Source organism: Paramacrobiotus metropolitanus, unplaced genomic scaffold (assembly GCF_019649055.1).
Source record: "Paramacrobiotus metropolitanus isolate TYO unplaced genomic scaffold, Prichtersi_v1.0 Parri_scaffold0000031, whole genome shotgun sequence".
NCBI classification, from domain to species: domain Eukaryota; kingdom Metazoa; phylum Tardigrada; class Eutardigrada; order Parachela; family Macrobiotidae; genus Paramacrobiotus; species Paramacrobiotus metropolitanus.
This window is the reverse complement of record NW_026570251.1, coordinates 803496-874373: the sequence shown is the minus strand read 5'-3', so window position 1 is coordinate 874373 and position 70878 is coordinate 803496. Positions and strand designations below refer to the sequence as shown.

The 70878-nt window shown below is 46.7% G+C and overlaps 5 protein-coding genes and 1 long non-coding RNA gene across 7 annotated transcripts; 4 read left to right on the top strand and 2 right to left on the bottom strand.

Moving 5' to 3' along the window:
- The first annotated feature begins 39580 nt into the window (after positions 1-39580).
- On the top strand, positions 39581-42241 carry LOC129588839 (uncharacterized). The gene is made up of 8 exons (XR_008690526.1): positions 39581-39661; positions 39731-39797; positions 39865-39964; positions 40039-40118; positions 40183-40249; positions 40307-41008; positions 41071-41355; positions 41573-42241. It is a non-coding gene; the product is annotated as an uncharacterized LOC129588839 (long non-coding RNA).
- Positions 42242-44794: 2553 nt separating this feature from the next.
- LOC129588756 (death-associated inhibitor of apoptosis 2-like) lies at positions 44795-46308 on the top strand. The gene is made up of 2 exons (XM_055483120.1): positions 44795-45371; positions 46148-46308. The coding sequence occupies exons 1-2, from the start codon at positions 44795-44797 to the stop codon at positions 46306-46308; spliced, it is 738 nt and encodes a 245-aa protein (XP_055339095.1).
- Positions 46309-49676: 3368 nt separating this feature from the next.
- On the top strand, positions 49677-50624 carry LOC129588755 (uncharacterized protein F54H12.2-like). The gene has a single exon (XM_055483119.1). It carries the CDS (start codon positions 49677-49679, stop codon positions 50622-50624), a length of 948 nt encoding a protein of 315 aa, XP_055339094.1.
- A 7254-nt stretch (positions 50625-57878) lies between these two features.
- Positions 57879-58728, bottom strand: LOC129588754 (acidic leucine-rich nuclear phosphoprotein 32 family member B-like). The gene is made up of 3 exons (XM_055483118.1): positions 58260-58728; positions 58113-58172; positions 57879-58051 (listed from the first exon to the last, which is right to left on the bottom strand). Exons 1-3 carry the CDS (start codon positions 58726-58728, stop codon positions 57879-57881), a joined length of 702 nt encoding a protein of 233 aa, XP_055339093.1.
- Positions 58729-63929: 5201 nt separating this feature from the next.
- LOC129588850 (uncharacterized) lies at positions 63930-65187 on the top strand. Of its 2 annotated transcripts, none has more exons than XM_055483249.1 (3): positions 63930-64123; positions 64211-64291; positions 64915-65187. In XM_055483249.1, the coding sequence occupies exons 1-3, from the start codon at positions 64057-64059 to the stop codon at positions 65160-65162; spliced, it is 396 nt and encodes a 131-aa protein (XP_055339224.1). In that variant the 5' UTR covers positions 63930-64056; the 3' UTR covers positions 65163-65187. The 2 variants fall into 2 exon arrangements, 1 of the variants encoding a protein (XP_055339224.1); XR_008690528.1 differs by having other exon boundaries at positions 63931-64123; positions 64211-64433.
- Positions 65188-66474: 1287 nt separating this feature from the next.
- On the bottom strand, positions 66475-70481 carry LOC129588753 (uncharacterized). The gene is made up of 2 exons (XM_055483117.1): positions 69957-70481; positions 66475-67544 (listed from the first exon to the last, which is right to left on the bottom strand). Exons 1-2 carry the CDS (start codon positions 70357-70359, stop codon positions 66475-66477), a joined length of 1473 nt encoding a protein of 490 aa, XP_055339092.1. The 5' UTR covers positions 70360-70481.
- Between the last annotated feature and the right edge of the window lie 397 nt (positions 70482-70878).

Below are 70878 nucleotides of genomic sequence, written 5' to 3'. Positions count from 1 at the left end.
CGCGCCTCTGACCCATTTTGACTCGGCGTCCCTTTGGATTCGTTTTCGGAACAAATACCGGCCGTCCTGGGGTTTCCGCGTTGGCTATATCATAAGCGCCGTAATGCATAATGGATTCCAGATCGTACTCGATTCCATAATTAGACATTCGGGGAAATTTACGGAAAACGCTGTCATTGCGCGGGAGGTCGGTGTGGTTATAATAAATTAGCAGGTACTCATCGCAGTCCATTCTGTGGTGCTCGTGAAAAAATCCCAAAGCGTGAAGTGTCAAGTGCTGTATCGCTCCGCGGAAAATGCAGGCCGGGGACAACGTGATGTTTTGTCGACCTCCCTGTCTGCCAATGTTTGATGAACACCTAGTACAATACAAAAGAAGAGCATTGGTTCTATTGGTATCTTGGCTTCCGTTCATTCTTCTCTGCTAGCAACTACGTATTTTATTTCGTTTATTTTGTCGTTTGCAGCAGTAAACAGATCACTGATAGCTACTGATAGTTAATAATGAGATGGCAAGTGCTGATTGGCTTCATGGGGAGTGGAAGGTCGATTGTCGTTCACGTTCAGCGAAAGAAAGGAGTCCACAAAAGAGGCTGCATTACTGAAAAAAAATCTAAATTTAAACACACGTTTTAGCGGCACTTAATAATTACAGTAAATTGTTTACGCGACCCTCGCGACCCATTTTATAACGTACTTATCTGTGATCGCAGAAGCGCATTCCGATGGTGCAGCAACAGTTACTGGATGAGAAATCACTGGCCTTCGTCTGGAATTAAGCTGCGTAATTCATCGAAACCTCAGCACAATCTAAAAATGATTTTACGTTACCTCCTAGTTGGAAGTCTGTTGGTTTCTTGGCACTGTGTAGAAGTTTGATTGACAGTCTGTCGATTCCGCAACTTTCGCCGTCCAGTCAAACTTTTCTTTGGTCGTGGCATTATCACGGAGTTAACAGCAGGTTACAAAACGCAAACGGAGTACACATGGGAAGTAGAAAAAAAAATACCTCAAAAGAGCACATAAAAAAGCAGCATCTAGTTGCTCCAACGGTTCGCAATACTGGATAATGTGATTGTGAAGTGTAATGTTGGGAAACATAATTTCAGGAGCCAGTACTTAACAGAGCGCATGCGCCCACGGTGGGACAGCTACTTAGCTTTATTCAGCAGTCACTTCGAACATGTGGTTGAGCACTTCCCGTAAACTTTGCTTGTTAGGTTTTTGTGAGTTCCTTGAAAGCTGGTATTCTTTTTTTAAGATTTGACTTTTGATGGCTTTACTACAGAGTGTGAGCTATCGAACGATTGACATCGAAGTTTGGTCCAGTGTATCGTTCGGGCGGATTCCCCGCAGTCTGATTTTAAGCACGTTCTAATTTTTTAGTACAAAGTACGTACAAGAGCTCCATGTACAATAATTATCCGCTTGTTCAGTGCAGCGCTGTCGGCTAAACTAGTCTGATCGCAATGGCGTTTTGCAGGAACCGGCGCCCATGCCCACCGGGCAGAACTTTTTCGAGACGCTGTTCTATCTGGAATCCGACACGCACACCGCTTATCAAAACTGGCGGAAAACGGAGGACGAGATAAAAGAGTACTTCACGAAGAACGTTCCTGTAGAGAACGAGTATCTGCTCGCCACCCACGTGATTCAAGGACAGCAACTGCACGCCAAGAGCCTGGCCCAGCGCACCGGCATTGCGATGAGGTTGTTTTCTGAGGAGGTGGACAAGTTGACCGTGGTGGACGGGAAGATCATCGAGGAAGTTATAGCCGTTAGTACCCGCCTGGGCCAAGTGAAAGGGATGGTGGAGAGCATCAACAATGGCTGCCACGCTATGCAGGCTCAGCTGAATCGCATGGAGGAAGCTATTAATGCGATGAGGGCCGATGTGGAAGGCTTGAAAGCCAGCATGGTCACGATGGGCGCCGGCATCAGCAGCATTCATGGAGAAATCACCGCGATCCGACAGCTGCTGACTTTTGCGGTGCAGGGCATCACCCTGGCTTTGTTCCAGGAGCGCACCCGCAATCAGCGCGATGTCTGCATGTTGGGCGTGGAGATGGGACGAGATCTGGGAATGCCGGATCAGCAGATTGCCGCGGCGTTGACTGCTGGACTGCCGCTTCCCCAGGTTCCCCCGCAGTAAGCCCATTCTTCGTCGCACTGGCCATCCAGGTTTTTACGTGTTAGTTCTTTTATTTTGTTATGTTGCGTTAAATTCTTTGCCAGTTGCGGTATGGTTCTTCTTACGATGGCTGTGCGGTTAATGATTCATTGTTGCTGTCAGTACGTATATTTCTTTGGTTTTACAAGATTTTGTGAAAGGTTGTTCGCCGGAGCGCAGCATGTACTGCGCCTTGTGCAAATTGCCCATGCTTTTCAGTACGCTCGCTGCCTTTTCGATTTTTTTGCTCCGTTTTTTGTCGGTTGAATGTCTTAGCTGGTCCTTGGAAATAGTCTGCGCTGGTTGCTTCTGCAGTAAAAATTAGTTTGCCGTGCTGATGACTTGTTTATCGGACGATCGCTAATCGCATTCGTTTGTATCTCAGTTTTGATATTCGTTTGTATCTCCCGGACGCTTGAAAGGCAGAGCAATCACCTATTTTCGGTTCTTCATCAGTGTGCATGCACAAGTCGACTAGAAGCGCGCGATGCCGATTTAAGTAGTTTAAGTGAACACAATGATTCAGTCGGTGTTAATCATATTAAAAAAATTATCAAAATTGTTTCATACAAGTAACTGCTTAAACACTTACCTACAATTCAGTAAGAACTATGAAGTAACATCGTAACAGTGCACGGAAATCTGACAGCGTACGCTACCAGTCATTATTAATTTGGTGCCTGCGGCACCTTCGAACCTGGCGCCGACGCAGCATGCGCACACGACAGCATCCCGTGTTTTGGAGACCGATGCGTGCTTCTCATCGGCTTACACCGCTTGTCTTTGACCTGCATTAGCCGGTAAATGTCGATTCGTCACAGCAAGATCAACAACACATTCTATGTTGTATATGTGTCTTTCAAATACGGGCGTTGACCATTACATGATATCGCTACAGGTGTCACCTTTACGTCGACGAAAAACAATTTATCTGCATAGTGTGCTAAGTGTACACGAAAGCCGGCATGGACCCCGAGGACGTTTAGCACATATACAGCCTCATCACCAAACGGAAATCGGCGGGGTACGTCTGCAGTGTTCGGGCAAGGATGCGCGAGATGCTCAAGCTGGAAGTATTCCGCAAACCAAAAAGGGCAGCACCCAAGTCTTACTACCTGGATCTGACTGAGCGGTTGACCCATACTATCACTCGACAACGACGGATCGACCACCTTTTCTGTTAGGACTACCGGCAGACAGACAGCGTTGATTCAGCTCTGGACCGCCATGAAGATCGACGCCCAGGCCGATTTTTCGACCACAGCGCCGGTGAGGACGGATGCGTCAGCGTCTGCTTGGCTGGCATTAGCAGCTAAAACGCTGCTACACCCACTTTCGCATGGTCGCGCTTTTATGAATGCCACTATGCCAGGTTAGTCGCAGTTACGCCATCACCGCCGTTCACCGGGGCTACGGAATTCCAAAATAATCAAAGCACGTTTTTGTAAAAATTAAAGTAAAATTTTTCGTTGGCTTTATTGCATATGTAGGCCGTTCAAACTTCAACCTTTGCTACATAATACATATACTTCTACCTACCTCGGCTATATAGTACGTAGTTATTAATAAGTGCCAAACGAATATTTTCGGCACGGCAGATCGGCACTGACCAAATCGGCACACGATTATTTTCACATAGTCCTTCAAAAAACTTCGTATAGTTAGACCCAATGGGAACAGGTAAAAAACTGATGCTCATCGAAAATCCGAGAATCGTAAAGAGTGTAACGGTGTGGCAGGACGTTGCGAGGTACAGACTCACGTTTAAAACCGCAGGGGGCATTTATTACGGGGGGGGTGTCTAATTTTTCAAAGGATAACACGCTCATGATGTGTCGGTTTAAACGACGTTATTATGTATGAACATTAAAGGAATAATTCAGAAACCCAGACATTAGTTAGAAAATCATGGTTTAAGAGTGTGCATTAGTTAAATTAGCAAGATGTACCACAAAGACCGTACCGACAACACGCTAAAAAAGGGCGGCGCCGCAAATTATTAGACGCCCCGGGGTGGTAATTTCGGAGGGGCGTCAATATCGGATTTTACGGTATTGCTGGCCGCCCGTTGCTGACCACATCTCCGTTAATGACCCTCCGTCACTGACCTGTGGCAGAGCGGCCAGCCGGATTCGACTGGCCGCTTATAACCAGCCGAACCGGTTCACCTCTTTCAGTTCCTTGCAGCAAAGTGCAGATCACGATTGAGGATTTCTCTTCGATTGCAAGGAGCTACAGCAACAAGTGAGCCAAATAAAGTTCCTTTTAATTACTCGTATTAACACATTAAGGCAGCAGGTAAAACACCAAATCAGAAGCTCTCCTGGAATTCCTGCCCGCAAAACAAATCAGTTATGTACCGGAATATTATGAGTAGTATAGCCAAATTTAAATAGTAAAGAAAGATGATTGGAGGGATCGAATTTTGTCACACTTCGAACAGGATGCCTAGCATTATTTTACGATTGACTAAAACTAGAAACCATCGTAAAAATTACTAAGAAGGCTCGAGGCGGAAATGAAAAGCTAGGACCACAGTAATGAACGGTTTTATGGAACAATATTACGTCACGCAAAGCTGACACACAATTTCTTTAACACACTGGCGAAAGTCTGTTAAACGTAACAAAATCGGTAACTATAAAATTTTTATATTAAAGGGAAGTGGCCTGGTACATGGTACCAAAGCCGTGTACATGCACGAAATCTTTCACTTTCGCGCACTCCCAAACCTTTTTTTTCCTCTTTAATGACATTCTGTAACCAGATGATTTGTATCCATGGGAGTGAAAACCGTTTGTGAGCGCAACATCCGGTCCGGGAGATATGACAGTTAAAAAAATTCAAGCAAGTTTAAATGCATTCAGGTGTTTTTACACTGATCCAGGTTTCCATGATGTTTTTCAAAATTTAAAATATATTTTAAAATTTCCAAAATTCGTTTTAAAATTTGAAAAACATGTTAGAACAGTGGATGGGTAAAACCGCTCTTCAAGGTTATGTGCATTTACGTGCACAATCTGAAGGATATCAGTCCATAATGAGACTTTTGGTACACCTGAATGCATTGAAACTTTTTGGAATTTTCTAAAAGCCATAATTTCCGAACCGGATGTTGCGCCCCCAAGCGGTTTTCGCGCCAGTGTATAGAAGCCGTCTGGCTATAGAATGTCATAAACCAAAACAAAAATGTGTTTGGGAGTGCGCGACAGTGAAAGTTTTCGTGCAAGTACAGTAAAATCTGTGAGATTGAACATCTGCGAACATTGAACACGGCTTTACAATGAACGCCCGCCTAGAAACCGGCGCGTCTCTTAGACTGTAACATAGGTGGCCCACCGCGAATATTGAACATCTGTGTGAAGGGAACATTAAACGCTACTTGGAACCGTACCAATGAAATGACTCTGTTCCTTTGTGAACAAAGACATGCATAAATTCCGGGCATTGCGGAGTTTGTAGAAATCCAGTCCGGGTTTCATGACCTTTTCCAAGTCAGATTCCTCCTTCATGTGCCGAAAGTCTGCCGGCCGGTGACTGGAAGCCGTTTGCCCGGAGTGCTTCTGAGCCGGCTTGGGAGATTTCGAGCTCTGCCATAAATACCGTAAACTGATCGGTGACACTCTTCTGCCCACTGGTAGCTTCGTTGCTCTTCTCAAACTCCTGCCGTTCTGGAGTGTCTGCAAACTCCTGCCGTTCTGGAGTGACTGCATGGAGTCTGTCTGCAAGCGCATCCTTTTCCCCGTTAAGGTCAAGTATGCCCAGTTCCTTCAAACGTGATTTTGGTCCCTCCACCGTATAATTCTTAAAAAGGGTATCGCGTGACTCCATAATGCTAGACTGCTGAGTAGGGGTGCAATCTGAGAACTGCCAATTATACGGATAAAGGTCAAGTATGCTAACTGATCAAAAGTCTGCTGATTCGAAATCAAAATTTATGAATAAAAAAAATAAAAAATGCGTTGAAGTGAAGGCTCCGCCGATTGCCGCTGTTGCTTATATGGTGACCCGTATCCGGAATACTGAAACTGTTAGGTCACGATCCGGTTGTCAATAATAAGCAGATTTCTCCCTGCCAGAGAAATCCTTCACATAAACTGCTGAATTAAGACTAAAAAAAACAATCAAATTCACCATTAACAAATTTATTCTGCACTGGCAAGGTGCCCAAAACTGCTGCGGCTTTTCCCTTAAATTTACCAAACTAATTCGATGTGTAAGGAAAGCCGTGGTTATGCTTTCGCCTGTTTTTTTTCCCTTATGAGACGTCCAAAGAAGCTAACCACTTCCTTAACAGCTTCTCCTAAGACTACTACTATTTTGCTGCTATACTCACAGGGTCACCGGCCGGTAGACACCATGTAGTTCCACTCTTGTAACGCCCTTTTGCCTGTACCGGCATTGGAATGGTTTTTTAGGTTATTTCAAAGGTTCTAACCAGGGCATAGTGCGTCTGCAGCGTATTTACCGCGCTGGAACTGTGCTCGAACTCTGACCGCACTTACTTAGAGGATTAAAACACCATACTCAGTCGCAAGTAATATTTCCACTGGTGCGCTTTTAGACAGCGCGGCGATTGTATTTTTAACACGCCCTATCATTCTTTTATATTTCGGCACTTTGCGCAGACGGCAAAACATAACTAATGATTGTGGCAGTTTTATACCGACGGCGGCTAGCGCACTTCTTGCGTGGCCAGTGCTGTTAACATTGTGCACGAGAAGCTGACTGTTCGTTGGCAACATTTTCAAGACTTATAGACTTTACCAAACACTCCGAATCTGCTTCTTATACGTTTTTGCCGCGTTTTATGCGACATCTGCCAGGTTTTATCGTTCGCCAGTTGCCAGACTCTCCAGGTTTTATCGCTTGCCATGCCATTGGCAGTGCCACTGGCAGGTGCCACTGTCACGTTTTACCCCCTGCCCTTTTACTTAGATAAATAGCAGAAACACACGACTCAGGTAAATTCAAAGTTAAAATTGCTGACCGCACTACTTGTAACTTGTAAATTATAAGATCATTAAGCTGTAACTAGCTTGCCTTTTAATTAATCTGTACAACAGCTTTTGGTTACTGTTTTAATAATAAAATACACGGTGGGCATTAAGAATAAGCGTCTACTGGTCATGCAAGAAAAAATATTTTTGCTTGATTTGATTTGATTTGATTTAATTTCGAGTAGCCAAGCCCGTAAACGGGCACTCTCACATATCCTTATCCGTTGAAGAACATCAAATATGCTAAGGCTAGTCAAGTCACCACAACTCGTTAAACACCAGTAATACGAACGCTAGAGAAGCAACACGTCACAGAATTGCTGTAGGCTAATACGGGCACAAAGCTACGTCATGCACAAGGCACAAAGCCACAGAACAACAAGATCAGTATCACTCTATATCGCATCCGTATCAAAGTTGAGTCGGAGTTGAGGCCCCTTCGTACGTCCACGTACTGCATCGAAGTGGTGAGTTGATCCACGTAGAATCCGTATTGACCACAGGCGCCGAGGAAACGTACACGCCACTCCGTACGGTCAGCGCTGATGCTTAATGTATTTTATTTTTCATGTAATCTCAAACCAATAGGAGCTACTTACCCGGCGCTTTCTTCAGTTTACGCGTTCTCTCCTTAACGATTTCAGTACAAATTTTTCTGGAAGCTGCGACAACGTTACTCCCTTCGTCCGTTGTGAGGGATAAGACCTTTTCTAGGATACCGAATTCACGCAGCAGCTTGATAACTTCATTCGCGATAATTCTCCTGTATGCTTCTCCGTCACATGAATGAAGCCCAGCAGTGCTTTTCGCAGAGTCCAGTTTTCCACCCAGTGGCACGTAACTGCCAAGAAGGACAAGCCGGAGTCGCTCCACATATCGAACGTGACTGAGACTTGCTGGTTTAAATTCGACAAATAAACTTTCAGTTTTCGCTGCTTCGTTCCGTAATCCTTTCAGCATCACGGGATGTAACGCTACGGTAAAACAACGTCAAAATCAAGCGGATTCCGTTTAATGAAACAAATGTTTCTACTAGTAGGCATGAAATCAAAAACCAGTGAATACACTACTTTGCATGTAAAGCTTGACGTGCTGACGACTTGGCGCGCTCTTAGTGTTGATGCTCTGACTTGCGAACCCTGGGGTGGTTGCCATAATGACGTGCCGGACATAGTTGGCTCACTATTGGACTGCTGCTCCTTTAAAAGCTACCCAACTGCGCAAGTCTGGGCTTAATGCTATCAAAACTGAAACTCCTTCGTATCATTGATTCGTTATCGAGAAATTCAATTTGTTTTTATTTTAAAATAAATATTACTTGCAAGTCGACTTCAAGTTCTGTTTGCTAACTTTGCGCAGCGTTTCAAGCAGACTTTAGAAACATGGTTCCAACTTCCAAGTTTAAGTAAAAAACTTGGCTTTTTCTCTAAGTTTTTCGCAATAACTCAAGTTTTTAACTTGAAAAGTCGACTTCGCCAAGTTTTTGCCATCCCTAGCTCCAAGCGACGGCTATGTTAATTTGGGTGAATGTTGTCTGCATAGAAGTGTATAGCTTTGACCATCAGACATATTAGCGTATACTTGTTATGCGGCAAGTGGATGATGAGTGCGAGGCGTTTCCAATTGTTTTAGATGCAGACAGTTGATAGAATGATAAGAGCGCGCTTTTGCAACAAACAGAAATCGAGTCACAGATACGAACTTCTGCAGCTCAAAGCGTGACATCTTCAGGGTCGAAACAGTTCTGCTTGGCGCGACGGGCAGGGTGTAAAACCTGGCAGTGGCATTGCCAAGCGATAAAACCGGGGGACTTTGGCAACTGGCAGACGATGAAACCTGGCATGCCGTATAAACTATAAATGTGGCATCATATAATTTATGCAGGTTCGGGGTTTGACCAAGCAAAAGCGGTTCGCAGTGCTTGGTCAACTCAGACTCAATTGTATTTTTGTATTTGAAAAACTCTTTGCCAGTGCAAAATAACTTATTACTGCAAAATGTTAACAGTCTTGGTTGTGTCCAAATTTCGTAAGTAAGCTTCGGCATACTAAGGCTTGAAAAGGTCGTTATATTTATTATATTCGCGTTATATTTTGCCGTTTTGCGGATAGCACCACTCTGTAAAACGATAACACGACGTATTTAAAAATTAATACTGTAATATCGCGGCACTTTCAGATCTACCAGTAAAACCAGAATAGTGCCATATTCCGCAAAAATTTAGGCTCGCATCAATGGGTAGGATAAAATCTATACTACAGTGTATTTTAATCGGCCGAAGCGTAGCGGAGGTCATCTATGTTCAAGTATTATGGAAAATGTGGTGTCCGTCCGTCGGTCACCGCCACCTAATGCACACAAGCACAGAGACCATACCACGTGCACTTATGCACGCTGGCCGTATACACTCACTCCTCATGCGAACTACGGTATCCGTCCGTCGGTCACTGCCATACCATATTAAAAGGCGCCCTGTGGCCGCAAATACTCCCGGCGGACGGGTAAAGCGGTGTCCGTCCGTTGATCACCACCATTTTTATTAACTCAGCGGTTTTTACATTGGAGCACCGCGATCTTTTACATATACTGAACTTTATTTATAATTAGTAATTTAGTACTAACGGTCACCATGGTTGCGCAGTTCGAAAGAGCTTAAATCACTTACGTACTTAATGGGAGCATAATTATAGTGTGCTGGTGTTGAAAGAGGACAACCAAAATACAAGTACTTACTGTTATTATTATACTCGTACTTCGTAGCATTTTCACAATAATAGGACCGTGTAAATAAGTATTGAGTATCGCGTTCCGGTAAGCTTTATGTCACTTCTTCGTATCACCAAATCTGACAGTAAAAAACAGAAATATCTTTATTCACCGTTAAGGTCACCAACCAAAGTATTTATACTTATTCCGTCGCAATTCAGTAGCGTAATTCGAAATGAAGCGACCTTCAAAAACACATATGGAGGGCAGCGCCAAAATAATGAAGCGCCTTTCCAAGAGAAATTAAAAACCATGGAAAATTATACTGGTTCCAATCAGATGAACCTTTAAGGCATAGCCTGGCTTCAAATGCCATCAAACTCATTCTCCATCGGGTCGTCTGTCATGACGGAACCGTCGTCCGTGTCGGCATTGCTTGTCGACAATTCATCAAAATAATCAGCCAGTTCGAGCAAAAAACCCAGGGCTATCGAAGACAGCTTCTCGATTTGCAGACTCTTCAGGCCGTCAACGCACCACACCTTGCCGCGGTAATGCAAGGACGAACGCGGGTCGGCGGTATGTGTCGCGCACAGAGTCTACAGCGTAAAACCTAAATGCATGGCTATGTCAATTGTCAACGTACCTAAATAATATCGCCATTTGTTAGTCATTTTCGCTAAGTTTGGCCGGTCATTTTCTCGGTAACGGACATTTTCTCTGCAGAGATGATTTCGTACTGTTTTACAATCAATTATGACACTATAATTTCTCCGTCTTTTCCGGTCAAAAACTGTTTGTCCTTAAAAATTGGACATGAGGCTGATTGAAACTGGGTATATCTATTTAGCATTTCAGTGCTTAATATTATCAATAAATGTATTGTATGACTATAAAGGCATCATTAGGCATGTGCACCAGTACGGGCAGTACTAGTAGAAGCATCGCTAGTTTAATAATTATTGGTCTGCAATTGGTAATTATCCAGTACCGGTATCGTCATAAATGAATAATTTTGTTATTTAATGTTAACACGCGGTCTATTTAGCTCATGCTAAAACTGCGTGAATTCAGATACAGAGTCTGTCGGTAAGTACTTTTAACTAGCGCTTTGATATACCACTTGCTGTAAATGCCGCCCACAAAGTGTTCCACCTGGTATATGTAGTCTGCACTTTTGTGCCCCAGTGCGGAGTGCGGACATCCAAAAAATAATTGGTAAAATTAAATTAATAAATTGGTAAATTGTTCCGAGCTTTTGTATTCCTAACTTTCTGCATAAAGTCCTGCCGTTGTAGATCGTTCTGTGTAGATTGTTCGGTTTGCAGATTTATTAATAAATATTTCATAGCTGTCTTTAACTTGCGGTAGCGATCCTCACAAGCTGAACCAACAAATTTGTGTTAATTGAGAAAATTTAATTAAAGCATTTTTAGCATGCGTGTTGCCTGTGTGTATCTGTACAATTAAGTATGTGTAAAGGTGTCGGCTACCATGCTAATGTTTAAGTTTTATCAATTAACCGCATTTAACCGATTAAAGCACCATGTTCAATCGCAAAGCATATTCTAGCGGGGGCCTTTATGAAGTGAGGGATTGTATTTTTAACACGCATTGTCCTTCTGTTTATTGCGGCACTTTGCGCTGACGGCGAAACACAATGTGACCTTTAGAAGTTTTTATGCCGGCCCATGCTTACGTACTTCGCGCGTGGTCAGTGCTGTAAAATCTGCACATGTTAAACTGATGGCATGCTGGCAACACTTCCAGCAACTATAGTTGACCAAACGCTCCGAATCCGCTTCTCATGTGTGGTGCCACATTTTATGCGGCATCTGCCAGATTTTATCTTTTGCCCGTTGCTAAAGTCTCCAGGTTTTATCGCCTGCCATGCCACTGGCAGCGCCACTGGCAGGTGCCCCTGCCAAGTTTTACCCCTCCAAATTGTTGTTGTTAGTTGTTCCACTTATGCGCGCGGTCTGGACCTGCCGTCGCAATGGCTTATTACATACGCTAACTCGATTCAAATACCTTCTAAGCGTCCTTGACGCCTACTCTGCATTTTTTACTGAAGGTCTTCACATTAGTTTGACGTCGATCGACGGCGCTCTTTACTACCGCCGCAGTCATGCAAAAGGAAGTTCGGACCTGAACATCGACAAAGCACTTACTCGACAGGCTAATTCCCCTTCAGCTTGACCAGTCCCGTCTGCAGTGTACATGTGGCGCGCTAGCCACGTTGTCAGCGTACTCAGCTGCTCCGCTTTCGGCCTTGGCACGTGTTTCTCCAGTGCGCCCCATAGCGCGCTGCCCACATCACCATCCAACGGAAACCGAACCGAAGTCAGACCAATCGACAGTTGGATTAGTGTGGCGTCTTCAATCTTCCGCTCTAATCTCGCATAATACAGAACGATAGTACAGTTCAGCAGCTGGATAGTTTCACAAGGCAGATCGCTACAGGAATCGATGAACTCGATCAGTCGATAAAATCTTGAGTGGTAATCATCACTGGCATTGTCACCGCCGTGCAGGGAGCATTTATCACTACCATAGTCGAGCCAGTCCAGATCATCGTTGAACTGCAGATCCAAGCGGAGTCCCACCAAATGGACCTGTCGCAAGCGATTCCCTCTTTTCTGATCAATATAGTAGATCATCTCCGCCAGCGACAGAAATGCGCCGGTGTCCATCCAGTTGTCGCGAGCGTCCACGACTATGTGCTGCGTCGATTGGCGAAAGCATTTTACAACAGGTAACGTTAGAAAGTACTCCAACTGATCACGCTGTGAATACTGGTTACTTCCAAAGCCAGTAACAACCACGTATGATGTCAGCGGAGGTGATTCCAAGATGGCGTTCCATTTGAAGCAAACCGTGCGTAAGCCGGTCTGCGTTCTGGTATCTAGATGGCAAAACACTTCCCGCAGCACATTCGGCGTCAGCAAACGGGCATCATCACTTTTCTCGCCCTGCTGACTTTTCTCGGTCAAGGACAGAGTAATGGTTCGGATATTTTTTTTCAAAGTGTCTTCGCATTCACGAATGAAGCCCTGGAGAAAGATGAACGAAGCTGTTGTTAGACAGCATCCTAACCGACAAAACAGCATTTTCTGGCACCATTTTCTTCAACATCAAATTTTTAAAATTATCGTTATTTTTTACTGACATTCTGAACCAAAAAAAAGCCAGTTTTTGATCGGTCAACTATACACAAGTAACACAACCTATCCTAGATAAAATCTTTTTGACAAGTGCTGTAAATAATAGTTAATAGTTTTTTGCGGCTACCTGAACGCATTCAGGGTACAGAGAAATATCCTGGAATGGGCCTTTCGCCAGATGTTCCCATCTGCTGGGGAGCCGCCAGACGAACAACAGCCGTCCATCCACTATGTTCGCAAAACAAACGTGACGGAAATGGTATTGTTTGTGGCTCAGTTCCTTATTCAAACATTCGACGAGTTTACCGACATCGGCGAGGGGGCAGTGCCCTGCTTCCGACAACAACAGGATGCGCTTGTGGAATGTGACGGTCTTGACTGGGACAGGGCGAAGACAGTAAGATTCGGATTTTCCATCAGGCTAGGCAGCAGGAGCTGTCCGGCCAACTGTGGGCCACCAATCGCTTGGCACACTCTAGCGCAATCGCTCCGGTGGAACCAGATCCGCACACTCCACGCCGTTTACACAATAGATAACGGTTATGTGGCTGCAAGTCTGGCTTAACAGTCAACCGCGGAAGGCTGGCAGTCCACGTTTACCTTGGACACTGTCAATCATGGCACCCATCCACGGTTGACGGTGACGTGCACGCAGATGGGCAACATTCCACGGTTGGCTGTTAAATGAATCATGCTGTCGCACACTTGACGCACAGTGTTCAAAGAGTCTTGACTATTCGAACGTGCTACCGAAGATGCTTGTTCCCTCCTCGTAGTAGAAACGAACTATTGACGACCGCTTTCGTAAATACCTGTAACTTGCAAGGGTGCAAGTGTTCCCAGCACGTACAGATAGCATTTCGACAACGTGCCTTACGCTTACAGCCGAGCTGCGAAGCTGTCCGGGCCTGTAAAGTGGTATTTCTTTAAGCATGCAAAAGTTGCCTACTGTGATATTCTGTTGCAGAAAACTCTCAAGCGTTATCACGGCGTCTTGTGGGTTTTCTCTTCACGGATGCCTGAACCTTTGCTACACATTGTAGAAGAGTGTGACGTTGCTGTGTTGCCGACGGAATTGTGGACGGAAGTTTTCTCGTATCTGGACAATGTGAGTCTGTGACGCAGGATAAATTGCGCCCTGAAGCTGTCTACCGATATTTACGTCCATCGCCAACGCATCACTGCCGCTCTCGGCGGCGCCCTGTGGAGTGCCTTGGAAGCGGGATTGGCAGCGCCATGCCGTAAAGAATTAGGTCTCCTGTCCACGTGGTTAGGTTTGAGAAGCGGGACATGGTTTGCAGGGTAAGACTGCACCATTTAATACGAAATCGATCTCCCTTTCATGGAAGCATATTTTTCTCTTGGCAGGCGTTGTGCGCGACCCACACGGCCGATCCGCGTCCTTTGCTGCATTATCGCGGGAAGAAGTGGTGTTTGCACGGTTTGCAAGGACTGGAGCTGGGGAAACTGTCGCGTATCGCTGTGCATTTCCTCATCCAGCTGATGAATTTCCTGCCCCACTAGCCGTTCCTGGTTCCCCTGATTGTGAATCGTGCGACGCGGCATAGTGAATTATTCAGGCGATCCAGCCCATAAGTTTTATTCATTTAGTAATAGTTCATAATTTTCCTAAATAATTTTAAGGGTCAGGAAATTATTGAAGTAAATCATTTAAAAACATTATTATTATTTTTATTTTGATTTCGTCAGCAGAAAATGTCATAATTTGATTTGTGGTGTATTATGACATCGCTAATTCGTTTTATATCTGAGGCTGAACATGAAAAGAATGGCTTACGCTTTCCTGCAATAAAATCTGGAAAACATGAGCCTATTTTGCCGCCATAAAGGCTGTTTAGGCATAAAGTTCTCAGAATAAATTTTACAATTTTCGTAAAAAGGTGAATAAGAAGTCCTTAACAATATTGCTCATCAAATTCTTGCAAAGGGTTAAATAACGGCCCGACAAACGAAAGGACGCACGTTTCTTCGTACCGCAACAGGAACATAAAAGCTTTCTCTGCAACGCTGGACGATACGTGCGCGTTTGTTGACCAAGATGAAAAGGAATGGGGATCATAACCGAGCGCCCCCAAACGCGAGTTTCAAATTTTTCTAATAAAATTTGCATCTGTTAACGTCACGGTGAAGAGGCCGCCAGCAGAGTTGATAGAGGAAGCATTTTCCCACCTCGATACTTTAAAGCTGACGCAGGTGCGCGATGTGTGCGCCTTGTGGAACCGGATCCTAGAGGCGCCAAGGTTGCGTTTCAGTATTGTCATCCGAAGCAACGGACTTACAACAGCGGCTCGAAGGCGATACTCCATTGCCTACGTTCCACCACACAACGCCTGGTTCTAACAGCTGCCAAGGATGGGCACATTGGGCAGTGCTGCCCCCAATACATCGAGATGGCGCTGGTGAAGGTCCTGCTTGCGGCTGCTCATCTCGCCGGCATCCGACTGCGCTCCATTCATCTGTACCGCGTCCGGCGGAATTTGCTGATAAGTCGCGCTGTGGCCAGTAATACCGCTTGCGGTCAACACCTGTCCTCTCCGGTGCACGAGGATTCGAAATGGGGTTATTGTTGGCTGGAGGATTTTGTTTTCGTGTGCCGCCATTTGCCGTGCGATGTCATTCACATCGGGCCAAACTCGGTGCCGTCACTGGCCTGGGACTTTCACACCGATCCGTTATAAAGCGAAATTATCGATGCAAAGCGGAGGAAATCGCTGTTAAAATCCTGGAAAATTGACTTCCATGGCACGCGACTGCAACTGGACGGTGATTTCGGATGTGCGTTGTGAGAAGCGATGGAGGCGGCGCTGCCGGTGCCGGGCGATCAGGACGGGGTGCACAAACTATACCAGTGCTACAAAGTGGGCGGGGATCTGCGCGCAAAAAAAAGCGAAAGCTATCCTCTTCACGGTACTATTGAGAACTTTCCTTTCGTTCTGTTAAGATTTTAAGATTTCAGTTTGCAGGCACTGTGCGCGCTGCAGCTGGCGGATCAGCTTCCGTCTTCGTAATACTCCGAGAAGAAGTGGTGCGTGGAAGGTCTGGAAGAGATGCAGCTGGACAAGTTGTCGCGCATCAGGCGAGGTTTGCACGTTCAACTGAGCGAGCTGATCGTGGAACGGCAATGGATTCATTTGGAAGGGTTCTACACAGTGCTGTTTCGCGTATGAATTGTCATTTCGACGCTAATCTACGTGTGCGCCAAGATTTGGTCGGCACCTCACGTAATTTTTTTGCCTTACAGAGAATGCTGTGTCCGCAGCTGTGTCGTTACAACGTATCCTTTTCGACTCTTTAGTTTTAGCATATAATTTTCTGCAGGGTTACTGGTATCTTATTTGGCGCTGAACGAACGCAGGATATAGTTTGTGCAACGGGTTTTCTTCTACGCTTATGAAAACGAGGACCGAAATACAAATGTGTGGAATATGATTCTGTAACCTTACGCAGCCAGACATTTGATGATTGATCAGCTCGCAGTCGAAAATAGTGGCATTTTTTACTGTCATAACCGAAAACAGCCACTTTCTTGTTCTCATTTGCACCGATAATTGTATTGAAAAGTTTTCTTTGGTGTTTTGTTATCTGATCGTTTTATACTCTGAAGGAGCACTGCTAACCGCCAACTAATGCAAAGATGCTTAAAGTCATAAAACAACCGTAACCACTTCCGGTATGCAGACAGACTGATGGCCATCGAAGCACGTATCACAAGCGTGTGTGAAAAGGCGTTGGCTTAATGGTTAACAACCCATGTACTTTTTACCAGTTTCACATACTGAGTGCATCGCGATACAGCAGCTATCACTGCGTTGAGTCGCTCTCTGTTGTTAACATTACTTCCGGCTGTTTTCCTTAAAGCACTGACTGCATTTGTTATCGAGCAGGTATAATTGCAAGATTGCAGTTCGAGTTTACAGAACAGTTTACACGGAATATGGTACCGGGCTTTAATGGAGTGGAATAATGCAAGAACAGGCGAATTATCTGGTCAGCACTGGATAAAACACCGTTGATCCTGGCAAGTAGTTTCCAAAAAGTTTATTTGATAGCTATTTACTGATAAATGTGCGGGGGCCTATCAGAAAAAAACATATACGTATACCACGAAATATATATATATATATATATATATAACGAAAGAAATATCACATCGTGTTCCTAACTTTTACATGATGCCTTTGCAGCCATTTGTAAAAAAACAACCATACGAAATAAAGTCATGCATACATAACAAAAATTAAAGCATGGCGCATTTATTATAGGTATTATTGTGATTAGCTGCATAATTATTATTGGGATAGCAGAAATACCCAGAACGATTTTGTATAGTCGATGTACAGGTCGTTGCAGAAGTTAACGTACCTAAGAATATATTATGTAGATTTGGAAAAAAACATTAAACGGCAGAAACGTGCACGTGCCAAGTCGGCTTATTACAAATCCCATATACCAAGCAGAAACCCAAGTTTGTTTTTCGATATCATCGGCAATCTAAATTCCGCATTATTCTGCTTATGGAACATCTGAACATATTGCGGTACACCTGGCCGCCGAACGGGAACCCATCGCTGTCGTCGGTAATGGTTCCGTGCGTCAGTTTGGTCAAATCTTAGAAGTCAGACTGCGCTCCAGCTTCTGCGGGATTGACAATACTAAGAATGCCAAAGAATTTCTAGAAAGCGGCCAAAAATGAAAAGAATTCATATCCATTTGTCCATAAAGATCCGGGAAGATTTGAGAGGAGCTGAGAATGATTTGTCCGGGAAGATGGATTGGTCTCTGGATCTTCCCATACAATTCCATTTCGGCTGCAAAGTCAGCCGAAAATGGAATTGTCCGGAATGTCAGCCGAGATAATTTCCCCGGAAAGATCCTGAGCTCTTTTTGCATACGGATGACATCCGCTTCTCCGTTGTTCAGATACAACCGCGACTGCTGTGATGAAGGCTCGGTGACTGATGCTCCTTTGCACCATTGCCTCCATCACAGCAGTCGGCGGCATTCAGCGCATCACTCTTCGTCCGAACGGTCATCTCAAATCCTCTGCAAGTTTCCAATTAAAGCTAGGAGATGCAACAACACAAACCACATCCACACTGCTTTGTACGACTGCATCCAGCTGGACCACTTTCCTTCGTCAATAGGAGAGAAGGAAAGCGGTCCAGCTGGATAAAAGTCCATACTTTAGCCAACTTCTAACAGCGCGTAGCCGGAGCGCAGTAATAAAAAGTAATATACCGTATTCTGAATTCTGTAATAACGCGATCAGATCACACGCTTGCCAGATCGAGTTGCTGCAGGCCCTGAGCCTGTGACAGTCTGACTCGAAGAATTTACCGAAGAAAACGAAGCGAATGCTGCACGACTGTGTGGCGTGAATGCTCAACTGAGCGCGATCAAATCTCTACGAATATTTTAACCACTACTGAGCACATAAATTTCAAAGAAAGACAAATTACTAGAGACGGGAGTGATATTTCAGGGATAGTAAGGATCTTTCGGTATCTGAAACACAACCATCCAATGCTCACGTTTCTCTCCTTACGTGGCTCTTTATTTTGGCAAAGTAGAGGGGCTAACCAACCAGAGGAGAGCAAAACCGGATGCAGTGCAGACGGCTATTGTTCTCTGGCGTGAGAAGCAGTTGACCGGTGCAGCCAGCATGACGCCTGCGCCGGCTGTACGGCTAGTACGGCACAGAGGTTGACAGAGCGCCCTGTTGTTATCGCATCATGTATGCGCTACCAGATCGAGCAAGTATGAGTTTGAACTTTGAACACTACGGCGATTGAAAAGCGATGCATCCTAGCAACTCAACGAACAACTGAGAGGAGCAGGCCGGTCAGTTGTGACTTGTCTTTCTGCTTCAGCATCAGTAATATTGTTGCAAAAACTCATTCAAGACGTGGCAAGAAAGTCGACAGCTATTTAATGGCTTCCGCGTTGCCGCCTTTTCGGCGGATGTTGTTTGCCAACAGTGAATGTAGCATTAACTACCAGATTACGGTGGTGGTGCGAAAGGATAACAACGCCGATGTTTATTGGTTGGGATACATCCAGGACATCTCCTACGACGGCGATTTTATCTTCGTAAATTTTGCCAGCAGCACGGATTCGTTTTGGATAGAGGCCAACCGCGTGTGGCCAACGGCAGCATTATCTGACCACGATATTTACTTGAGCAGGAAGAATTCTCCGGACCCAGTGCAGGTAGCACTGCGAGATGAAAACAGCAGGCCGTTCCGCTTCCGAGCGGCATTTATACGGGGCTGCATTTTTGACGATACGGGCCCAAGCATACTTTTTATCAGTAAATCGCAGAGGGCCGACTCGCAGCCTCCTATCGCCTTGGAAGCGGGTGACTGCTGCCAGGTCATCGCCGAGTTATCGTTGACAGAAGCAACTTGCGCCAACGGCGGCACTAACCTTCATTACGTGAAGAACGTTTTTCTTTTACCCGGGGCGTCATCCGTCGTCCAACATGCCGCGGACCGCTGTCGTCTTGTCCAGCGTCTCTGTGATGCTCCGATCGGCAACCAGCCGCTGAAGGAGTTGCGAGACAGCTGTCGTTTCCATCTGCGCATCGAAGCCGACAGCTGCACTTTGATTGTGCTAAGCGCTCCAGTTGAACTGCTGAAGGCTCAATGGACGAGCGCCATGTTGCTGCAGGAGTTGCAGCAACTCACGGAGCGATGGGTTGCGGACGGCAAGAGAAAGAGTCTGTGTTTGATTTCCCCAATGCGTAAGTTTATAGAACAACCCTTCCCTCATCTACCAACTGGTAAGGAATTGTTTATGGGTAGCGGATACGTCGGTTGACATGCCAGGCGGTGACCTCTGTCGTTTGCCGCCACTGCTGTGGGAAGAAGTTTTGCAGCACTTGGACCTGCAAATGCAAGCAACCACAAAAAGGTCAGTATACTCAATGGTGATCGATTTATGCTGTAATTGTTGTCAACCGTAGAAGTTTGTCAGTTCACGGTTAACGTAAAAACTGGCAATCAACCGCTAGTAGCTGTCAAGCCCTTAAATCATGCTGCTGTTTTGCACATAATTGTCAACCGTGCATGGTTGCAATTTGCACGATCTGCCGTTGCCGACTCTGCCAAGAACGCTAAATACGGTACGGTGTCGTATTTTTAGTTCTTGACTCTGCTCCCTCGACAATTGGTCCTCTTTTCGTTTTGCTGCACTTGGTACTTGATAACCCCCCTAGACTGTAATTTACGAAGCGGCCGTATTTTCAGTCCGGTTGGAGGACGCTTTATCGTGGGGGCACGTACAAATTTAATCATTTCGATAACTTGATATCACGAATGACCGTTACCATTTCGCAGGGTGTGTGCGTTGTGGCAGCAGATTCTCGTCGATCCGAGCAACACGAAACACATTGTATTCCGCTGCCACTCTTGCACCAAAAGCACCACCCAGTGTCGCAGCAACCACAGTGCTCTGCTGCTGTTAATGCGCACTATCAGGCCAACAACGAAAAGCCACACCATTATCTGGCCTCGTCCAGACTGCGCTATGACGGACATCTGTTGGCAGCTGTTCAGTGTTGTAAAACCACGCCTAGAACTGCTCATCCTATGCGACTTCGTTCTGCATTTCAGCGGCTCTCCCAATCAGGAGCATAGCTACGCATTTTCAAGCACGAGGTTTTACGACTACGCACAGCGCATCATCATCCGCAACTGGACGCTGTGTGATCTGTTTGGCCGCGCAATGGATTACATATTTCCAGTTGGCCACTCGCGGAATATTAAGCTGCCGCCAGCGGAGCAAAAGCTAATGGTCCCACTGAATATTTCAGCGCCCAAACTGACAATCGACCGGATACAGTTCCATCTTCCCGTGGAAAAATTTCCACTGCGAGGCGGACGAAATAGCCAACTCCGACGCGGACAAGCGCATCTGGACCAGTCGATTCATGTGGGCCGTCAACGCTCACAGTCCGCCGGTCGGCGATGACCTTTACGCCAAAGTGGCGCAGGTGCACGAGCGCTGGGTGCGCAACTTGGTCTATCCCGAGCAGTGGAGAGAGATTTGGAAGTACCTCAACATGGAATCCATTCAATCGAATCGTGATATTTGCAATCTATGATCTGCAGTTATGTCTTCTGGCTTTAGCAGGTTCAGTCCTTTCTATCGCGACGGGAAACCACGCTGCTGGGATGAAGAGGACCTGCGGACAATGGCTGTTGGTCAGCTGAGCAAACTGGCAGTGCTGGGGATCAGCGAGGTCTTCGGCGTCTGACAGCAGATCAAGTAAGGCAACCGACGCTTTCTTAGCGTAATCAGCATTGTTTGCTGTAGCTGTAGTTTGCTGTAGTTTTTAGTAACATGTGCAGTGCACAAACTGTGGAAGCTGCAAGGCTGTAGCTTGCACATTCGTTTCTCTCTGTTCTTGTTGCTGCTGTGCAATGTGGATTCTTCCACCCGCATCTGATTACTAATCACTGATTAGCAAAACTGTTATTATGGTTTTTATGTACTGTATTAATAATTCTTGTAGCGATCGTACCATTGTAATACAGGCATAACTGCCGATTAAATGGTTCCATAAAAATGGTTTCCATGTTAGGTCATACCGTTACTTCGCACGAACGTTCAACTGGACAGTCAGGCAAGGAACGGTCACGGGGATTTGCAGATGCAAAAATATCATTAAATGGATGACGGGGATTAATCACTCACCGTTAGCGTTCTCTACCCCTATTAATAGTTTTTGTGTTATCAGACATACGTATGCGTTCTGGCTGAGTGAGTCACGAAAAAACTGATGTGTTATAGGCTTTTGCATAGCGTTTCACAAAAGTCACGTTCGGAGCGGACAAGCTATCGTGCACACAGTACTTTTTCATCTTGATCTGTACAATAATATCCGCGCTTCTACGACAAATTTATCGTCAGTACACCAAAATTGTCATCGACAAAAAAAATAATATCGGAAATAGGCAATTCATGCGGATGTCTAATATGCGCCAATAACGGAAGCAGTAAGCACAAATGATAACCGTTAAGCTCCGTGCATTCCTATCTTTACTCACCATCAATTGGATATTGTGCTCGTACTAGTACAAGTTCACTGTGAAAATTTTTTTCTTCGGAATCTTACATCTTATTAGGTTATGCCCCATCAGCTAACCGAGCAATAAACAGGTCACGAAACGCAGTGCGTCTATACCGTCTTCGTGGTCTCATTCATCGTTTTTACTTTTACTGATTAGGCTGCACAGTTAAACGCTTTTTATGTTATGAGTAAAACAACACGTAATTATAACAAATAAATCTCATTATCCGCTTCGCTCTTCATTAGTCATTATAATTCGTTAGGACAGTTACCATCTCACGCTCTCAACGAAAGGTTTAATACTGTACTCGCCGTAGCATGGCAAATCATACACTATCATCGCGTAGTGTAGTGTTATGCCTTGGCCTTGGCTTGGCCGTATTACATATGCATGTATACCGCGTACGAATGCATTCCATCACGGTTGAACAATTATAGCTCCTCAGAGCGATAAAAAACTTTTGTTATCAGCATTTCACATGGAGTCACTTCGCAACGGCCGTAAACTGGCCATCGATATCAGCTGTTTCATTTTTGCGCAGCAGAACTAGCCTGATTTTGCAAGTCGAAACTTGCACAAGTGGCAGACGAACACATTCTTCGCACCACACTGGACCATTTGATTCTGATATTATCGATTCGACCGGAGTTATTCATATTTCGAAATAGAAGTATACTGTAATGCATGAGCATTATCGCGTAATATTAATAGACCGCGTGCGGTGACAAAGTGCTGCTTGTGGCAAAATTCAAAATGCACCATTAATTGGATTTACGCCCATTTTTTTACTGAAATTTTCAATATTTTTAAATTAAGCAGTTTGACATGGTAAAGGTGCTGTGCGACTGAAAAAGGCAGTAGCAATATGCACGGAGAAACATAAATTCAAAGATTGTTATTCGTAACTGCTAGACAACGGGAGTACGGCACGACGACACAGTAGATTTGGAATTTCAGACTCTCGGCATCTCCCCGAAGACGGGAAAATGAAAATTCCAAAAAGTCGGTTTTTTTGGAATTTTCAGAAGATGCCAGGTTCAGCCAAAATGCTTAGCCTGGCAAATTTCCGAGCCGAGCGAAAACTCTGACCAATCACAGCTTCCTTGGCGTGACGTCAATTTCAATTTTCGGTCGCACGATCATTTTCGACTTCCGGTTGCATTTTGCTTTGGAGCAAATCGCACTAGGTACAATCTGCGTTTGTTAATCTGCATTTGTTCATGGCTGCCCGAGTTCCTGCTCTGTGCTCGTGCAACTGAGAGAACGTCAGGTATTTCTTATTAAGCACTTGCTTCGCCTCGGCTTCTCTATGCCGCTTGTACCGATTTCGCGGTACAGGTTTTAACCAGCCAGTAGAAACTAGAAAGGCACTGTAGTGTGCTGTTTTAAGCTAAGGGAAGTGCGCCGGTACATTTATATCAATTATATAGACCCGGTATACGGCACAACACTGGAATTATTCACTACGTACATTCCCGAAAAATTTCGCTTCCGCGCACTCTCAAACACCTGCTTTCCGTTGTTTTCTGATCTTCTTCTGTAGCCAAAAGATTTGTGCACATTGCTGTGAGAACCATCGACCGTGCGCACATTATATCCGGTTGCGATAGCATGACTGACTTGGAGAATATTAATGTTAGCTCTTTCTTTTTATTCACATTCGCCCAACACCGAATTAAGTACCCGACAATCATCGTTATTACAGTCCTTAATCCGTACAGAATTACGGTACATAATTATTGACTTTATAATAATATTATGAAATATTAAAAAATCTATTAATCGGCAGCGGCGAGCACATACATTAATACGCTTGCACATATATCAGATTTACACTAGCTAAAGTTATCAAATTTTAAACATTGAAAAAACATCCAAAATCGTAGAGATTTAAATGCAGTACAGTCCACTGATTGGACACGGTCTAAAAATCACCATTCCAGAATTATGTTGAAATTAACCGGCGCATTCGCTGAGGACGATATGCCAGGACCCGGGAACGGCCGGCCGCCCTTCGCCCCGGGGATCTGCGTTACGTGGGTGACCATGCTGGAGTCGCCGGAGTTGCACGCTTCGCAGCTGTCGTTGGGTGCCCGGTACTGATCTGAACAGCAAATATTTCGTCATTACTAAGCCGGCATTATTTCTAATCCGCAGAAATCGGTATTATGCAGCGTAGCCATAGTACGCTGGCTTATCCTCGCGGTGTTATATTATCTCCCTAGCGTAGATAATGTTTCTCATGTATTAAGGGAAGTGGTCACGGGATTTGCAGATGCAAAAATATCATTAGGACGGAATGGATGACGTGGATTAATCACTCACCGTTAGCGTTCTCTACAGATCAGTACTTGTCATTTACAGGACTCAGTACTTGTTATTTAAACTTATAATTGTCGGCATACTCCTTATTTTAAGTTGGATCGAGTGATCGCTGAATGAAAATAAATTGTTCTCAGTTAAAACTGTAACAATTGTCTGTATCTAACCTGGTAAATTGTCTGTATCTAAACCGTAATAATTGCCTGTTGTCTGTATCTGTAAAAACTGTAATAATTGTCTGAGTTAAAACCGTAATAATTGTTTGTATCTAAAAAATACGTTCAAAACTTTTGAAAAGGGAACACAATATAAACGAAGCGATTCTTTGAACTCTTATCCTCGGAATTGTGCGATTGCCTTCAAAGTATCGCCACTCCACGTCCTGATAAGAAAATGTATCCTTGTAACGTCGGACCACTAGCTGGCGTTACGACAGCCATTTTTGCCCTAATTTATGGCGTTTATTGAAAAAGTGGCGGGAAATTTGAAGGATGCCATGCCGAGAATGCTGACACATGGAAAAGGAGCAAAAATATTGCCCAGCCGAATCTCACCATGAGGCATGAGTCGCATGACCATTCAGTTATCAGTCTCGAAGAATCCGCTCGGAGAAGGTCGCAATGAACTCGACGATTGATCACGGCCAGCAACCGGCCATTAGGTGCTTCTTGATTGTTTTACGTCACGGAACCTTTTTGTTTTAAAATCCAAGATATCTGCATATTCGAAAGTTTAGGTAAAATCATTCACATCAAATCATATGCTCCATGCTGAGTTTTCTGACAGCCCAGCGATCGTTGTTTCTTCTTATCATTATTGTATTCTTGACCTGCCAGGCTGACTGACACTGCCAAATTGCCAACGTCCGCTAAAATAACACCCGTCGAACGCGAAAAACGATTGAAACCAAAAATCTGATTACGTACATAAGGGGCGCACCATTGTTCTCCTCAAAAAAGAACAATGGCGCCAGCCCAACGATAAGCAGATATGGCGCTGCGACTTTTTCGGATGTTGCGGCATTTTACCACTGTTGCTGTTTTCAGAGCATGACTTATTGACCAAACACGGCGTTGCGGCTGTTGCGGTATTTTATCGCTGTTGCTGTTGTTGCGGCTGTTGCGGTATTTAATGGTTGTTTGCTTGGTCCGCAACAAGACAGTGACAGGCGTAACAAGGTTTGGTACAGATTGAGCCACTTCTGTCGTCCGAACAATTGATGCCTCGGTATACAGACAGTTCCTACTGTTCCCGAATTTATGTTTACAATGATATATCAGTACAAAATACGTACAACAGAAACATCATGATATGAGGTTGTGTACTGTGCTGCGTTTTTCCTTTTGTCCGTATTGGTTCATCTACATAATTTTTAACTGGTTAATATTTGGAAGAGCGTTGGAAGGCGAAGCTGACCGGATGCCAACGACCTCCCAGCAGGATTATACGGCTGGGGAACTTCCGGCGCGATCTCGTCCAGTGATCCCCAAGGGAGAACTGAATAACATTTTTTTGCCGGCGCGGAAAACGATCAGCGCCTGCAGTCCCTAACGCAGGACACCTAAGTGACCATGCCCGGAGCGTGCCACCACTGTCCGCCCTGTTGACCGCCTGCTAACGGCGATGGGCGATGCTGCCCTGTCGACGGTCAGTTAGGAGACATACAACAACCCCTCAGCACTGGCCAACGGCGGCGCAGTCCCATCCGCCCGTATTCGGCCCGGGAATTCTTCAACAAATCCATCGGCGCCGCTCCGACGCGCACCACGAATCGGGACGCCTACGCGTACCGGCAAGACGACAAGCCCAGCGTACCGGGTAACGGTCTGACCCGCTGTGATGCCGCCGACAACCTCCTGAGCCGCTCGGACCTCCCTCCGGTCGCCTGAGATAGGCAGGACGCCTTCGCCGGCTATGGAGATACTGGCGAACGCCGGACATTGGTCAGACCACAGGATAATTATCAGTCCTTTCAGTACAGTGACGCAGCGGTGACCTTTCTGCAGTCATCCTCCCAGGAAGCGTACAGCGTGGCCATTGCGCGACCGTTGCGGCGTCCACCACCAGCCCGACGCCCACTTCCCAACCAGAACTTTATCTTCCCCAACAATGTCCACGGGGCGGCTGTCCTCTTGGAGACACAGTCGGCCCATCAGAACACCAACGGAGTCGTCCGACCTGCCGCCATCCGTCTACAGCCAACGACTCCGATATGGACAACGCGCAGCAAAAGTCCGTGTCACAGGACGCCTACGGCCCGCCCGCGGCCTTCAACTACGCCAGATCCCAAGCGTCCGATCGTCAACGCCGCCGTCGTCGTGAGTGGCGGGAGCTGATTTCCGAGCCGAACTCCGTGCGCAGTGCCGGCAGTGGACGGTACACCCGGCAGTCGGCGCGGACCTCCGACGCCAACCCGCTGCAATTGCCTCCCATCGAGAGCGGACTGCCCACTCGAACCATGTTGACCAGTAGTCAGTCGGCGTACGCGCATCCCGGAGCAGTTGGACGCTCTTCGGCTGGCAGCCAGGCGCAGATGATGCGGCAAGTCCAGCTCGGGCGTCATCCAGGCGACAGGGGGCGCGGTGAACTGACCGGCGGTCAGCGTCACGCAGTCGGCATTCATGGGGCAGACCGCCGAACGGGTGCAGCCGATCCGGCACGTGGAGACTAGCGTCGGCGCCCTGTTTGCCGCCGGCGGAAGTGGTGGCCGCGGGACCACCACCAGCAACGAGGCCTTCGATCCGCGACTTGAGCGCGGACCTGGCCGGTGTCAAGCGTTACCGGCAGCGCGCCAATTCGCAGCCGTCAGCCCCGGTTGATTCGGTGCAACTTGGCAGTGGGAAGGAGGCGCCGACCACTTCCGTCACCCAGCAGGTCTTTAAAAGGTACGTCGTTACTGTATTGCCAAGGACCTTTACCTGAACCTTCTCCGTTTGCTAGCTATGACGTGTCCGCCATGGATCGCGCCGTATCGGCACCGCGCCCGGACCGGTTGGACCGGCTGAACCCCATCACGGGCGACGTGCAGCTCTTCAAGCCGCTGCTGCAGGCCGACCGGCCGGACCGGTGTCCGCCCCGTGCCGGCGGGTGGAAGGCAAGGTGTGTCCGGCGGCGCTGCTGCTGTCGGGATCGACGGAGACCAACACCTGGAAGTTCCCCGGCCAGGAGTTCGGCCACCACTTCTACCGCGTGGAACGCTGGCTAGCTGTCACTGCATGAAGGGGATATAGGATCTAGTGCAGCCGTGAATTAAGTGGTGCACATAGGTCATCAGATTAGCCGATTTTCGGTCAACTTCCGTGGGTATCAATTACGTATTACTACCCTACAGTGTTCCTTTCTTTCGGTATTACCGAAAGCGAACAGTTTTTTAAACCCAAAATCTAAAACTGTCTATAGTTTGATTCGCGAAAGAGCCGGACTTTGCCCGATTTTTGTTCTGCCTCAAGTCGTGCTTTAATGATCATGGCATCCCGCAGCAATGTAACGCGGAAATTCCCTGGTGCTCGTATTAAAGTTGCCTATTGTAGCGCGTAGAGTGCGTAGTCGATTGTGAGCAAAAAATTTATCATGGTGTAATTTTACTGCACCGATCAGTGCGCACATTATTTCCTGATACATGTATTTCATCTTTATATGGTTCTGCTTTGATGCTCATATCGAATCATAGCAATACGTATACATAAGTGGTACCGGAATTAGGTACTGTGCACAGTGCATTCATTCGGAATTTCGTATTATACCGACGTTCGCAGCGTCAACATGCGCGGGCTACACTCGTTTTGTCCATAGGCAAAAAGAATTCATACTGTCATAAATGTTTTGCTTGTAAAAGTTCAGCCACTGGCAGTGGCTCTTGCTAAAAAAATTATAAATTAATTACAGTTAAAAAAACGCAATGCGAAACATTAATTTTAACAGTCAATTATATCATTTATGCCGTAATAACTAAAACTTCCGGTTCGCTCGCTTCACACGGATTCACGTTTGCGCAGTTAAACGCAGTACTAAACTATCCATCGGTTTGTGCTATGGAGTTTCAGGAAAGGCTGGAACGGGAAAGCGTGGGTCGCACTCAGATTGGCCGCGCCCACCGAGCCCAGCTAGCAGCTACATACCGGACAATGTGAAGCCCCGCCCCGCTCCACTGTGTCAGAATGTCCACGCTGCTTTGCCTCGCCTGCTCGTGTGACTGTGGAGCGGGCATGAGCGTGCATTTTGCATTGAATCTGACCGAGAGCCGAGAGGCGGCAGGGGGTAAAACGTGGCATTGGCACCTGCCAGTGGCACTGCCAATGGCATGGCGACCGATAAAACCTGGAGACTCTGGCAACTGGCAAGCGATAAAATCTGGCAGATGCCACATGAAATGTGGCAGCTAGTAAGTACCGGTGTTCGGTTGCCAGTAATGCGTCAGTTTGACATGTAAAGTGTTAGTCGGATTACTGGCCATGCACCTGGTTCTTAAGTAAGCGTCGGCATAAACAATTTCAAAAGGTCACATTGCATTTTGCGCAAAGTAACGCCATAAAACAGAATCGCAAGGCGCATTATTAATACAATCGCGGCTGACGAGGCACTCGCAGTTACAGCCTGTGACGTATACCTGTGACTCACAGGTATACGAGTAGAAGGCGAGCAGCTGGAATATGCCCTGCGGTTAACCGTAAGCTACCGTAAGTCAATGCCAGTGATAAAGTTACAGTAATTAAACACATCTGTCAAATCCAAAGCGAACCTGATCTAATTTTATAAGATCAACTGGAACTATAAACGTTAGACCGCTTTACTAGCATGTTCAATTGATTTTACGGTTTTACCAGTTATTTTACTGGGTAGTCGTATTTCAGCGCAGTATCTGTACTGTACTACAGCATGCAAAATTGTTCGCACGTAACAATTAACACAGCAATTCTAATAAATCAAAATTTATATGATTCCCACTCTCCAGTGAACCGACTCAGGAGTTAACAAACAACTCATGGTGTGTATCGTTGTACGCTAGCCGTAGATAACTAATTGTTAATAATTATACGAATACGTATGAATACTGCACCATTATCAATCAAACCGGATAATAAAATATGACCTACTGCTCCCACTTTTATAGTCAAAAAAATCAATTTACAATGTAGGACTAAATGGTCGCATAGCCCCATACCCAGCATTCTGTACGCAAGCGGTGCAGTGCACTTGTACGAAACGGATATTTTGAACTCAGTCGCACAGTGCACTGCGCTGCATGCGTACTGAATGTGGAAATGTTGGGTATGCGACCATTTTGTCCTAAGCTGTACTGATAATGTTAGACGCTGACACGCTGTATTGTCAATTAAACATACCCAGTTATAAAAACTCCAAGATCTGCCGTAGTACTGAAGACAAAATGTTTTGAATCACAAGGTAAACTATAGTGTTATAATTTGTAAAGCATCACGAAATGATTTCTGCCGAGAAAAGGATAGCTAATAAGTGAGTGAAGCAGCGTTTTTGTAGCACGATCTATCTGTACAGAGTAATGTTTTGACTACAGACTCACTATCGCCGGCTCGGCTCACGCTCGGTATTCATGCATGTATGTGAAACCTCGTTGTTTTTCTAAAAAAATTGGCGCCTTGCAGGCTTGCACTGCGCCCAATTTTACATTCGCAGTATACGAGTAGCTCTACAAACAGCTAGCCTTATCAGCTCTTGTAGTTTTGTTAGATGATTATTTCGCCCGTTGTACTTACATTAACGACGACACAAGCAGATGAACCCAAGCAGATGAGATTTATTTGTTATAATTACGTGTTGTTTTACTCATATTATAAAAAGCGTTTAACTGTGCAGCCTAATCAGTAAAAGTAAAAACGATGAATGAGACCACGAAGACGGTATAGACGCACTGCGTTTCGTGACCTGTTTATTGCTCGGTTAGCTGATGGGGCATAACCTAATAAGATGTAAGATTCCGAAGAAAAAAATTTTCACAGTGAACTTGTACTAGTACGAGCACAATATCCAACTGATGGTGAGTAAAGATAGGAATGCACGGAGCTTAACGGTTATCATTTGTGCTTACTGCTTCCATTATTGGCGCAAATTAGACATCCGCATGAATTGCCTATTTCCGATATTATTTTTTTTGTCGATGACAATTTTGGTGTACTGACGATAAATTTGTCGTAGAAGCGCGGATATTATTGTACAGATCAAGATGAAAAAGTACTGTGTGCACGATAGCTTGTCCGCTCCGAACGTGACTTTGTGAAACGCTATGCAAAGCCTATAACACATCAGTTTTTTCGTGACTCACTCAGCCAGAACGCATACGTATGTCTGATAACACAAAAACTATTAATAGGGGTAGAGAACGCTAACGGTGAGTGATTAATCCCCGTCATCCATTTAATGATATTTTTGCATCTGCAAATCCCCGTGACCGTTCCTTGCCTGACTGTCCAGTTGAACGTTCGTGCGAAGTAACGGTATGACCTAACATGGAAACCATTTTTATGGAACCATTTAATCGGCAGTTATGCCTGTATTACAATGGTACGATCGCTACAAGAATTATTAATACAGTACATAAAACCATAATAACAGTTTTGCTAATCAGTGATTAGTAATCAGATGCGGGTGGAAGAATCCACATTGCACAGCAGCAACAAGAACAGAGAGAAACGAATGTGCAAGCTACAGCCTTGCAGCTTCCACAGTTTGTGCACTGCACATGTTACTAAAAACTACAGCAAACTACAGCTACAGCAAACAATGCTGATTACGCTAAGAAAGCGTCGGTTGCCTTACTTGATCTGCTGTCAGACGCCGAAGACCTCGCTGATCCCCAGCACTGCCAGTTTGCTCAGCTGACCAACAGCCATTGTCCGCAGGTCCTCTTCATCCCAGCAGCGTGGTTTCCCGTCGCGATAGAAAGGACTGAACCTGCTAAAGCCAGAAGACATAACTGCAGATCATAGATTGCAAATATCACGATTCGATTGAATGGATTCCATGTTGAGGTACTTCCAAATCTCTCTCCACTGCTCGGGATAGACCAAGTTGCGCACCCAGCGCTCGTGCACCTGCGCCACTTTGGCGTAAAGGTCATCGCCGACCGGCGGACTGTGAGCGTTGACGGCCCACATGAATCGACTGGTCCAGATGCGCTTGTCCGCGTCGGAGTTGGCTATTTCGTCCGCCTCGCAGTGGAAATTTTCCACGGGAAGATGGAACTGTATCCGGTCGATTGTCAGTTTGGGCGCTGAAATATTCAGTGGGACCATTAGCTTTTGCTCCGCTGGCGGCAGCAATATTCCGCGAGTGGCCAACTGGAAATATGTAATCCATTGCGCGGCCAAACAGATCACACAGCGTCCAGTTGCGGATGATGATGCGCTGTGCGTAGTCGTAAAACCTCGTGCTTGAAAATGCGTAGCTATGCTCCTGATTGGGAGAGCCGCTGAAATGCAGAACGAAGTCGCATAGGATGAGCAGTTCTAGGCGTGGTTTTACAACACTGAACAGCTGCCAACAGATGTCCGTCATAGCGCAGTCTGGACGAGGCCAGATAATGGTGTGGCTTTTCGTTGTTGGCCTGATAGTGCGCATTAACAGCAGCAGAGCACTGTGGTTGCTGCGACACTGGGTGGTGCTTTTGGTGCAAGAGTGGCAGCGGAATACAATGTGTTTCGTGTTGCTCGGATCGACGAGAATCTGCTGCCACAACGCACACACCCTGCGAAATGGTAACGGTCATTCGTGATATCAAGTTATCGAAATGATTAAATTTGTACGTGCCCCACGATAAAGCGTCCTCCAACCGGACTGAAAATACGGCCGCTTCGTAAATTACAGTCTAGGGGTTATCAAGTACCAAGTGCAGCAAAACGAAAAGAGGACCAATTGTCGAGGAGCAGAGTCAAGAACTAAAAATACGACACCGTACCGTATTTAGCGTTCTTGGCAGAGTCGGCAACGGCAGATCGTGCAAATTGCAACCATGCACGGTTGACAATTATGTGCAAAACAGCAGCATGATTTAAGGGCTTGACAGCTACTAGCGGTTGATTGCCAGTTTTTACGTTAACCGTGAACTGACAAACTTCTACGGTTGACAACAATTACAGCATAAATCGATCACCATTGAGTATACTGACCTTTTTGTGGTTGCTTGCATTTGCAGGTCCAAGTGCTGCAAAACTTCTTCCCACAGCAGTGGCGGCAAACGACGGAGGTCACCGCCTGGCATGTCAACCGACGTATCCGCTACCCATAAACAATACCTTACCAGTTGGTAGATGAGGGAAGGGTTGTTCTATAAACTTACGCATTGGGGAAATCAAACACAGACTCTTTCTCTTGCCGTCCGCAACCCATCGCTCCGTGAGTTGCTGCAACTCCTGCAGCAACATGGCGCTCGTCCATTGAGCCTTCAGCAGTTCCACTGGAGCGCTTAGCACAATCAAAGTGCAGCTGTCGGGTTCGATGCGCAGATGAAAACGACAGCTGTCTCGCAACTCCTTCAGCGGCTGGTTGCCGATCGGAGCATCACAGAGACGCTGGACAAGACGACAGCGGTCCGCGGCATGTTGGACGACGGATGACGCCCCGGGTAAAGGAAAAACGTTCTTCACGTAATGAAGGTTAGTGCCGCCGTTGGCGCAAGTTGCTTCTGTCAACGATAACTCGGCGATGACGCGATAGGAGGCTGCGAGTCGGCCCTCTGCGATTTACTGATAAAAAGTATGCTTGGGCCCGTATCGTCAAAAATGCAGCCCCGTATAAATGCCGCTCGGAAGCGGAACGGCCCGCTGTTTTCATCTCGCAGTGCTACCTGCACTGGGTCCGGAGAATTCTTCCTGCTCAAGTAAATATCGTGGTCAGATAATGCTGCCGTTGGCCACACGCGGTTGGCCTCTATCCAAAACGAATCCGTGCTGCTGGCAAAATTTACGAAGATAAAATCGCCGTCGTAGGAGATGTCCTGGATGTATCCCAACCAATAAACATCGGCGTTGTTATCCTTTCGCACCACCACCGTAATCTGGTAGTTAATGCTACATTCACTGTTGGCAAACAACATCCGCCGAAAAGGCGGCAACGCGGAAGCCATTAAATAGCTGTCGACTTTCTTGCCACGTCTTGAATGAGTTTTGCAACAATATTACTGATGCTGAAGCAGAAAGACAAGTCACAACTGACCGGCCTGCTCCTCTCAGTTGTTCGTTGAGTTGCTAGGATGCATCGCTTTTCAATCGCCGTAGTGTTCAAAGTTCAAACTCATACTTGCTCGATCTGGTAGCGCATACATGATGCGATAACAACAGGGCGCTCTGTCAACCTCTGTGCCGTACTAGCCGTACAGCCGGCGCAGGCGTCATGCTGGCTGCACCGGTCAACTGCTTCTCACGCCAGAGAACAATAGCCGTCTGCACTGCATCCGGTTTTGCTCTCCTCTGGTTGGTTAGCCCCTCTACTTTGCCAAAATAAAGAGCCACGTAAGGAGAGAAACGTGAGCATTGGATGGTTGTGTTTCAGATACCGAAAGATCCTTACGATCCCTGAAATATCACTCCGTCTCTAGTAATTTGTCTTTCTTTGAAATTTATGTGCTCAGTAGTGGTTAAAATATTCGTAGAGATTTGATCGCGCTCAGTTGAGCATTCACGCCACACAGTCGTGCAGCATTCGCTTCGTTTTCTTCGGTAAATTCTTCGAGTCAGACTGTCACAGGCTCAGGGCCTGCAGCAACTCGATCTGGCAAGCGTGTGATCTGATCGCGTTATTACAGAATTCAGAATACGGTATATTACTTTTATTACTGCGCTCCGGCTACGCGCTGTTAGAAGTTGGCTAAAGTATGGACTTTTATCCAGCTGGACCGCTTTCCTTCTCTCCTATTGACGAAGGAAAGTGGTCCAGCTGGATGCAGTCGTACAAAGCAGTGTGGATGTGGTTTGTGTTGTTGCATCTCCTAGCTTTAATTGGAAACTTGCAGAGGATTTGAGATGACCGTTCGGACGAAGAGTGATGCGCTGAATGCCGCCGACTGCTGTGATGGAGGCAATGGTGCAAAGGAGCATCAGTCACCGAGCCTTCATCACAGCAGTCGCGGTTGTATCTGAACAACGGAGAAGCGGATGTCATCCGTATGCAAAAGAGCTCAGGATCTTTCCGGGAAATTATCTCGGCTGATATTCCGGACAATTCCATTTTCGGCTGACTTTGCAGCCGAAATGGAATTCTGTATGGGAAGCATCCAGAGAACCAATCCATCTTCCCGGACAAATCATTCTCAGCTCCTCTCAAATCTTCCCGGATCTTTATGGACAAATGGATATGAATTCTTTTCATTTTTGGCCGCTTTCTAGAAATTCTTTGGCATTCTTAGTATTGTCAATCCCGCAGAAGCTGGAGCGCAGTCTGACTTCTAAGATTTGACCAAACTGACGCACGGAACCATTACCGACGACAGCGATGGGTTCCCGTTCGGCGGCCAGGTGTACCGCAATATGTTCAGATGTTCCATAAGCAGAATAATGCGGAATTTAGATTGCCGATGATATCGAAAAACAAACTTGGGTTTCTGCTTGGTATATGGGATTTGTAATAAGCCGACTTGGCACGTGCACGTTTCTGCCGTTTAATGTTTTTTTCCAAATCTACATAATATATTCTTAGGTACGTTAACTTCTGCAACGACCTGTACATCGACTATACAAAATCGTTCTGGGTATTTCTGCTATCCCAATAATAATTATGCAGCTAATCACAATAATACCTATAATAAATGCGCCATGCTTTAATTTTTGTTATGTATGCATGACTTTATTTCGTATGGTTGTTTTTTACAAATGGCTGCAAAGGCATCATGTAAAAGTTAGGAACACGATGTGATATTTCTTTCGTTATATATATATATATATATATATATTTCGTGGTATACGTATATGTTTTTTTCTGATAGGCCCCCCGCACATTTATCAGTAAATAGCTATCAAATAAACTTTTTGGAAACTACTTGCCAGGATCAACGGTGTTTTATCCAGTGCTGACCAGATAATTCGCCTGTTCTTGCATTATTCCACTCCATTAAAGCCCGGTACCATATTCCGTGTAAACTGTTCTGTAAACTCGAACTGCAATCTTGCAATTATACCTGCTCGATAACAAATGCAGTCAGTGCTTTAAGGAAAACAGCCGGAAGTAATGTTAACAACAGAGAGCGACTCAACGCAGTGCTAGCTGCTGTATCGCGATGCACTCAGTATGTGAAACTGGTAAAAAGTACATGGGTTGTTAACCATTAAGCCAACGCCTTTTCACACACGCTTGTGATACGTGCTTCGATGGCCATCAGTCTGTCTGCATACCGGAAGTGGTTACGGTTGTTTTATGACTTTAAGCATCTTTGCATTAGTTGGCGGTTAGCAGTGCTCCTTCAGAGTATAAAACGATCAGATAACAAAACACCAAAGAAAACTTTTCAATACAATTATCGGTGCAAATGAGAACAAGAAAGTGGCTGTTTTCGGTTATGACAGTAAAAAATGCCACTATTTTCGACTGCGAGCTGATCAATCATCAAATGTCTGGCTGCGTAAGGTTACAGAATCATATTCCACACATTTGTATTTCGGTCCTCGTTTTCATAAGCGTAGAAGAAAACCCGTTGCACAAACTATATCCTGCGTTCGTTCAGCGCCAAATAAGATACCAGTAACCCTGCAGAAAATTATATGCTAAAACTAAAGAGTCGAAAAGGATACGTTGTAACGACACAGCTGCGGACACAGCATTCTCTGTAAGGCAAAAAATTACGTGAGGTGCCGACCAAATCTTGGCGCACACGTAGATTAGCGTCGAAATGACAATTCATACGCGAAACAGCACTGTGTAGAACCCCTTCCAAATGAATCCATTGCCGTTCCACGATCAGCTCGCTCAGTTGAACGTGCAAACCTCGCCTGATGCGCGACAACTTGTCCAGCTGCATCTCTTCCAGACCTTCCACGCACCACTTCTTCTCGGAGTATTACGAAGACGGAAGCTGATCCGCCAGCTGCAGCGCGCACAGTGCCTGCAAACTGAAATCTTAAAATCTTAACAGAACGAAAGGAAAGTTCTCAATAGTACCGTGAAGAGGATAGCTTTCGCTTTTTTTTGCGCGCAGATCCCCGCCCACTTTGTAGCACTGGTATAGTTTGTGCACCCCGTCCTGATCGCCCGGCACCGGCAACGCCGCCTCCATCGCTTCTCACAACGCAAATCCGAAATCACCGTCCAGTGGCAGTCGCGTGCCATGGAAGTCAATTTTCCAGGATTTTAACAGCGATTTCCTCCGCTTTGCATCGATAATTTCGCTTTATAACAGATCGGTGTGAAAATCCCAGGCCAGTGACGGCACCGAGTTTGGCCCGATGTGAATGACATCGCACGGCAAATGGCGGCACACGAAAACAAAATCCTTCAGCCAACAATAACCCCATTTCGAATCCTCGTGCACCGGAGAGGACAGGTGTTGACCGCAAGCGGTATTACTGGCCACAGCGCGACTCATCAGCAAATTCCGCCGGACGCGGTACAGATGAATGGAGCGCAGTCGGATGCCGGCGAGATGAGCAGCCGCAAGCAGGACCTTCTCCAGCGCCATCTCGATGTAGTGGGGGCAGCACTGCCCAATGTGCCCATCCTTGGCAGCTGTTAGAACCAGGCGTTGTGTAGTGGAACGTAGGCAATGGAGTATCGCCTTCGAGCCGCTGTTGTAAGTCCGTTGCTTCGGATGACAATACTGAAACGCAACCTTGGCGCCTCTAGGATCCGGTTCCACAAGGCGCACACATCGCGCACCTGCGTCAGCTTTAAAGTATCGAGGTGGGAAAATGCTTCCTCTATCAACTCTGCTGGCGGCCTCTTCACCGTGACGTTAACAGATGCAAATTTTATTTGAAAAATTTGAAACTCGCGTTTGGGGGCGCTCGGTTATGATCCCCATTCCTTTTCATCTTGGTCAACAAACGCGCACGTATCGTCCAGCGTTGCAGAGAAAGCTTTTATGTTCCTGTTGCGGTACGAAGAAACGTGCGTCCTTTCGTTTGTCGGGCCGTTATTTAACCCTTTGCAAGAATTTGATGAGCAATATTGTTAAGGACTTCTTATTCACCTTTTTACGAAAATTTTAAAATTTAGTCCGAGAACTTTATGCCTAAACAGCCTTTATGGAGGCAAAATAGGCTCATGTTTTCCAGATTTTATTGCAGGAAAGCGTAAGCCATTCTTTTCATGTTCAGCCTCAGATATAAAACGAATTAGCGATGTCATAATACACCACAAATCAAATTATGACATTTTCTGCTGACGAAATCAAAATAAAAAAAATAATAATGTTTTTAAATGATTTGCTTCAATAATTTCCTGACCCTTAAAATTATTTAGGAAAATTATGAACTATTACTAAATGAATAAAACTTATGGGCCTGATCGCCTGAATAGTTCACTATGCCGCGTCGCACGATTCAGAATCAGGGGAACCAGTAACGGCTAGTGGGGCAGGAAATTCATCAGCTGGATGAGGAAATGCACAGCGATACGCGACAGTTTCTCCAACTCCAGTCCTTGCAAACCGTGCAAACACCACTTCTTCCCGCGATAATGCAGCAAAGGACGCGGATCGGCCGTGTGGGTCGCGCACAACGCCTGCCAAGAGAAAAATATTATCCCAACTCCGACGCGGAGATTTTCAAGTATTTTAATCTCCTCGTCAGCCTGCTTATGGCAGCGCTCCTCATTGCGCAGGGTTTTCAGTCCCACATATGTCTGGATCTTGTGGTCGTAGGCCTTGACCACTTGCCCGAATGTTCCTTGGCCGATAACCTTCAGCACTTCGTATCGGTACGCAATATGGTCGTGGATTACGTGCTGATATCGGCCATCAGTCGTATCGTAGCCACTATTCTCCAGTCCATTTAAGGAGGCACTGATCTTTTTAGCTCGCTGCCCGACGCAGAAAATCTCCGAGTATTTAACAATCTCTTGCTTTTCTGAGCTGGTTAGCACTTTGGAATATAATCGCAAGGCTTGATGGCCCGTTAGGGGAACCTTTGCTGGGGTGCGGCTTAAGTGTTGTAACGAGCCACATCGAATCTGATGATAGTGAACCAGCCGGGTTTTGTAAGTTTCCTTGGGTTCCATTTGGACGATCACGGCCCTAAGATCAAGTTTCTTTATCCCAACCTGTTTAAAAACTGAGCGTTGAAAGTACGTATAGCATCAGCAGCACTACAGACTCCGGCCCATAAGAAACGCCGCTTATATGCAGGACTGTAGCCCATTCAAACGGACCAAAGTCTATGGGCGACCGCCCATATACAGGGGGGTGCGGGTGGCAGTTACAATAATAGCTGTTGTAAATAATAAATTCTTGAGAATTAAATTGTTTCACAGTGTGACTGGTTCTTCACTGATGATTTTACTGTGGTTCTTCGTGTGACTAACTGTAGATTTTTGTTTGTAAATGTACTCTTCTCCTCATTGTCACTTCTTTTGCTTAATACCGATCAGAACCATCATTATCATTTGCGAAAGTTGACTGTGTGTGTATGTGCTACCGTCAGCTGTGTTGTTGGAAGCGTTTTCCCATTTGGATGCTAGGACGCATACTGGATTACGCACATCTGTGCTTCGCGTAGAACTGCATTCTCCGATCACCAGTGTTGAAAGCCTGCATCGTTGTTACTCGTTTGTTTCACAGTGCTCTTTTGCTTGCTGTCGACGCGGTCTCAGCAGCGCAATTATCTGCACTGTTGTTTTTTGTTTTAGTGGCATCGCTGTTATCTGTGCGGACAGCGAAGTTGCACTTCTACTTCAAACTTGTCCCCCTCATCTTGTTTGTATCGATCCTGATCGTTTTGGCTGTTCGTCGCAGCATAATTGCCTAAATTAGGTAAGCAGTCTTCACCTGCAGGTGTGCCGTGGTGGAGCAGTGAAGACACTGCAGCGTTTTGGAGTCGTGCAGGCGACGTGTTGCTGATGTTGTTTCCGTAGGTCGCGATAGTTCTGATCAACGCATCGGTAATAAGTGTGTTGCCCTAAACAGGCATATGTGGTAGTGAGAATGTCTGTAAATGTTTTCCATTTTCAGACATAGGTGTCATGGAGTTCCGAGTCGGCCTGCTCAGTCTGAAAACCAAAGTGTTGGTGGAAACCTACAAGTCAGACGCGGTATGACGTACAGCTTTTTCTTAGGTTTGTTCCACACTTAATTAAAAGGTTTAATCAATTTATTTGCAGTTGAAAGAATTGCGGGATAAGATCTCGGAAAAAGCTAAAATCCCAATTAAATCGATAGACATCGACGGTAAGGATAACGATGTCGTAAAAAAGCATTCAGATGCATTTTCCATATGGTTTTTTGCAGTTTACAGGCAGGACATACAATGGGGATTCGAAACAGTTCCTTGTCGGAGACTGATCTTGATGACGACAGTCTCGTTTTAGCCTTTCCGACCGCTTCTGGCCTGCGTGGTATAGTCGACACAAGAACTCTATGTTACTAAATTAGTACAAAACTCCTAATCAACTTATTTTTTATTTATCAGGGAAAACAAATGTTAAGATTGGCGTTCCACATACACCTGGAAGGCTGAGTTATCCCATGGAGCTAACTCTTGGGAACTCGGTAATTTGTAAATTTCTAGGTGTTGTTGGGCGTATTGGTTATTTGCGGAATGTGTGTATTCCAGATGGCATCCATCCGTACCGCAATCTCAAAGAGAGCGAAGGTTCCAGTGAAAGCTCTGGGAATCGAAGGTACATTTACGGACCTTGGAATTATTGAAGATGCCGATTTTTGTGATAACTTTGTAGGTAAAATCTACAATGAGCATTCAGTTGAAAAAATCCTCGCAGAAACACTGCTGACGGAAAGTACGGCCATCGTCGCGTATCCTACCGCGGAGGGTTCTTCCCTAACTCGATCGTTCAATCAGCCAGCTACTACTTCCGGGAGCTTTTTTCCTGCTGCGCGCAGCCCTCACCAGATCCCATTGGTTAACCCGTCTCGTGGACCTCTCGTCAGTCCACCTCCTCAGGTCTGTCCGGCGCGGCCTCAGCATCAAGCAAGCGGGATCAAGCGGCTACTGACACCCAAACACCTCATTTGTCACCACCACGCCCTCGTGGCCATCGTTCGCCCTCGGCAGCCGTATTAACTGCCGGTTCAACTGCGAGCACGTTCGGCCGTCCTGTCATCGTCATGAAGCCACCACCGACAGCTCCATGCCGCCGCAGTCGTCGCCTAATGCCAGATCCCACGTCTGCTACAGGTTCAGGTGGCAGCCGACGCAGCCAACCTGCTGGTGCCATGCCGCCACCGATTGCGCCGTCTCGCAGCCGCAATCCCCGGTCTCCGTCGAGGGCTACGTTCACTACACGTTCCATCAATAGCGAACGCGGTCAACCAGCTGGTATGAATCAGCCGCCGCCGCCATCAATGCAGCGTAGTCGGTCACCGTCGGACTCGGTAGCCAGTCGAACGCGCAGAGCTCGGGGCACGTCGGATGCGAATGAGTATATAAAAGATCCGTCTGATTATATTGATACCATAATTTTGTGCACGCTTTGTTCGTTAGGTCAAATCGCGGTTCGGTCCATTCTCGGGCTTCCGTCGCAGGCCCGTCTTACGGATCACCGTCGCGGACCCGTCTTGTGGGATGTGCCCGCGCTCCTGACGGTGAGTATCCCGTGGACTCCATCAAATGATAAAGGTCAACGGAAAGCGACTCCCAGTAGCCAGATTTACGGACGGTCTTATGGACTGCGAAGACATCAGCACGGATCAAGTGTTTTTTGAGGAATCCACAGCCCGACTCGAAGATCTGGTGGATCTCCGTCGGGAAGGAACTAATTATGCTGCGGTGAGTATTATTTGGTATTAGAAGCGTCCGTTGTCCATTCCATGAAGCGATTTCCCTAGACCCCCTCGGGGACCCTCTCGGTAGCGGCCGTGGTCCGGCCCACGGTACGATATCCGTAAACCCCCTCGGGGACCCCTTCGGTAGCGTCTGTGGTCCGGTCCACGGAGCCGTTCCCGCTCGGAATGTTTATTTTTTAAATTTATGTTTTCTTTTGCAGATTGCTGAGTTGACCAAAGCTCAGAAAGAGCACACGGCGACCAAGGAAGCAATAAACACCACGGGGACCGGTATTTCACTTGCTTATTCTGTCCGTACGTTTCAGGCACGAGCGGCCACGCCGACAACATGGTTCGGCACCTGGCCGGAGAGAAGAAACCGGACAGTATGCGGTATCCGTGCGAGGCATTCCGGCTCCACCCTATCTGTCGCAAGTTTTACCTTGCCGGTAAAATTCCGATGGACAAAGTTCCTTTTTCGTATGCTTATAAGGACGAGTACAATAACCTTGTCAATCCCGGGACTCGAGAATGGCCGCCGCTTGCTCATCGGATCCATGTCTGGTTGCACAAGGACGACAAACAGGAGGGTGAGGAGTTGCGCCGTCAGTTAGCTCTTGAAGCCGCCGGGGAAGGCGAAGTGGACGGGACGGACGACGACGAGATGGGCCAGGGAAAAGGTCGGGGCGGAATGAAACGTGGTCAAAGTGAAAACACTGGCCGTGGTCGTCGGGGAAACAAGTGGGACGATGAGTGTGAATGGATACGGATGACGGCCTTATTTGTTTTTGTATAGCTTTGACAACTTACTGTTTCGTTTTTTTGGTTGCCTTATGCGCAGCGAAATAATTTCTTGTGTTGTGCTTATTTTGTTTTAGTAATGAACGGTGTTTTCTTCGTACAAATTGACAAGCTGGACTTGGTTGTTTTGGTTCAAGAAGTTAGTAGCAGAATATTCAAGTGAGAGAACAACAGGCCAACTCTTTTTTTGGAAAGTGTGCATTTGTAGTAATAAAACAACAGAAGTATCTGTTGTTTTACAAACTGTTATAATTTGTGAATCACTGAACGACAAATCTTCTTCAGATTCCATGAAACATTAATGCTTATACTCCGCTATAAAATTGCGGTGATTGCGCTCCCGCTCTTTTAAATTCGATATTGCGCCCGTCACTAATGTGACGTAACGAGACAATAGCAGAGCAGGTAAGTGGGTGGAGCTAGCGCTATCCATCTTCCACCATGCACTATCTTGAGAACCGGTTATCAAATCTTGCTCCTATCATTCATATTACATCTTGACTGCAGAATTTTTCATTTTGTTAGTTATGGAGGAATTTGAATTTCCACCGTTTTTCGATTTTGATCTCGACAGCGTTTTTACGGCAGAAGCTAGACCTGATCACAGTCCCGTAGATGCGGATCAGCAATATGCGTTCGACATGCAGCGGATGTTCGCGGAACTAGCTGAAAACGCGGAAAGCTCTCCAGGTACTAATGATTTGCCGGAATCTGTGGAAGTCTTGCAGACCGGGTTTGCCGCATCAGCCGCCGAGGTCGGTAGCGGGATGCAGTGGGATCAGTTGTTTGCCATATTGGGACCAACGTCAAATGAAGCACCTGTTGCTGACGGTACGTAAACACATTTTATCTTGGTGCTACGGTAGAGTTATAACTACTTCAGTTCATTGACTAGTAGAGGGAGTAAGTGTAGCGGGTACTATGCTGTTTGGGAAGACCACACTACTGCATATTGTGAGAGACAACCGGAACGAAGCGCACACTGTACGCCTGGAAACGCCTAGAGATAACGTGGAGATCAGCAGCGATCAATTCGTAGCATTTTTGGAGCACATGCTGTCCTACCAGAGCAAACTTGATTCGCGAAACCCATCACCGAATCCCGTTCAAGAGAAGCGCCCATCGTCAGACTTTCAGTGGGACGTCCTCTGAAAACCTTTGCGCGGGGGCTTCAGAAAACAACTCTCCGGAAAGAAAGAAGTTACATTCCGCATCGAGATCGCTGCCACCTGTTTTCGCACTATTCGCATGGAAGTCTTCAAGAACTTCCGGTTTGCGATTCCCGACAAGCTTCTTATACTACTGAATAGCTTTGTGTCGGTCATGAACCGCGGCTCGGCGGGTGAGTTATGTACGATTTTGCTTATTGATCACTTTTATCTAGTTGCTTTTGTAGAATTGCCGATATGGTTCTGGGACCAGTACATGGTCGAACTGAATCGCGAAATCCAGCTATTTCTGCCAGACTTCTTGAAGCAGGATCTACAACTCCGTGTGAATGAACAGCTTCTTAAACAACTGCCAGTGACTGTTACTATGGAATTTTGTTTAAGTATTCCAGTTTCTTGAGAGACTACAGTTTGCGACAATTATGGGATCTACAAACGACAGTATTGAAGCGATTCTTGCATAAAGTTGAGATGTGAATAAATCATGACACCGTGCCGTCATTTTATTTTTAAACAACTGACCCCCTCGGGGACCCCCTCGGGTATTTTCCAAGTACAAGAATTCATAAAATCTCAATAAATATCAGCTGATGGACTAAAACTAGTTGCTTCCGGAATGGTGTCGACTTTCACGTCCCGCCGTTATCCTGCAAAATGCACGGTGGGTAGATTCTCGTAAAACAATGAACGGGTTTCGGCTTACCGCGGTCATATTCCGAACTGTCTGGTTCCAGTAATCCGTCTGGAGCAGTTTTCCAAATGCATCCAAAATTACGAAAAAAGTAAGCATCGCAAACAACAAAAAGTAAAAAACTGCGACAACGATTTTCTCTAGTCGCTTTTCACGGCGATGCAGGTTCGGCATCATTGCTTGGTGGTTAGCCATCGCAAAAGATTTTTGTAAACACGATTCAACATGAGTGAGCTGTGGGGGTGGGCCTAAATGTATGGAAAAGAAAATTTTCACAGGAGTAACGTGTGAAAAAGAGGTAAAATGCGTAGCATAGAGATGGTATAAAATCTTTAACCGCGCATAGTGAATCTTCATTTGTGGTATTCAGGTTTCTTATGCAATGGAGTCTTACGGTACATGTGTCTATAGCACAGTCGAAAGCCGTCTGTTGACATATCCAGTTGAAAGGTTTAATTCTCACATCCGTATTCCCCGTCGGTTGGCCGAAGCCGGTTACATCTACGTGCCCGACCAGGGTTGTTTCTGCGTCAAGTGTTTCTGTTGCGGTCACCGTCTGGCGTCCGCCGACTAGGGCGACGATTTCTGGAAGGAGCACGGGGCATACAATCCGGACTGTCGGTACTAGCAAGCCCTGCGACCGGCGTACGCGGCGAAGCTTCGGGATCTAAACCAGTATTGGCAGGAGTACTAGCTAAATGTGCGTTTTGGTTTTGTTGATCCCAACGGCAGTGCTTTGATGAACTTTGTTTTACAGTACAAATGGTTCCTTTAATCCCCGGATGGCGCACTACCTTGCCCGTCTAAACAGCTTTAACCATGTCAAGAACTGGCTGTTTACCACACAGACCAAGGAGGACATGGCTGCTGCGGGATTTTCCAACACCTGGTCCAACCTTATCCACTGCTATCACTGCGGACTGGGATTGAGGGATTTACTACCGTACGAACAGGTTGACGTTCATCATGCCCGCTACCGCCCTTATTGCCTTGTAGTTGTCAGTCGTCTTGGTTTGGAAGCCATTGAAGAAATTCGCGACCTAGAGAAGAGAGCCAACGCTACCAGTTACCGTGTCAAAGATTTGTGGGACCGGGAAGGACCGAGCAACGGTTTCATATGTTTCTGCTGCGAAGAAGACGCTCTGCAACCTCCCAAAGATATGAAACCGACCGAAGAGCGCTTGGCATCGTACCCGAATACGTGGAAATACGAGATCGTCCATCCAGTGCGACTAGCTGCAGCTGGATTCCAATGGAATGGGGAGAACACAGCCGAGTGCGTATACTGCAGACTGGTAGTGGACAACTGGAAAAAGGGCGACGATCCGCAGGAAGTCCACCGTTCCCGGCAGCCTGAGTGTAAAAGTTTGTGTTGTTTATATTAAAGCACATTGGATCTCTTTTTATTTCATCATTGTCATCCCGTATAGCGTTTTAAAAGAACACCCGCGCTTTCAGGCGCCCTTTGGTATGTGTGTTTGTGGGCCGACAATGTCGTGTAAAACGCAGTTTGTGCTGTCTTTAATTAAAAACCGCGCGCAGATGATATGTCCGCCTCCCGATCGAGTTGTGTACTGTTATGGTGAATGACAAAAATCATTTGATGAAGTGTGGGATTCCGTTGATTTCGTCAAAGGCATTGGGGCGGTTTTAGAAACACCGAATTTTTTTGATTCCAGTCAGCACACGTTGTTGATTATTGACGATCTGGCTAGTGATATCTGTAAAGACATGCGCTGCTCAAACTTGTCCACGCGTGGCATTCATCATGAAAACGTTTCGGCTTTCTTACTGTTGCAAAACCTTTATAAGCAGGGAAAGTCGATGAAAGACGTCACGCTCAATTCACAATATCTTGTTTTATTCAAAAATGTGCGTGATATTAATCAAATTAAACTGCTCGCGCGCCAAACTGGGCTCAATCAGCTGACGGAAGCGTACCGCAAAGTTACATCCGAGCCGTATGAACCGCTCATTATTGATATGCGTTCGATGTGCCCGGAGTATTTAAGGGTGAGATCACACTCACACCGACACAGTCTATGCGGATATTTTTGAAAGCCAATTCCAATGATATACCGAAACCATGTCGGAACGCGTGAAAGCCCTTGCCCCATTTTTAATTACCTTGAAAGGCCTGAAGCCAAAACAGCGCCGCGTCTTGATGGGATTTGTCAACAAACCGCAGCTTAAAGCCTTGGAGGAGATTGCCGTCAACATCATTAAAAATACCGTCATCCTGTCGTTCGCCGATCTCGACAAGTGCAAACGTCACCGCAAAGCATTAAAGCTGTAAGCGCTGCGATGGTACCCAATGAAAGCTAAAAAAACGGATTTTGCAGCAAAGCGGTTTCTTGGATGCCATTCTACCTGTTATTGCCGGTGTACTGACCTCGTTAATTGGTAATGGATGAGTATTTCATTGTTTCTCGACGCGTTATGGAGGAGCGACTTCATGAAAAGTTTCAAGTCAACCGCGAGCCTCCGGAAGCCAAAGCCGTCGTCTCATTAGACAGTTTAGTTGCCGAAACCCTACAGCGAAAAGATATAAGCGAGTACGAGAAAGCCAGTCAACTATCTAGTTTACTGGAACGATTCCTTGCTCTGAAACAAAGTGTGATGCCCGATGAAAATCCGGTTGAACCACCCAAATACCAACCGCCAGTACCCCCATCACCCCCAAAGAAACCTCGACCCAGTCGACCCAAAGAGAAGCCTGATGAACCAATACCCATTCCGCGCTTGCGGTCACGTAAACAGCAAGGAGGCATGAAGCGCAAACGTTGTCGTAATGTTAACTGGATAACGTTGTCGTAATGTCTGGATTTTTGCCGTCAGTTATTCGGTTGTGCCGATTTTTCAATATCAACTGTGTTTCAAATTGTTGCAACGATGGATCGCTTGATGAAGAGATGCCTAGACCCCCATCATCCCGGAAGTTTTGGCGGCGTCGAGCGCTTTCGAAGAACACTAAAGACCAGAGCGAACAAACGGAAAGCCGATGAGATGTTGCAAGAGATCGATGAATACACTGTCACCAAAGAAAGCCGGAAACGATTTCCACGCAATCCAGTGATAGTTACCAATCTGCGTCAACAGTACCAAACTGATTTAGCCAATTTGTCCAAATACTTCAAGGAAAATGATGGCATCAAATATCTGTTATTTGTGATTGACTGCTTCTCCAAGATGCTGAGCGTCCAAGCCCTGAAGACAAAGACCGGTAAAAAAACACGTAACGCTCTCCAGAAAACCTTTAAAGAATTGGGTCGACGGGAAAAGCTACAATACGACAAGGGTACTGAAGTGTTAAACGCAACTGAAGTGTTAACTGTCCGGGCGTATCTCAAAGAACACGACGTACAATTCTTTACTTCGCAAAACGAGGATGTGAAATGTGTCATGGTCGAACGAGTGATTTGAACGATCAAATCACGGATTTTCCGGCTATTTTGCTACCGTGTTAGCACCCGGTACATTGACAAATTATCAGATTTCGTGCATTCGTACAATCACTCGGTGCACAGCGCTCATGGAATGCGACCCGTCGATGTCGAGCAGGAAAATTCGTTGCTGGTGTACAACAAGATGTACCCGGCTGTGAAAGTAAGAAAACCACGGTACAAAGTTGATGATGCGGTGCGTATTTCCATCCGGAAAAGAAAAGTGGAAAAGGGATACACGTACCGAATTAGGGAGGAGATATTTTTTATTAAGCAAATCATTCCGCACCCAGTTCCGGTCTACCTTTTGAAAGACTGTCAAGACAACACCATTGAAGGAAAGTTTTACATATCCGAGTTATCGCTGGTACGCAACGTTCCTGACAAAGATCATACTGTGGATTTTATTGTCAAGCGCCGGGGAAAGAAAGTCCTTGTGCGTTGGTTGGGATACGGACCGGAACACAATCAGTGGATACATGAAAAATGTTTGAAGGTGCACCATTCTACTTAACGCTGCCCAGTGATGTGGCTAGCGATCCTGGCAACACGCCTTCTAATTGGACTACCAAGCTGAAACATCCGATCACCTTGAAAGGGAAGTGGGAAATGGCACTGGTGGAGCTGCAGTATCTGAATTCTTTTTATAAACTATCCGTTGAGCAGAAAATCCAACTGGATGTTGTGCGAGAATTTTATTTGAAGAAAGACGGTGAATTTATCGACATCCCAAGATATGTCAGTGCCCAAAAAAGCATTGCTGAGCCACCGGGCAATTACAAGAACGCTGAGCTGCTTCTGCAAACCATCGACACGCTGGCCCCTGTCATAAAAACGTATTTACTGGACGGAAAAGTGATTGACGATAAACGTGCGCTGTTGAACAATAAAATGTTTGACGTGCAGTTCTTTACGCCAACCAACCATAAGGTGAAACTCAGCACTGGGAATGACCGGGTATCCGTCAGCTTTCCGCCTGAATCTTTGACCCTGCAAAAGATTCTGGGTTTTGATCAGAGCCAATTCGAGCCGAACGTTTCTGCTGAATCCATTGACACCGCCCAAGGTCAGGCAAGAGCTAAATACTCAGCATTCTGGGACAAAGCTCCGCCACCGAAAACAACTACGTTCATTTCCGACCGGCCTTTCAACACTTTGCTGGGTAACCAAAGCTTATTCGTTTACAGTGACGTGGCTGACTATAGTTTGATCGGAGACACAGCGGCGCAATTTCTACGTGCCGTACCTATTAGAGGCGAAGTAAATCAAACTGTGGAAGCACGATTCGACATTCCGCATTACGTCTCTCCGACAGCATTTTCAAACCATTAAACTGATTATTGCTAACGATCTCGGAGACGAAGCCAAGTTCCCGACGGGAAAATCGCTTGTCAAGCTGCACTTCCGCCCGCAGCGGTTATATTGAAATGCCTTTTGTACAGTACGTGCCTGATCCTCGGCGGTACAACGACGTGTTCGTCAGCCAAACAGGAGGAAGCGCCCTTATTCGGTACCGCGGCACACTGCAAAACGGTTCCGGCCTTCCACAGATTCTCAAGAGTTTGTTCGCCAAAATATCGTCTTTTGCCAAGCCTATAATCCGCCGGGCCGCACCGCATGCCAAAGCTGCGTTGGATGCCGCCACGCCCCATTTGCAAGAAGCTGCTACCGGGGCCATCAAAGAGGTTGCTGATAGAGCTAAAGAGAGCATCAGTAAACGCTTAGCACCTCAAGAAGGAAGCGGTATCCGTAAGAAACGCCGTGTTGTACGCAACCGACAACGCATTAAACGCATTCCTCCGACGAATATCCCGGATTACTTTTAACCATGGCTCTGCTCATGATGGAGAATTCCGAACCGGCAATGCAATTGGAGAATCAGCTCTTTGCCCCACCAGCTACGTTGACCGACCGTTGGCGCACCGAGCATGAAAAGCTGAACCCAACAACGATTCTCACAGATAACGGCTCAGCGGGCGATATCAATTTCTACATTCCGCTTAGTACATCTGGTCTACTTAGCTTGGCGGATATGATTCAAGAAATGGAGGTTGGCACCAAAGTAAAGAAAGGAGCTGGTGATTGGGCCCTGATGACCAACACCGACAATGTGACACCCGTCAACAATTTTCTGCACTCACTGTAAATTTCATCATGCCACATTACCGTGGCCAATCGACTGATCTCGGATGCCGCGACATTTTACCCATATCGGGCATACATGGACTCGACGCTTTGCTATTCGGTAAATGCTCAAAAAAGCCAGTTAACATCAGCCGCTTTCTACACCGACACCGCCTCCGAGATGAATGACGAAAAGGACAGCAAAGGCGAAGTCAATCGCAAGGTCTTGTTTGCTGGCAGCAACTACGTCCAACTCTCTGGAAAAATCTTTGCAGACCTGTTTGACCAAAGCAAACCGCTGTGCACCGGCGTGCCCATCAATATCCGCTTGGTAATGAGTCGGCCAGAATTTTGTTTGCGAGTGTGGGATACCGATGCCACCAAGCAGTTCAAACCATTCATTCGGAATGCGCGCTTGTCCATCCGCCGATACATTCCGGCACCAGACTTTATGACGGCTGTGGCCGCGGAGATGCTGAAAAAAACTGTCAAGTATCACATTGAACGCGCGGTGATGCGGGTGTCGGATATTCCCCAAAAAACTCAAAGTACCGTGGTGAGCAACCTGCAGATCGGGCAGATTCCCAAAGTAATGTTTATCGGATTCCTGGAAAGCGATGATTTTCACGGCAGCTTCAAAATTAATCCCTTCAACTTTCAACATTTCAACATTACGCAGATCAGTGTGGAGGTGGACGGTCAGAGCTATCCAACAAAACCATACACTGCCGACTTTGGGCGGTCGCAGTCGTTGGAGTGCTACCATGGTTTACTGGACACCTTGGGCCACCGAACGCATCCTCAAAACAGCGTCAATTTCAATCGGACCGCTTATAGCAATGGCTACACATTCTTCGGCTTTGACCTGACACCGGGACATACTGGAAGAGGACCGCTCACTTTGGTGAAACAGGGCAATTTAAGCGTGTCGGTCAGCTTTGAGAAACCTCTGGATAAAACAGTCATGATGGTCGCCATGTTGGTGTACGACAGTATTACAGAAATAAACCAGCATGGTCAGTTGATTGCGGACTTTTCAACATGAACACCGACCAGATTTTGAATGCACTGCAGTCGAATCCGACTACTAAGACAGTGCTACGTGGAGTTTACGCTAGCAACGAAGTGCCTAGTGAACTTTCGCTCTACCCTGGAGCGGCGGTTGTCAACATTGATCCAGCGGACCAAGACGGATCGCACTGGATTGCTTTCTATCAAGAAGAACATGGCCTTTTGGAAGTGTCGATTCGTTTGGGAGGAAACTGGATTCGTATTCCAAAGACTTTGATAATTTGATTTCATCAAATCGGATTATACAGCAGTCCGAACAATTTCAATCTGAATATTCTACCGTGTGTGGGCAGTATTGTTTGTTTTTTTATTCTCCGGCGTATTAGCGGCGAGTCTTAAACCAATATTGTGCATTTGTTTACCGATAACCGAGCAAGCAACGACAAAATGGTCTGTCAGTATGTTAATTCGTTTTTTGACATACATACCAAAGTGATTGACGATGCATTTATCCGTCAGATATGTAAACGCATTACAGAAATAAAATAAAGAAAAATGCTGACCGCATTTAACGAATTAAGACCCAAATGAAAACACAGAAAAAACTAAACACTACCGAAGAGCATTACGGACAGCGCTTAAATGAGCTTAGCAAACATGGCACGAAACTCCAGGCCATTAAGTTCCAAATACCCTTTAACGTCCAATCCAATAACTTGCCCAATGTCCACTTGATCAGCTTCCAGCAGAACAGCCTCCACATAGTGCGACTCCAAAATAACTTTTTCAGCTCCAGCCCATTCGTCACCGTCGGCACTTCCGCACACCGTCTTGCCGTTGCGTCCACGCATCTGGTAGATGAGCTCCGTGAGCTCTTCAGCCACTTCCTGTACAAAACAATGCACATGGACTACTGTATAAAAACGGGGAAAAAAACTCACTTCTTTCAACTTGTCGTATGCCAGAGCGGACTTTAAGGTCATTGGGACGTGGTTGGCTTTGTCCACAGCAAAGAGCTCTTTCAGCAGCGTCCCTTCAGTCCTTCGTAAGTCGTGAGTCCAAAGGTCACACCCCTTTGGTCGGAATGAGGTCCCCGTTGTTCCCAAGTGTATAACGACGGACGGTGGCCGTGTTGACACGGTTGTAGCGCCCCCATCCAAAGTTTAGCCCACTTTCCAAGGCATACAAGGGCGACAACTTGCCGCCGGTACCGCTGCTAAGCTGGGAAATCTTGTCCAGGTCGGCCTTTCCGCTCATAATCATGGCACCCAGACGCATGAATACGGGTTTCTTGACCGTGATGGACTTCTCCAGGGTGCGGCGGTAGGTGTTGTCGCTCTGCTTCTTCCATTCACCAATGACGATGGCGGAGACTCCGTCCTGGAAGCGGGCGTACGCATACTTCTCGAAACCAATCTTGTACACGTTGGAACCTTCATGGATGAACGCAAGGCGGGGATGCTTGGTGATCTCTGTCTCTTTGAACTTCTTGGCCAGGTTCAGCTTGGCGTCGTCCATCTCTGGAGCGCGGCGCTTTGCAAATGTTCGTGGCTTCAGCGGCGTAGCAGGAATCTCACGGGGGGCTCCACTGGTTGAAGGCTTCGGGGACATAGTGCGCTCGGACGAAATAAAATTGGGAATGAACTCCATGGCGTTGATGCAGAGAAAACTGTTAGAGAAAGTTGAAAAAAAATACTGAACAACTAACGTGGCAATCTACACTTGCTTGAGCTTTTTATGGGTTGTCCGTCATCCGCAAAGTTCGTAAGAAGGTTTTTTTACAGCACCTTGCTGTGAGTTTCAGGAAAACTTTGCACTCGTACGTGCAAAATAAGAATGTTTCACAGGTTATCCATAGCGTTCTGCTGTGCGTTTTAGGGAAAGTTTGTACCGGAACGTACGTGAAAAGACTTTTTTCACCCCGTTTTTCATAGCATTCAGCTACGCATTTTGTGCAAACTTGGATCCACGCCAAAGTACAAAAGAGTGCGGTTATTAAAGATCAGTGGGTTCAGTTCAAGAATGGCTCTTGGGTGTGTTCTTGATGCTGATTGGTTTGTAATTAACCAACAGAAGTTCATGAAGCAGCTATCGTTCTTTTGTCTTAAAGAAGGAGAAGTGGGACTATATACTTTTACGCTACTGCGCGGTGCCTCTCATTGCGCGAGAGATTTGGAAAAGCAAGCGCGCCATTCTTGGCACACCTACGGTGACTATCGCCACAACCGGACGGCGGTAGTGTTTGAAGATATTTTGGAAAGAACCGGACGTCCAACTGACGTTACCTTCTACGCCAAAGGGTTGGAAAAGTATCGCCTCCTGGGAATGTACTTGCCGGAAGTCATCAACTTGGAGGACTGTCATTGTCCAACGTTTCGACGACTGACTTCTGCGGCGCAAACCACCCAGCGAAAGGCTCTCATCTTTGGATTGTGGTTGCATAAGAATGGTACGGATCACCAATGTTGTGGCCAACGCAAAGCTGAACTGCAAACTGAATTCGAATGACATTGAAAAACGCTTGCCATTGGCTCAATACACCCCTCGATCCTTCTCTGGGCTTCTCCTGCGTCGTATACTACCGCCTAAAGCGCATTGTCAGCTGTATGTCAACGGTAAAGTTACCGTGAACGGCGGAAAGGATTTGGTCGATTCGCGTTCTCTTTTGGAATATTTTACACGGTTATTGTCTAAAATCGGATACGTATGTTGTGTCACTGACTTTAAGGTGGTCAACATTGTGGGCACGCATGACTTTGGTCAGCGGTTCGATCTCGATGCTGTCAGTAACAAGCTTAATGTTCCATATTTCGCTGATCCTTTTTTGGGTTTACGAATTAAGATGCCAGAATGTACGGCTATTTTATTCGCCAGTGGTCGATGTAACTTTTTAGGTGCTAAGACAGAAGTCGATTTGACATGGGCTTTGATTGATCTGGTGTTAATGTTACCAATAAAATGACCACGGCTTGATTGACCAGACCTTTAATTTACTGCGAGGTGTACGCGTAAGGCAGAGTATTCCAATTAGTATTAACAATTCTACGTTTGTCATAAGTAAAACTCAGCCGTTTAGCCAGATCAACGTGTTTTAAAGTCATAGATTTTTGAACGCGTTGGATGCTGTCAGGGTATTCCGCAACAAAAAAATCCGTTTTCTTCTCCAACACGTCCATAATTTTCTCAAAGGTGATGATCTCGCTGGTTTGCCCGTTTAGCGTGAAGCCTTTCACCTTTACAACGCTCTTTCCAGCGTTGGTCTTGTACGAATACGTCTTCGGTCCCAGGCTGACGAACTGACTAATGAACTGACCAGGCTGCAGCTCATCCGTAATGTCGCCAAGGAATTTGCCAGTCTTCGGCGTTGGTGATCCAGGTTTATCCACGAAAATTATGGAATCTGCAAACCCATACCATATTCACATGCTTGCAGAACTGGCCTTTCAAATCTTACCAGTGTCAAAGTACAACAGTCTGTCCTGCACTTGTTCCATATAACCATAAAGGTGCAACCGCGCCCAACAGGTGGTAAACCTGATAAAATATCAAAGTTCGAGCCGCAATTGCAAAAAAAAGGGCAAACACTTACGCGGCCAAGACGACGTTGGTATGCGGATTCTGCTCCACAAACAGGTTCTCCTTCGTATACGCCAATTGTAGAACGTCGTCACTGAACATGTCCCACGACTGAATGTGGTATTCTCCAGAAAGAAGCATCCTGTAGAATTCTTCTGGGGAGGAAATGTACTCGGTGTTCGGCTTATTATCTTGCATACCGAGGCGTCCCCAAAAGCTACAAGCAATAATATTGACTAATATTTAATGAAGTCATATGAAAAATAAAATACCTGTTAAGACACAGTTTGGCAAGCGACCGCATGCCCGGGTTACTTTCCACTTTCTCGCCGTCCAACTCAATTCCCTCGTGGTCAAAGAAATCCCGCAGGTACTGGTCCTTTTGTTGGTCTGTGACAACATCAGCTGGCCATCCACTTGCTTCGGTCTTGATTTTGAGAAAACGGTCAATGTAATCGGCGAATAATCTCTCTTCGGTCTGCTCAAAGTGCCACACTTCAAAAACTCTTGTCACGACGTAGCCGCGATCAATAGCTGCATGTATCTCCGGTGTACCTGCAAGAAACATTTACCGAGGGGGTTTCGAGGGGGTATTTAACTTACACCATGTCCCAGAGAGTGCCCTTTCGTTCTCAGAGTGTCCACACGGTGCGTTCTGTTGTGTCTCCGCACAAGTCCGACAAAGAGGAAAGACGAGTTTTCCATTACTACGGTATGGAAGAACTGGAAGATACAGGTCGGCCGGAGGAACAATTTCACAGTGAATGATCCCAAAATAATCCGTCACTACGTCGAAGTCTTTAACGATAATGGTCGGTTGGCCGATGGGATACCGCTTGTTCTTATTCACATAGGGATACTCGCTGCAGACGTCCAATTTCCGAATTTTTTCTTCTCCTGTTACACAGTAAAAAAGTTTTGTGGCGTTCGTCCGGCCGCCGTAGAACGCGTCGCGAGGGTTAATAGGTTGGCACACGGTAATTTCCTCCATGTAAGCTGCAAACCATGGCACTTCTTTGACAAGGCTGTCGAAGTCATGCTCCCACATCAAATGGAGCCCGTATCCCCGGCTGCGGATGTAGTCATCTCGCTGCACGGTTTCCTCGTAAATCTTGCTCATCGCAAGATTTCTGAATGGATGGATCGTGTCAGGAGCAGTGCATTCAGGACATCCATGAAACCAGCAACCGTGAAATTCAAAAACTGTATTCGTTGCGGCAGAGTAGCCATCCACAAAGTACTGACCAATCTTGAACTCTGCCCCCGATGCCCTCGTCTGGATTTGAAAGTTTTCTTCCGACTCCATCCATTGCAGCCACTTCAGCGCTTTGACGGATTGGTTGCGATTGGAATGGTATCCCTGTGGTGGGATCAATCCTATCTGGTTGGCTTTGAGGATAGTGCTGCGCCAGTACAGACCGCATAGTCCCGCAATTGTCAGCGTGGAGAAAAATGGACAGATTCCATTACTAATTTCCAAAAACAGGTTCCGAAACTGAAGACAGCATTTGCGGAGGACGGTAACATCATTACTGCAATAATTTACGAACTCTTTTCGGAAATCGAAGGTATTGTGCTTGGCGGCAATTTCATCTTTGTACCACTGTTCAAAGACCTCACGCTCTTTCTTGCTCATGTACTGATGTCCGTATTCCATCATGGAAGGGAACTCCGTGACCTGATCCCAGTTCTCGGGTCGATTAAAGCGGTGTGGGAACAAACCTTTAGACGTGTCTGCAATCCCAAATGTTGCTGGCCACTTGGAAAGGCTTTGTGGATTATAATTTATGCTGTCCCGGAAGCGAATATTCAGTTGAACCACGTCAAGCTGCATGATCTTGTCGTCCATCATCAGCAACATATGTTTCAAAGTCGAAGAATAATAACTGGGCATCGGCGTACTGCATCTTCTGAAACGGTCGCAGCTTATGTGGTTTCCTGTAGCAGCGATGGTCGCCTACAACGTGCTCTCGGCAGGTTCTACAAAAACTTTCTCCGCACCGATGAACGGCTCCTGGTTTTCTTCTCATTAAGGAATGGATAGATCCACAGAGTATACAAAGCTTCACCGTGCTGCATATGCTTCGTCGGTTGTGAAACAGCTTATCAGCGCTGGGGCCCAGTTTGTGGTGATCAAAACACGACTGCCCATAAAATTTCCGATTGCACTCACCGCATGCCAACATATTGGATGTATCCATCGAGCAGTTGGAACGGAGACACTGGTTGCATTGGCCCGTACAACGATGGTTTCGTCGGTCGTTATATCCCTTGTTGCACCCAAAACACCAGTAGCCGCGATTGAAAAAAGCCGGCATGGAGGTCAGCACGTCAAAATGGCGATTGTGGAGTAGAAGGCAAATATGCTTCTGTTCATGCTTTCCGCTGTACACAATGCTGTTGGCCTGCATGGTACTGACAACCACGACCTGATAACCGGGAAGCACCTTCTCAAAAGCCGGAATGTCCGTAAAGGAATGTTCACGCAAGGGCAGGCCGGCTTCTTCAATAAGGTCCTATGACAACGCGAGAATTTCCCTTTTACCCTTGGCAATATGTCTGGCATGCTCCTTCCCACCATCCGCGAACGCTCGGCCAATCACTAAGGCGCGGGCCATGCAAATGTCGTCGTCATTATTGACCAAGATAACTGACCTCATTTCCTGGAGCTTTTGGTACAGTATCGGTGGAACGTCCCGGACACAGCGACCCGATGGGATTTCCGTGTTCTAGCGAAACTTCGAAAGATCCGTCTATGACGAACTCTTGATGGGAATTCAGGACTTTGGATATTTCTGCCATCCAGCGCTGTACGGTCAACTGAGATCGCAGTGTTGGTGGTGTCCAAATAGGAAACGACAGATGAGCCGAGCCAACCGATGCACGCACGTACTGATGAGGTGCCACCCCCGTTAAAACTGTATCAAGGATATATTCCAACACAGCCACGATTACTGATGGAGCATCAATAAAGCTGACAGCTTCCAGATCATGAACACTAATTCGAAACAGCTTAAAGTGCATACTATGGGTTTTGGAGAACCGGTGACCCCTTGGCTCCACTGCGACGTGTTCCGCTACTTAGAAGTCATCCGGTAAACCGCCTCCCGCCTGAGGTTCTTCGGCGTCCCAGTCATCCATGCTGGCCAATTCGGCAGCATCAAGCATATCCTGATCAGTTAAGCCGTCATCAAAGACCCAATCATCAAGTGCCGCCAAGGCTGCGGCGTCGATGAGGTCATCATCTGTTAAATCGTAAACCATTTTGGAAAAGGTCAAAATTTGCAGATGCAAGATTTTGATGAATATTATTTAACCGAAAACGATTTTCAGAGGCCGCAAAAATATCAGAAGTGAAATTCAGACTACCGATATTTGACTTTAAGTAATTTTTTTGTGCGGTCGTATTTTATACCTTTGCAAAACCGAAATTTCACAGCAACGTCTGCTACGCATTTTACTTTTTCTTCACACGTACGAGCGCAACGTACTACCCATAACATAAATACAGAAAAAATAAGTAGCAACAATTAGAGAAAACACGTAAGACCGTGTACGGTTTCCGATGAGTAATCCGGGAGTGAGAACAGGAACAGAGCAATAAACAATCGTACAAGCAGTAACAAAGAAAAGAATACATAGCACCCGTCAAATGATTACCAAGGGGGTCCCCGAATGGGTGAAAACAGGAATAGCGCAATAAGACACCTAACTAGTTTAGCATAACAACGTCGTCGTCGCTCCCCAGGTTGTCGCCATCTTGTTCCGAGGCCGAGTCCGGGATCTCATCCGCGTCCGCTTCCGAGGCCAATTCATCCAAATCCGGTTCCGAAGCAGAGTCCGCGATGTGGTCCACATCATCGTCCGACAACAACCAAGTACGGTCTGCAAGTATCCGCAAGAAATTTTAGAAAGTCACATACAGAGTCAAAAATCAAACAAATACCTGAACCAGCCATCGACGCATCGTCATCCTCCTCCTCCTCGCCATGGTCCGACTCAGGCTCTATGTACATAAAATTCCCTGATTAAAATTTTAAACGATACAAAGATAGCGGCGCAAACAACAAGATGAGCAGCAAAAACTACTCACCGTTCATTTCTTCATCGCTCTCGCTATCGCCGTCGCCATCGTCTCCACTCCATCGCATAACCTGTGGGATTGCGCGGATCAGGTAACGGGAGTGGGTCCGGTTAACGCTGTTGCAGTACAAATCCACGGTATGGAGCGCGGGCAAGTTCTTCAGCGGCTCCAAGAAATCCACGCTGCTGATCCCGTTGTTGGCTAAAATCAATCGCTTCAGGTTTGGTGTCGCTGTTGCCAGGATCTCAAAGCGGGGGTTCTCCGCGTAGAAACCCAACTGGTTGTCGTTGACCTGTAGGTACGTCAGGTTAGGCAACGTAGACAAACCAAGCAAAGACGACAATCCACAGGCGTTAGCGGACAGGCACTGCAGGTCCGTGAAGCGAGCGAGCGGTACGTCACGGAAATCGGCAAGAGGGAACTCATCCAGGATGATGGTCTTAGCATCATCAGGCTGGTTCCACAGGTAGGCATACATGTTGATAGCATTGTACACAAGTGAACGAAACATAATGTAACAAACAGAATACAACTAATACAACGTAAAGTAAACGTGAAGCTGCGTATAAAAGCAGTTATAGTATGCACTTTAAAACCTGGGGATAATCTGCGGTGCATTGTAGATATCGTTTAATAGTGGATCCCACGCTACTGCAATACTAAGAACGAAAATTCACAGGAGCCGTTAGCGAAAATTCGCACCAGTCTGCTGTAAAAATGTGGAAAAGCTGGTAACTGCGTACGCGAAGGTGGTTGGATGTCAATGTAATGTTGTACGACCGTGCTGTGAATTTGGGCAATGCGGTAGTAAGTAACTGCATACTCATGGTGGTTGACTGCCAAACGTAAATGCCACCCGCACCCTCCTATGCCTGTATATGGGCGGTCGCCCATAGACTTTAGTCCGTTTGAATGGGCTACAGTCCTGCATATAAGCGGCGTTTCCTATGGGCCGTAGTCCGTAGTGCTGCTGACGACTAAGCTAACTTTTTCATTTTTGTTTGCCTTTCGATATCACCAAAAATGTTAATTCTGCGCGTTAATGACGTCATGTACTGCCTGGAGCTTCAGAGTAATGGAGTTCCCTGTTAATTTTGCATACAAACTACAATCCGACTAATAAAGGAAGCGACGGGTTTAGGGTATGCGTTTGGCGAAGACAGCGAAAACCGGTTTGTACCGCTAGTACGCACGCAGACAGCCACACTCATACGCGTGTAAGTGAATGCGAGCGGAGCATTCCGCTTGCGCTTTCTGGCACTCACTGAAATCCTCTGTCTTCGGTCTATTTATAGTCGTCAGTGACTCGTCACAGAGCACTGCAGTGATCTTAACCAGCCTCAGCGGGCAAAAAAAGGCTGTTCGCTCGCTTCTTAACATAGACCGTCGCTTCCTCAGTTAGTCAGATTGTACATGTGTATAGATTTGTCACAGTTCTTTGCAGCACCCATTTACGCAAAAATCCTGAAGCTTGACAATTTTAAAAGTTACTAAAAGGTTTTCAGCAGCAAATAATTATTATGCCACAGGTCCACCATTCACAATTTAGAAATGCCGGAAGCTAATCTCTTGCAGAAGTTTTACGACAGGAGCTGTGTCCACGTAGAAGGGGACTTAGGGAAGGTGTTTAATTTAATTTTAATTTGACGTTAACGAGTTTTGTCCTTGACCGATAAGCTTAAGACTAATACGATAAGAGGACAGTCGCCTCACATACCTTTATGTAGCAACGGAATCAAAGAAGACCAGTAAAACTTATTTGGCAATCTGCCATGGATATTGCCATCGTTCTATTTGAACGTCTCCGTCCAAGGCAAAAAAAATTGTGTGCCTCGCGTTGGTTTCCTCAATGAACCGATAATGTTTCTGGTGTCCGCTTCTTTGCCCGCAAAATCGAAAAAAGAATAGACACTTGTTAGAAATCGGCAAGAAGAAGCGTTGAATAAACAAGAGTCCAAGACCGTTCCCATATAAAATGGAGCAAAGTTTCACACACTAGCTAACGTCATGCCTATACCGAATTACCGACAAAGGCACTCAGACCCAAATGAAACACTTATTCATTGCCAGTTGATAGCTTCCAGTAAAAAGCTTCACCTACCAATGCCATCGCTGATTTTAAAATTTTAAGAATATATGCAATTGGAGCATTTGTATCCTTGAATAAAAATACTCCATCCACAAATATCATTAAAAATGACAACAACGCAATTTAATAACAGTTATTGTCTGAGAGTAATGAACTCATAAATGTCGGGGATCTGCTTATAATCTGCGGTGTCAGGCTCTTCCAAGATTAGGCGTGTGGGCGGCTTAAATTCGGCTTGAGTGATTGTGACAGCTGCCGGTATAATAACGTTTTAAAACAGCAACGGTCACGAAAAAAAAGCTGATTGTGTAAGGGTGATTCCCTACAACACTCCGCCATAAGTGGAGGATTCCCGATAGACGGAGAAACCGCAACATTATAGTCGATCACATTTAATCCAAGCGCCCGGTTGTCCAGCAGCCGGATGCCAGCATTGAACATCCACGCAGGATACGTTTTCAAAATAGACGCATATATCCAGATTCAGATCTATATGGCCACGAATGGAATACACCAGAGCCGGTAAACCAGAAATGACTGAAGTAAACCAATAATATATTCTGAAAGCCCGTAGTCGAAAACCCGGCCAGATAGTATTCATTTCTTTCTAAACCTCTCCCGCTTAGAACGCCAAAGCGCAAGAGTTTTGACTACCTTCACCAAATGCAACGAAATTATTATAATAATAATTATCATCGTGGTATTTTTAACCACGCAATGTTGCCACGTAAACCAACTAAAATATATTCAAAAAATGAAAGTCTGCTCTACTGATTAAATTATCAAATGAATTTAATTAGCAGACCATTATTACGGCAAGAACAACTAGGTATGTAACGTTGGCATTAAGTACGATTTCTGCACGAGTGCCGGCCGAGCAGCTATCGCTACGCTATCACTAGTCACGACCATGATTGTCTGTTCACTCAGGGATCGAACTACCGCCACTGTTCGGTGCACACACCAGTTAGTTCAGCGGGTGACCGAAATACCACAATAGTGTAGTTGACACTTGACACAACCCGCTAGGCCAGTAAGTGACCAAACTACCACCATAGTTCGGTAGGTGTGCGGGTGGCCGAGCGATCACTACTGTCCCGTGCGCAAAGAACTCGTTAGGCGAGCGATTAACTGAGCTGTCACTATTGTCAAGTGCACAGAGCGCGTTAGAGCACCTGTACCGAGCCACCACTACTGTCCGGTGCAAAGAGATCGCTAGGTGAACGGGTGACCGAGCGGTCACTACTGTCCAGTGTGCAAAGCCCGTTAGGGAACGAGTAAACGAGCTGTGACTACTGTCCGGTGCAAAGGGCGGTTAACAAGGCCCGGTTAACAAGGTTAACAAGACCGAACCGCGGTTAACAAGACTCTTTGGTCAACGAGCGACCGAAATGACCCTCTAGATTAGGGAGTAACCAAATTGTCTTAACCCCCACGTAACAAGACTAGGTCAGAGTGACTGAACTACTGTATGTCCAGTGCAAAAGTCTTCCGGGGTGATGGTCATCTTCCCATCCACTAAGCTCAGATTTGACTGCACTTTCTTGGGCTTCTCCACTCTGTTGCGTCGCAGCAGCAAGTCAAAACCCACGTACTCAGTGAGGTCCAGCAGTTTCTTCCGCAGCTTTTTATCCGGTATGGCCGGGAGCTGGTGATTTGTCTGGTCCGAGACCAGTGGCTGCATCGAAAGTTGTCCCGAATGATCAAACGCATCAGGGGGTTGCCATGGTGCTGCTGTACTTCACTGTCCTCTGGCAAGCTCTCGTCGTCGCTACCCTGTTCGGAGGATGAGGAAACACTTTCCTTACCTCTCTTGCGATGCTTCATCTTTTTCCCATTGTCTGCCTTGCTCGTGGAGGCACCGTGAGCCCACCTGGTGCACGATTCTCCAGAAGTCGTCACCAAGCTGGATCCGCAAATTAGATGATGGCGAAAGCGGCCGGGCAGCTTGCGGTGGCTGGTTTCTCACAACGGCCATCAACGAGTCCATCTGCTGCTGGTGCTTCTGCTGCTGCTGAAAAATGGACTGAAGAGTGGGCTCTAATAACTGAACTTCGGCTGGCTCAAGGCGAACGATGACGCTCTTCAAGCGCTTCGCGGGCGCTGTTCCACGAAGTTTTCCAGTGGCACGACGGGGTTTCTTGGCCGTCTTCTGCTTCTCGTGGATGGAGGCATCGTTAATGGATTTCACGAACGAAATCAAAAATCTGGATTTCACAAACGAAATCTGAATTTCACAAAGGCGGATTTCATAAACGAAAACAGCAGAGGATTAAATCGGCAAACTGAAAGCGTATCAGATTGTCAGCACGACCGAACATAAGGCGAACAGCAAAAATCGGGCCGTGTGCACGGCCGGCGGCAACATAAAACGTTCTCATGAGCAACAAAGGAAGTGGGCCGAGCCGACGTTTAACAAAGCAGTACAGGGAATTTGCCACGAATTTAACTGCACTTAGCCTGCTAACTGTTCTTTAACTTTTTCGAGCAAATACCATCCTACGAGTACGAAAATTTTGGTTTCGCTGGCAGCACGGAGTCATGAATGATCGACTGTCCTTCTTGGGGTACGAGCAGCAAGCAGTCCTCTTTTGAACCTTCCGGTGGTAAAATTTGTGGTTTACATTCTGGATTCCTATGGCACCAACTTCAAAGCTCACGTCTTCATGGACGAATTCATCTTGGTAAAACAAGAAAAATTCTTTTAGGAAATGACCAGGGTCGAGGAGTGCCAGTAGTCAAAGGGGGTGATGACTTAACTTTTAGAAAAGTGGTGACAATAGCCGAACGGGAAGAAAGGAGGTGACAATATTCAAAAAGGGGTCTAGCAAGCTGACAGTAGTCGCACCCTTCTTATTTTGCTAAAGTTTCTTATCCGTATAAATTTGAATAGGATCACCCTGCCACCGGCTCAGATTTCCGACAAGCTTTAATTTTTTCGTAAACAGACTAAAAGGATCAAAGATAGAGTAAATTTTAAAAAAAAGTTCAAAACTTTTTCGCCTTCCCTCGAAGCTTTTTCGATGGTTAGTTGGTAAAACTGAATTATATATGTTGGCATTGCAGTCTGTCAACTGTTGAAATCGTTACGCGATCGATTTGCGTTCCCTTGTATGCTACACACGCGTACATGTATTATTATATACTAGCGGTGGTTTTTAACCACATTACTGCACGAGCGCGAGCGCCAGTACCACTGAGTAGTGGTACTGGGTTTGTGGAATTGGAAAAGTGAGCCGTGACGCTCTTCGTGGCGTCAGAAAAAAATTATGCTCTTGACGATTAATTAATTGCAGCACCTCGCGCTTCGCGCTCGGTGCAAACAAGTGCGCCCAGCCAGCCAATGGCAATTGCGAAAAGGTTTTAGTTGTACGTATGTATGCGTAAAATTGACTACTGAAAAATTTATGTTACAGAGAAATTTGGCTTTGCGCTCGCAATTGCGCCGCAGCGCCGCTAACGTACCCCAAGTCTGTGTGTACTGTGTACCGTAATACGGAAAGATGCGGTTAATGTGGCCAGGCTGCAAAAAAACAATCGAAAACAACACCCGCAAGGCTTAACAATGGTCACTTTCAGAGAAAGCTGTATCTACAATCCATGCTAGCAAGTAAACATGTGTTCGGGAGGTACAGCTGCTGTTTGAAGAAAAAGCCGTAAAAAAGCGCATCCTTCGTCGGTTTTTCTAAATGAAACGAGCTTCCCTTTACATTGAAGATGGCTAGCAAGGCAGCAGCGCTGTGGATTGTGCTCTTCCTCCTTATTCATTGCGCCCGTTTCACCGGTATGGATTATACACTCTTATTAAATGAGCCGCTTTTCAAACCGTAAATTTCATGTTGTTTTAAAAATTATGTTTTCTCTCGGCTAGTACAAGATGGAATATCGGCCAACTGCATTTGTCCGGTTGCGTCGTGTGCGCCATGCCCCCTTAACAGCTTCGCCGCGGCTGGTAAACCGTTCTTATTAATGGCAACTGCTGGAAGCGACAAATGTCCGCCATGCCCACCTCCACAGTGTCCTCCGTGCGATCCGCACGGAGGCACATACTAGTATCCACACAGGGATCCTATGCGCTCCCAGCTGCACACCGGGTAAAGAAAATATGCTCCTCTTAAATTTGTCTTAATTCAAAAGCTAACACCAATGGAGCTAGAGAAATTTAGTACATGCATGCTTCAACGACCCGACTGGATGGAGTACATGTATCACTTTGCTACCCGACAGCGTGTCTTTAAGCGCACAGCCCGCAATGCAGTTCGACAAAGTGTTGAACTGCTTTTTATACCTACAAGCCCCTTGTTTCTTATGCTAAATGTTCACTGAATTCGTATCCTTTTTTCTGCCGGATTTCGACAAAAAGGTAGATGCGATTTCATTGAACATCCACCAGTCCACCTTCCTGCCGGTTAAACGTGTTATTATACTGTAGGCAATATATTGCATGCAGATTTTACGGTGCTTCCACGGTTTTTGGTTCTTGCAAAGGGCTGGCGCCGCCTTTATAATTATATATATAAGATAATAACGTTTCTGTTTGCCATTTATGGAATTTATATTGTGGTGTGTTTGCAGCCAATCCGGCCAGTGCTGTATTTGTGGCCCTCTTTCCGTGGGATGGTAGAGAACAAGAATTTCCAATTGAGAGCAAGGACGAAGAAGCGCACTTCAAGAAACTTTGGGGAAAGGACCCAGCGATAATTAAAACCTTTCTAATTAGATTTTTAATAGTAACCTTAACACTGTACACTTATGTTATATTGTGTACATTTATGCTGTTGTTATCGATAGATACCATCATTTATAACCGACTCCATGGCTAGTACAATCAAAATAAAAAGGCTATATCCACAAATATCATTGGCATTTTTACCGAATGCAAAATTAATATATTACGATATTTCTCTGGAAATTATGAGCTAAAGTCCATAACTTCAATGAAATACTGCTATTTGTCGAAGGTTATATCTGTTCTTTGTTTTGATTCGTAGGGTTTTTTTCCTTAATTTTTTTCGTAGACTAATGGAAGCGGTTAAACACAATAAACGAAAATTCTCTCATCGGTATTAATTTACAGGTTTGCTTGTAATGCTAGGGATTACGCGGGTCGTATTACAAGTTACACGAACTGCGCCAAAAAAAGTCGTAATGGCAAGGATGGCCGTAATGACAACCTCGTCATGTCAGCCGGAAATGTTTTTGAAATCAGTTGTAAGTTGTTCGATATAAGACGGGTTCTCTTCACTAGCGGATCAGCTAGGTGCGGAGTTGACAGAAGCCGTTTATACCAGAAGAAAAATGCAAAAAACAAAACGTTGACGTGTTATTTGCAAAAATGAACTGCATCATAATAGGATAGCGACAGTTTGGTTGGCATAAAACTGACAGCTGTCGGCATTTTGTGCATAAATCGGCATACAACCGTTGAGGAGCTAGTGATGCGCTATGTGTTTAAGTAGAATATGCTAATTTTAGTTATTCCAAGCACAAGTTTTAGAGGCAAGAACCGGCAAATTTTCTCCACAGTAGTTCAAAACGGGCTTTAAATTAACCTTGAATTCGCGATGTGGTTCCGGAGTTCAGTGATGTGCGAGGCGACTTCCGCGTGCGGTTGTTGGAGTTTGAAGTGTGCCGGCATGGCCGGAGGTGCGCAATTGCAGCTGAGGATCTTACCTGTGGGTACAGGTCGCTCACTGCCGGCACCCTCCGCCGGTGCCCGGTTTCTTCGCCCCCCTTTATTGAACTTGATACAGCAGACATACAAGACCGTAACGGTGAAAAGAATAACAAATCGTGCCAGAAGGGCGGGCGGGTGGTAATCGAAAACCGAAAGGAGTAAGGAATGATTTTAGCGTAAATGAGCGACAGGAATGAGCACACACTATGAGCAAAGCAATGCATAGCACACGGCCCGGTGCCGGTGCCGGTGAGTACAGGGAATTGCGAATTCAGCGGTAATTTAATTTCTGCTAATCCTTAACTGACATTTAAATTAACCTTGAATTCGCGATGTGGTTCCGGAGTTCAGTGATGTGCGAGGCGACTTCCGCGTGCGGTTGTTGGAGTTTGAAGTGTGCCGGCATGGCCGGAGGTGCGCAATTGCAGCTGAGGATCTTACCTGTGGGTACAGGTCGCTCACTGCCGGCACCCTCCGCCGGTGCCCGGTTTCTTCGCCCCCAAACAAGTTGCTCGTCTGTAGAGGTCAGGTCCGGTGAGTGTGCGGGGCCGGATGTACCGCTCCACGCAGTTGCTCTTCCACCTCCCGGCGCGCTGGATTTCCTCTTTTGGGAGTTGTTGTTCCGCGGCTTCCGTAGCGGCTCCGATGCGGAAGCTGTGCGTGCTAAGCCGCGCGCAATCCGGGTGATCTTTCAGCAGTAATTTTAAAAACCGGTTTACAGCTCCGCGGGTGAGGTAATCACCATTTCGGTATCGAAAGAACGGATACGTGGGATGTCCCTGTTCGGCACGGTAGCGGTAGTAAGTCTTAATGGCGCGCACTGGGCAGACCGAACGATTCGTGGCCGTCAGCGTTATCTTCGAGCCTTCAGCGCTCTGATCGGTTTTTGTCCGTTTCAACGTTATAATCGCTGCGTCGTCGGATATGCTCACGTCACGTAGGAGCAGGGTGGATGCGCGGTCGTAAGTGTGTTGCGACTTCGAGATGATCTCGCTTATGCGCAGGAATCCGAAGAACGCCGTGCAGAAGGCGCTCCAGAGCATGGCAGATTCGTCCTCGTCGTTGTGTGCTTTCAGTCGAGTCTTCAGTGTGCGCATGAGGTCCAGTGTAATGGGTAGACGCCGGTCAGGCTTCGGGCTGTTCAGCCGTTTGAAACCGCTCACCGCGCGCACGACCAAGTCGTCGGCGGTGGGGTTAGGCAGCCCGGCCTCTCTGTGGCTGTTGTGGATGGCCGCAAGGTGAACTTTCATGGTTCGGAAGGCAGCCTTTTCATCGAACAGCTGAGCGACAAAGGACGCAACAGTTGATGGTTTTGCTGGCAACATCGTGTAACCGCTTTCATTGCAGAACCGTTCGAAACGATTCAGCGATGCCCCGTACGTCTTCCTGGAGGATCCAGAGATGTGGGCATTTAGGAGCTTATGCAGCGTGGAGTTGGGCGGAACGTGCTGCGCAGGTCCGGAAATATATCCGGAAACGTGGTCGGCTTTGGAGCTGCTGCAGTAGCGAGCGCTCGGAACCGCTCCATCTGAAAGCGAGAGAGCGCGTCAGCGATGCCATTATCAACGCCTCGAATGTGCTTCAGTGTCAACGTTAAGTTATTCGTAGCCGCTGCCCAGGTCATGCGACGCATTAGGTCGAGAACGCCCGGGCTGCTGGAGCGCAAGTGAGCCCATGCCTCCACAGCGCCGGCGTTGTCCGTGTGGAAGATTATCTTCCTCCGCCGCCATCTTTGCCCCCAAACAAGGACGGCAAGTAGAATGGGTACCATTTCTAGGTACTCAATTGACGGTGCTGCCTGCAACAGCCACTCCGGCCACCTAGATTGGAACCACTCGTTTTCGCAGAATGCTCCGAGTCCTAGCGTGGCGGACGCGTCTGTGTACAGGTGCATTACATCTGAGGTGGTCCAGTCCGGCTGGAGAAATGACGCAGTTCCGTTCCACTGCGGAAGAAATCTCCGCCACCAGTCAAGATCCAGGTGGAATTGCATGTCGAGGGTTATTAAACTCCGTGGGGGATGGTCTGACAGTAGCTGTATCATCCTTCTGGTGAACAGGTGACTCGATGGAATGCATTTCGAGGCGAACGTTAGTGTTCCGATCAGGCTCTGCAGTTCTGTCAGCGTACAGCTTGACCTCTCGTGCCAGCGCTGAAGGGTTGCCGATATTTCTTGGAGTTTCCCGGCCGGTAGGCTAAGTGTTTGCGCGTCAGAGTCGATTTCGATGCCAAGAAAAGTCAGGCGAGTTGCGGGTCCCTCCGTTTTGTCGAGCGCCAGGGGTACCCCAAGCTCTCTGCACACTTCCTGCATTGCTGCCATCAAAGCCGCACATTCGTCAGTCCCCGGGGAGCCGACAAACAGGTAGTCATCCACGTAGTGCAGCATGGAAGGCAGTCTCGACTTCTTTACTACGCACCAGTGGACGGCGGCAGAGAAAAACTCAAAGATGTAGGGAGAGGAGCGGCAACCGAACGGTAATACTATATCGAAATAGTACTTACCGTTGAAACAGTAGCCCAGGAGGTTCCAGTCGGCCCGCCGCACAGGTATCAGCCGAAACGCAGACTTTATGTCCATTTTACCCATAATGGCGCATCTCCCCGCCGTGGACGCGAGTCGAACGGCGTCGTCCACGGAGCAGTACTGCAGTGGCATTTCACGGCCGTCGATGTGGTCGTTGACGCTGCTCCCCGGCGGTTGGGAGAGGTCCATGATGGTGCGGTGTCCGCCGTCTTTCTTCGGCCGACTCCCAAGAGCGTTGACCACAAAGTACGGGAGGGGTGGCAATGGGAATGGGCCAACTAAGTGACCCAGTTCGACTTCTTTCTGGATGCTTCGGAGCAGCGCGTTATGGTGAATGCGGGCAGACTGCGAGTTAGGCGTCGTGCGAGAAAGCTGTGGGCCGCGGTAGCGGATGTCGGCACCAAGGCGGAGTGTGTCCGAAATGAAACGGCGGAGATGAGCGTCGGGGTGATCAGCGAGCAGTCTTTCAAAAGCCTCAGCACGCAAGGGCGTCTGAGCTTTTTCGGGCACTGTCGCCTGATCATCGAGCTCCGTATTTGCACTGTGGGGACTTGTGATCCTTGTCGTGGCACCGCTCACAGACGTGGAGGCGTCCAGCGCTACAGGGTTCCGCGCAGCTAAATCGGTTGAAATTGCGGCAGACTTCGCCCCCCACAGCTGGGGCAGGGCGAAAGGGCTGCTGATACCCCACCTGGCCTTTGCGCGGGTACGGGCACTGGGCGATAAAGTGTCCCGCTTGTCCGCAGTTTCGGCACTTGTCCGTTGGGGCGGCCGATTTCTTCGCTCCCTGCGCGGCTCCGCTGTCGCTAGTGCCCTCTTCCGGGGCGGCGTTCTGGATATAATCAGTATAGGTGTCGTCGTGCTGCCGAGCCCACATATCGTACTCATATGGATGTCCTGTCATCAGGGACCGGAACTGGCGGTCGTACTCCAGCCAGTGGGCTGTAGGAACCCCACGCCGGACGTACGCTGCTATCAGCGACAAGTATCGGCACATGGCAGCGGCGACTTGCGGAATAACGCTGATCCGGTATGCCATAAACACCGCGAACGCGTCACACCAGGATTCGAAGGAGTCGACGACCGCGCGTGTCTCGTTTGGCTTCAGAAGAACGCTGCCTTTTGACATTAGCAGCTTTGAACCTCCATGCTTAGGCTTCTCGACGCGATTCTTCGATAGCAGGTCGTCGAAATCGACATAACGTGATGGGTCGAGGAGCCGTCGCCGGGTTCTACTTGGAACTGAGACCAGGTGTTTTGCTCCGCCTTTTGACTGCCCTCCCGACGTGGAAGCTCCGAAGTAGTCTTCCAGACTATGAGGCCGATTCGGGTGAGGACCCAGGCGTTCGGTGATCGGGCGGCGAACCGGGGAGCGGCTACGAGAAGAGGACGACTCACTGTGACTGCGACTCTTACCTCTCCGTTTGTGATGCTGGTCACGTGAGCGGCTGCGATCTCTGGAGCGCACCGTTCGTTTTCCGTCGAGTGAGGACTCAATCTGGAGGCCGGGGTTGACTGTAGCCGGAGATTTCGGCCGGGAACCCGCTGGTTCCCTGGATGCCAGCGGTGTCACGATGTCAATTAGGCGCTGGATTTGCTGCCCTTGCTGATTCTGGCGCTCCATCATCGACTTCAAGTCGAACTGCGGCTGTTCTACGACGACTACTTCCGACCGAATTGTGGGGGCGGGCGACTCCGATCGGCGGCGTTTCCGACTAGGCCGCGACTTAGTTTGCTGCGTGGTGGCGGGCTCCTTGCCAGAGCGGGCGCCTCGTGGGTTCGGATTACGAGCGCGCGCTGCAGGCTTTTTCGGCGGCATGATGGTGGGAGAAAATTTCCGGAGGTTGGGGGGTAATTTGATCGTGGAAGATCGAAAGTACAAAGTAATCGAAAACCGAAAGGAGTAAGGAATGATTTTAGCGTAAATGAGCGACAGGAATGAGCACACACTATGAGCAAAGCAATGCATAGCACACGGCCCGGTGCCGGTGCCGGTGAGTACAGGGAATTGCGAATTCAGCGGTAATTTAATTTCTGCTAATCCTTAACTGACATTTATCCACGCGGACGGCGAAACGTTCAAGACACCTACCAACATAAAGCTTACATATTTAAAGGATAATAATTATTATTGTATTTTGTTGGTGTGCTATTAAGTTGTCAGCTGAAATGTTGACGAATGAATTATTTCCATCGTTTACCAAGCGGGCCTACAAGCTAACAAATTTCGCGTATGTTTTCGCGTATGTGCGTCATACGGATACACACCGTGAATGTGTGCTGTGTATGATGTGTCTCAGTGTCTGTACCTAATATAACAGAAATTCATTTCGGTTGG

What these genes read in the sequence shown, in the direction of transcription:
- LOC129588756 (XM_055483120.1), top strand. Translation starts at nt 44,795, where the DNA reads ATGGCGCACTACCTTGCCCGTCTAAACAGCTTTAACCATGTCAAGAAC. An exon ending in CCGTTCCCGGCAGCCTGAGT is followed by an intron (nt 45,372 to 46,147) that starts GTAAAAGTTTGT and finishes TTACCTTGAAAG; the next exon opens with GCCTGAAGCCAAAACAGCGC.
- LOC129588755 (XM_055483119.1), top strand. Translation starts at nt 49,677, where the DNA reads ATGGACTCGACGCTTTGCTATTCGGTAAATGCTCAAAAAAGCCAGTTA.
- LOC129588754 (XM_055483118.1), bottom strand. Translation starts at nt 58,728, where the DNA reads ATGTATGCCTACCTGTGGAACCAGCCTGATGATGCTAAGACCATCATC. An exon ending in GAGCGATGAAGAAATGAACG is followed by an intron (nt 58,173 to 58,259) that starts GTGAGTAGTTTT and finishes TTATGTACATAG; the next exon opens with AGCCTGAGTCGGACCATGGC. An exon ending in TGCGTCGATGGCTGGTTCAG is followed by an intron (nt 58,052 to 58,112) that starts GTATTTGTTTGA and finishes GGATACTTGCAG; the next exon opens with ACCGTACTTGGTTGTTGTCG.
- LOC129588850 (XM_055483249.1), top strand. Translation starts at nt 64,057, where the DNA reads ATGGCTAGCAAGGCAGCAGCGCTGTGGATTGTGCTCTTCCTCCTTATT. An exon ending in TCATTGCGCCCGTTTCACCG is followed by an intron (nt 64,124 to 64,210) that starts GTATGGATTATA and finishes TCTCTCGGCTAG; the next exon opens with TACAAGATGGAATATCGGCC. An exon ending in TAACAGCTTCGCCGCGGCTG is followed by an intron (nt 64,292 to 64,914) that starts GTAAACCGTTCT and finishes GTGTGTTTGCAG; the next exon opens with CCAATCCGGCCAGTGCTGTA.
- LOC129588753 (XM_055483117.1), bottom strand. Translation starts at nt 70,359, where the DNA reads ATGCCGCCGAAAAAGCCTGCAGCGCGCGCTCGTAATCCGAACCCACGA. An exon ending in CCAGCATCACAAACGGAGAG is followed by an intron (nt 67,545 to 69,956) that starts GTAAGAGTCGCA and finishes TCTCGCTTTCAG; the next exon opens with ATGGAGCGGTTCCGAGCGCT.